At 43.5% G+C, this 53,184-nt stretch overlaps 1 protein-coding gene across 1 annotated transcript; it reads left to right on the plus strand.

The window, feature by feature from the left end:
• Positions 1–9,756: 9,756 nt before the first annotated feature.
• Positions 9,757–47,927, plus strand: NEDD9 (neural precursor cell expressed, developmentally down-regulated 9). The gene is made up of 7 exons (XM_054637070.2): positions 9,757–9,883; positions 25,904–26,344; positions 41,326–41,427; positions 42,286–42,387; positions 42,811–44,034; positions 44,371–44,460; positions 45,304–47,927. Exons 1-7 carry the CDS (start codon positions 9,872–9,874, stop codon positions 45,793–45,795), a joined length of 2,463 nt encoding a protein of 820 aa, XP_054493045.2. The 5' UTR covers positions 9,757–9,871; the 3' UTR covers positions 45,796–47,927.
• The last annotated feature ends 5,257 nt before the right edge of the window (positions 47,928–53,184 follow it).

The raw sequence follows: 53,184 nt of genomic DNA on the forward strand, positions 1-53,184 counted from the left end.
AAGACAAGAACTGAGGTGTTGAAGGTGAGGCCAGCTAGAGTTGTGCAGAGTCTTCCTTTCATATGAGCCCGAGACTGGGCTTCCATCACCTGTGCAAGTATCCAGACTGAAGGAAGCAGAAGAATAACTGAGGTGGATAACTGAAGGAAGCAGAAGAATAACTGTGAGGGCTGAGTTATCTGCAAGTGCTGTCTCCCTCAGCAGAGCCAACCTGCTGTAAGGAGCCAGTGAAGTCCTCAGTCCAAGGCTTGGGATGCTGCATGGCATGACCAAATCCTTGTCCCAGTCAAGATGAGAGAAGCTTTGCCAATGGGAGCATGCTCTGTCCTTTTCACCCCATCTTTGGCTACCCTGGTGCTGGAAGCATTCAGAGTTTGCAAATGGAAAAGAGAGGGAACAGAGTTCCCACGTTCCTTCTCTTCTAGCATTGTTTCCTGAGAGTCCTGCAACACACAGCAATGCAATGATCTTTTCTCTAAACGACACCACGCTGAAATGCTTGTTAAAAATAACAGAAGAGGAGGAGGGGTTTGAAAGTCAGTCATTTTCCTTTAAAGAATGATTTTGGGAGAGTAGACCATAAACAGATTTAGATGGCAGCAAAGAAAACCTTTTTTGGCAGTTTCGTAGAGATGCAAATTTACGCTGAGTATGAGATGAGAGCTTAAACACCAACACCCAAAGAAGAGAAAAATAAGTCAGACACTGTGAGACATTTCATATGCTGTTTTCTGTTGTTATGGATATCAACTGATCTTCACAGATCTGTTTGAAGCAAAAGAGAGAAAAGATGATTTCTTTCCTATCTTATATCCTCCCTCCAAACACCTCCAAACGAAGGTATTCCTCAAGCCTCAAAACATATCTAGGCTGAGACTTCACGGGAAGCTTGGCAGTAAAGGCAAAACAGAACTTTCTCCACTGTATTTTTTTTTAATCCCAAACTTGCATTTTATTAAAGTTTTATTTTTGCTTCTCCTCCTACTGGAAAAAAGTGGCTGCTGGCTAGTGGACAACCACTGAGCTGATGGCCTTACAAGAGAGAAATGCTTTTGGTTTGAAAGAGTTGCTGATGAGAGATGGGGAAAAAAAACATGAATATATAAAATACAGCAACAGCAAATATTTTTTTCTGAAAGAAGTGTGGGAGATTTACAACCAAAGGTTTTAAAAACAGAGAGAACAAATCTAACAAGCTTGGCAAAAGCAAAATGGCTAGTCCAGTCACAGGACAATTCCTTGAATGATGTGTAAAACTGATGGACAAGTTATGGTCAGGAGAGATTATATTTTTGGGTCATTATTGATGTTTTGCCAAGTTAAAGTAGTGTGCATTTTGCAAATCAGAGGAAGGAGAGAGTATTTTGACAAGGTTGGCTTTGGTCCTGACTCCTAAAATGGAGTTAAGACACACAAATGCTCTGTACAGAGGATTCACGGGATTTCAAGGGTTTTTATGCAGTATTTTAAATCTATCTAATATATCTATGAGGAGTTCAACACCCCCCCCCCCCTTTATACACCAGTTTTTGTACCTTCATGTGTCTGTACAAGCTCCTTCCACACAAGTTCAGAGCAAAGTGCTAGCATATGTGCCTGGAATTGGGCCTCTCCACCCTGCCAACTGCAGGGCTGTGAAGACAGGAGGAGGGGAAGGAGAGGTAGGCAGGAAAAGCAGACAGGAGCAGGGCACTACAGACTGGAAAGAGCAGAGCTCTGCACTACTGTGTCCAAGAGAAAGCTTCTGGGGATGAGTGTTGCTGCATATTACTCTGTTGTAGGTGAGGAGGTGAGAGAGGTTGTATCTCCTGAGAAAAAACTTGCTGATCCTAGTCTACAAAACCTTACCTTTCCAGGGTGTCACAGAAAAATGAACCTTTTTATTCCAGACCACTCTTTCCTACTTAATTCTCCACACTCACACTCCTGCTTCCATTTAGAAACTCCTTTGAAAGTGGGTTATGTGCTATTTGAGTCAGGACTTTTTTCCCACAAACCCAGTATGCTGGGTGAATGTATTCAAAAGAAAATAAATTCTTAACTTGATTAATTCCCATTTTAACAGTTTTAGTATCTAGTGGAATAATGTAATATGTTCCATGTGAATAAAATCCCAGCTCTGGAGTTTCACCCAGTGTGGGGAAAGTTCAAGTAGAAAGTTCAGGTAAAGATCTGAGCTTTTGGATGCCAGCACTATGACTTCTTACAACTGCATGAAAAGGTTAACATGCCTAAGCTTTGTGCCCAAGTTTCTTGTCTGAGGCAATTCCGGTCCCAATTCTGGATTCCTTTCATCTTAAACAAGCTGTGATATCTAAACATACATTTCCTCTTGAGCAACCTCCCTGTATTTATCATATTTCATCCACACAATTGTGAACCAGAGAGAGCAGAAGTCCTTTGCAGCCTCCATAGTTGTGCTATTTCTCAGTTTTTCTTAGGAAAAACAAGAAAACTTCATTTGGAATCAGTAGGTTGAATGGCATGCACGCCACATGTCTGGAAGCAAGCTGGTATTTTTTAACCCATGCATTAAACATATTCTGTGCTGGAGGGGAAAATAAGGGAGTGTAGCCTGCAAGTATGACTGTTAGACTGGTTTGTTTGTTTGGGAAATGAATAACCCTTTGACAGTATCTCTGGAAGGAATAGGCTAGTGCGTGCTCCATGCTGACATTCTTTTCCCTCTCCAGTCTTCCCTGCATACCTCACATTCTTCCTTCCCTCCCAATAACATCAGTTCCTAGGCAAACAGGCACTGGAGACCCAATCTGCCAATCTGTACCCACCTGGAAGCCATGGGCTTCTGACATCTCTCCTCTCACCAGTGGTGCACCAAATCCGCACCAGCGCACGTGCCAAGGTTCCCAGAGCTCCCGCTTTGCCTCAGCTCTGCAAAGGGTGCATGACCTTTGTGCTGCCCTCTACAAATTCCTCCCAGCACCCAGAACATGAAGTCCCCCTGACTCAAGTGCTCCACACCAGCCATCTCCAAGGGGAGCTGCTGCAGGGACCTGGAAAAGCTTTTTCCACAGAATCACAGAATGTGCTGATTTGGATCATTGAGTCCAACTCTGGCCCTGCATAGCACACCCCAATGGTCACACCATGTGCCCAAGAGCTTCTGGAACTCTGTCAGGCTTGGTGCTGTGACCACTTCCCTAGGGAGCCCGTTCCAGTGCCCAACCACCCTCTGGGCAAAAAACCTTTTTCTAATATTGGCCTTGGTCATGGCAAATTTGGGAGGAAACTTCCAAAGGGGTCTCTCTAGAAAGCAGATTCAAGTGGCCTCTCCTGCAACTGGTTCGGGAAAAGATTTCCTTGGAGAAAAGTGGAAAAACCTGTTTATTTAATAAGCAAAGTATTCACGAGCATAAAAAAACAAATAATATTAAACAATGAAACCTCTTGCAGTTCTGAAGAGATGGTAAATTCAGAAAGTCCTTTTCATGGGGTGTAGTCTCTTATAGGCTTGTAGTCTCTTGTAGGCTCACTCAGTCTCTTATCAGTTCCTCCTGAGCTGTAAAATGCCGTGTCCCAGGCCCAGGTGGGCCACAGGTGTGAGCTCCTGGTGTTTTTCTGGGTTTTCAGTCCAGAGCAGGGCTGATCAGTTCCAGGAAAAAGAAAAGCCACAGTCCAGGGAACTTCTCTGCCTCAGCTAGCTAAAAAAGCTAACTAAAAAGCAAAGGAGAACTCTCTCCCACTGTCCACGCTGCGGACAACACAGTCCATGAGAGAGAATGTTTGGGAGCAAGTGCAGCCTCTAAAAACAAACTCCGTGCTTCTCTTCCCCCACTTCACTCTCAGAACCAGTCTTAAAGGTGCAGAACTTAATATCCAGCATAAACAGAACAGACAATGGGGGAAACAAGCATCATAAAGTCACCCTAGGACAAATATCCAACCTGAACGTCCTCTGACACAGTTTCACACCATTCCTTCATGTCCTGCCACTGGTCAGCAGAGGGAAGAGATCAGTGCCTGCCCCTCCTCTTCCCCTCAGGAGAAAATTGTAACTGCAATGAGGTCTCCCCTCAGTCTCCTCTTCTCCAGGCTGAACAGACCAAATGACCTCAGCTGCTCCTCACATGGCTTCCCCTCAAGGCCCTTCACCATCCTCCTGGCCCTCCTTTGGATGCTCTCTAACAGCTCCATGTCTTCTTTGTACCCATGTCCCTTTTCTTTGTTTGTGGCACCCAAAACTGCCCCCAGCACTGGAGGTGAGGCTGCCCCAGCTCAGAGCAGAGCAGGACAATCCCCTCCCTTGCCTGCCTGGCCATGCTGTGCCTGATGCCCCCCAGGACAGGGTTGGCCCTCCTGGCTGCCAGGGCACTGCTGGCTCATGTTCAGCTTGCCATTGATGAGAATAATTTCTGCGGGACTGATTTCCAGTGCTGGAACAGAGATAAATTTACTTCTTTTCAATTTTACATTATTTTTCTTTTCTCCAGAGTAAGATATGACCCTCATGCTGTTTTAATAGCCATTCCACTGTTTCCCTTTCCCATGTCCATTCTCCCCTGAGAAGATGACTGCTTGCTTCTCATAACAAATGAAAATTGTAGTGGTATCTATAACCACCCCCCCCCCTTTTTTTTGTTTTAACTGAACAAACTTTTCAGGTTTTCTTCACTGAGTCAGGCTGTGCCAGAATATCTAAATTCCAACTGCCTTCCATGATTTCTCAAGCTAACAAAGGCTGGATTCACTTTCAAAACCTTTTGGGTGGGAGGAACACCAGTATGTTTCTTTCTGGCTGGCATTTGAAGCAAAACAGAGAGGATAGAAGGAGCTGCATTTATTCCCCTTATCTGAAGGAGGGGCACTAAACAGGGCCTTGGTGGTTGACTTACTAAGTTAAATGAGCAATTCCTAATGAAACACTGCATAAAATGCCCTTCTCAAGAATGTGAACAGCTTTTGTGCCTTATTGTGAAAGGAGGTGGAATGCCTGTAAGATTAGTTAGTATATATTAAAGTAAAAGTAGAATTCTAAAGCAAGGCAAGTGAACTAACCCTGTGGTTAAAAGGCATCTTAAATTGGCAAAGCACAGGCAAATTTAAGAAGATAATTCTACGTCACAATTTTTATTCTCACAATTCGACCCTTGCATTCAAATCTCACCACTATAATGACTGCTACCCACTCCTCCATCTGTCAGGAGAGATATCTCATACTGTTAAATGGAATAGAACATTTGCTTAAAAATATTTCCATCACTGGTCAAAGAAAAATCAAGCAGACTTTGTTTTGGTCTACTAAAATGCAAAATATTCCCTTCTTTGGGTGAGAAGGAAATCTTTTTCTTATTATCTCCTAGTGAGGTGGGAGAGGGAGCCTTTCTATGCAGACAGACACACATTCCTGCCCATGTCAGTGGTGAACTTTTGTTAATGTTCCTCTCAGGAAACAAGAGCGTTTCATCTTTTTCAACAGATACATCCAAGCAAGCAAATTCCACCACTCTGAGTGCATGTACAAAACCATTCTGCACTGAAGAAATTCCATCCACTGCATATCTCCTGAACCAGCCTGGGTAGCATTACATAGGTGACAGGACATGGAGCTAATTATGACTCCTATGCTCAGAAAGTGCAGTGGAACTATAACTAAATTCATTTTAATCCAAACCCCCTGGCCAAGTATCACAGCAAGAAGAAATGCAGATGCCGCACAACATTATCCAAGAGATAGTTAGGCCTTTGTATAGAGGGGGGAAAAAAGAAAAAAGACAGCTCAATGTTTCCCAAACACAGAGCTCACAGACCCTTCCTGAAAAGACTCTCTCAACTGTGAGGGAGACACTCTGCTGTGTCTCTCTTTTCTCAGATTGTGTCAATGGGGAAACGGGAACAAGGGGATTTTTGTTTGAGTAACCTTTCAGAGCAGGATCTCTGTCTCGTGTTCCCCTATCAATTGTCACAAGGTGATAGCTGGCTGCTGTGCTTCAGCGGGTATTCCCTTCCCGGCCTGCTGGCAGCTCTGCTCCATGCTGCATGCCGAGGGAGGGCGGGGGCAGGCCAGCCGCAGAGCCCGGCTGATAAGCAATCCCTGTGGCTGCCCCATGTGATAACTTCACCTGCTGCCACCTCCCAAACACCTCAGCACCCCAGCTGGCAACCAGGAGGGCAACAGGAAGACACAGAGCAGAGACATGATTGGAAAAAAAGAGAGCAATAAGCTCAGCAGGATGGGGTATGAGAGCAGGATACAAGCAGTAGGTCGCCCAAATGAGCAGAGAGTAATATTAATTGCCCTCAGCAAAAGCAAAGAAACAAACAAAAGCCACTGACAGAGGCACAAGACGAAGTCACAGAACCCATTTGCTACTCTGCTAGAATTGCAGTGGAATAAATATGAGGCAGTGAATCAAGCCATTGCTGTGCTGTGAAGCAAAAAAGGCACATTACATGAATTACCCTCCTGAGAACTTCAATAGGACCTTGTAGTTATAAATCCTGGCAATACAGCTGAAGTTGCCTCTGAAACACAGACATCAGTACTGCCTGGTCCCAGCTTCCTCATCAGCAAGTTGCATTGTATAATTGAGCTGATTATCCAAGGCAACCGACTCAAAACTTCCCTAGGCTGTGCCTGAAATACAATATTGCACAGCAAAGGCACGCCCGCCGCCAAGGTCACCAAGAGCAGCAGGGTGCTTGCACCAACCACAGACGCGCCTGCTGCAATCCCAGCTTCTCACAGCAAGGCGAGGAGCTCAGCGGATCACGTTTACAAATCCCTCTTTCAAGGTATATCCAATTCCCGATATCCGGGATAGACCATGGAGCTCTGCCATGCTGCCGGCTCTGCTGCGAGTGTCCCTCTGAGTGGGAGTGTTCCACCCTGGGGGAAATTAAAACCCCCCTCAGGGTAAATGCAGTAGGTGAGAGAGGGGGAGGGAGGGTGCGTGAATAAAACGAGCAGTGGGACTTTGCCGCGCAGTGCTGAGCGACGGCAATCTGTTTTTCTCCCCGTAAAATACCAGCTCTCGTGCCTGCTCCTTCAGAGTTGTAAAGTACAGCTGCCAGCACTGAGAGACTTTGTGGGTTTGTGCCCAAAGTGTCATTCCAGTGGCATCTAAGTAAAAGTATTTAATAAGAGTTATGGAGAGTGATAAAGGCAAAACAATACACGTACAGGAACACCAACTAGAATTTCATATTGACACATCTGTTACCTCATATTAAAATCAGTCAGGGACATTTTACACACATTACAAGCAATGCAAGCTAAAATAATAGCAGAAGGCACAGCTTCTCAAATGTGCTTAGGTTTCATAATGTGATTGTAAAGCATTCTGAAAAAACACCAATTACAAGAAAAGTACCAGTATTGGTGGGATGACTGGAAACCAGATGCTCTCTGAGTTTAAATATAGGTGAAGTCAGTTACTTATTTTTGTTTCCAATACTTATTTGGTTCTTGCTGATGTGGTTTTACAGTCCTTAATGCATTTATCTTCATGGTAATGGTGCCATGGGAAGAGATTATAGAGAGTTTATTCAAGGAAGGAGATCTGGATGCTAGTCCACTATCATGCTAACACCTTAGCCATTGCATCCTCTGTATCTGAAATTAATTTTCTACTTGGAATATGAAGAGCAAAAACATGCAAAAAGAAAAACAGTGTTTCTTTGGTTCTTAACTCTTCAATTAAGAAATGCTCCAAAGAGATTTGCACTCTCTTAATAGTAAGCTGGTTATACATAATCACTGGAGGAATTCCTTTCTTAATTAAGGTGTCTAAAGACACAGCACACAAGTGAGTTTTACTCTCTTGAAACTACCCACATTTATTTTGATGCTGCACTTGAAACAGCCCTGCCCTAAACCCAGTGCATATAAAATATCATCTGTTTCATGTTTCTTCTTGGGAAATCAGAAGAATCAACAGCAACAACAAAAATGGAAAGAAAGGCCCAGAGAAAAACCCCTACAAGGGGTTGGAGCAGCAAAGCTACAGCCCAGCCACAGTGGCTCTTCTGCACTGCAGAAAGCAGGAACTTGTCCTTCTCACGAACTTCTGAGACTTATTTTGTACTGACAGGGACACACACCCATGAGCTGTTATGGCATGTGCAGTCAAGAACTCAGCATAGGGAAAAAAAAGCATTTTTGCATTCAATTAGTAAATTTGTAGAGTACAGCCACATATTTTATGCTGGAACTGGAGAACAGAAGAGATTGCAGATAAAAGTATGACATTCTTTATCAGTCAAGAAGCCATTTTAGCAATAGGATCCCTCTCTAGAGGATTAGTCACATGAGAATTTAAGGATAACATTGCACTATGAAATGTAGTTATGTTTGTAATCTGCCAGTACAAGATTATTCTTTGCTATTTTTCCTTAGGCCACCAGAAATAGCCTTGAGTCCATCTGTGACCTAAAAATATTGGGTAAGATTCAGCTCGGGTAAAAAGGAGAGAATTTATTTCCTATTCCTCTAAACAGGCTGGAGTATGTCCCATACACAAAGATTCCTATAATGTGCACCATATTAATCATGCCTGATTAAGAGATCTAACTTGAAAAGCATGGAGGATCACCACACATCTATTTTCCCTGCTCTTTCTTGCTTCCAAGATACCAGAGTTAATTATTACTCTCTTCCAAATAATCCTTATTTACAATGGTCACTCTTTATAATGGACATCTCCGGGCCATTAAAGCATTCTTGGCCTATGGTGTCTAATCAGTGTTGAAATTGCAGCCAGGCAAAGCCAACACTTGGCAGATTGATTCGAGCAGTAGTAGTTGAAAAAAATCATCTTCTGAGGACAACTGAGAACAAAAATAATTGCAAAGACATGAACAAGGCAGTGTTCAGCGCCTCCAAGAGCTGCACGTGAGAAAAATGCCTGTGGGAGGGATGGATGGAAAAGGTTCACAGAATCAATTAGGTTGGAGAAGGTCTCTGGGATCATCGAGTCCAACCCTTGACCAATCACCACCTTGTCAACTAGGCCATGGCATTAAGTGCCATGTCCAGCTGTTTCTTGAATATTTGCAGGGTTGATGACTCAACCACCTCCCTGGGCAGTGGATTCCAATGGGTTACCCACCCTTTGCATGAAAAAATTCTTCCTTATGTCCAACCTGAACATCCCCTGGACATCTTGAGGCTATGTCCTCTTGTCCTGTTGCTGGCTGCCTGGGAGGAGAGACCAAACCCCATCTGGTACAAAGTCATGTAAGGGTAGAGAGTGTCAAGGTCCCCCACTAGCCTCTTTTTCTGCCTAAACACCCCCAAGTTCCTCCAGTCTCCCTTCACAGGACTTGTGCTCCAGACCCATCACCAGCTCCGTTGCCCTTCTCTGGACCTGCTCCAGCACCTCAAGGTCTTTCAGTGAAAGGCCCAGAAGTGGACACAGGACGTGAAGTGTGGTCTCACCAGTGTCCAATACAAGGGGTAACTGCCCAGGTCCTGGTGGCCACACTAGTGCGGATCCACACCAGGATGCCATTGGCCTCCCTGGGCACACGCTGGCTCCTGCTCAGCTGCTGTCAACCTGTGCCCCCAGGTCCTTTTCCGCCGGGGAAAAGTGAAGGCGAGCAGCTTTGAACAGGCACGGGCGGGGTCCTTGGGAGCAGGGCCGCCAGCCCTCGCTCTGTGCGGGGCTCTCTCTCTCCGGCCATCGGCGGAGGGAGGCGGCGGAAGGCGCCGCGCCCGGTCTCGAACCCGCGGACCCCGCCGGCGCCACCGCGGTCCGGGGGCGGGGAGTGCGGGGCCGGGGCCGGCTCGTGCTCGAGCGCCATGCAAACGCGGGCGGTGCTATGCAAATGAGCGCGTTAGGCTGGCGGGGCGGCGCGCGGCGGGGCGCGCAGAGCGCGCGGGGATGCGGCGGGGCGCGGAGACGGCGCAGCCATGAAGTACAAGGTGAGCGCGGCGGGCGAGGAGCCCGCACCGCACCGCAGGCGGGGGTCCGACCGCTCGGGGCTCCCCTCCGCACCTCCCCGAGGCGAGCCGTGTGCCCGCGGGGCGGCCAGGTCTCCCTTCTGCCCTCCGCTGCGCTGCCTCCGGGCGCAGAGCCCCGGGAAGGTGTCCGCGGGGAGTGGGAAACGAGGGGGCAGCGAAGGGGTCGGGCTGCGGGGGCCCCCCGGGTGCTGTGTCGGTGTTGGCGGTGCGGGGAGAAGGAGCTCCTCTCGCTTTTCCCGCTGGTGCCGGCCCTGGATAACGGGGTGAGCCCGGGATCGCGGGAAAGGTGGCGGGGCGGTGCGTGATGGCCAGGAGCGTTTGGGACAGGTACCCCGATCCTCCCCGGGAGCTCATTCACCTCCTTCCAGGCGCTTGTGGATGTTTCCTTATCACGGTGCGGTCTATTTGATGCATCACAAGCGAGGGAAAAAAAAAAAACCCAAACGTTTTTTAGAAATTGGTAACCTATCTCTCGTATTAATTCCTATCATCCCCGCTTATTCAATAATCGCTTTTAGCGATCTTTTACCAGAGGGGGTTGTGGTTGGTTGGTTTTTTTGGGTTTTTTCCCAAAAGACACAAATGTAGAACCTTTTGTCCTAATATTACTCAAAAACTTCTGGGCAAGGTACAGAATTGCCCACGGGGCATTAGATTACTGTACAGACATACCGTAATCTTGTGCGATTGGAAAAAAAGGGGGAGGGAAGGAAAAACTTTCCTTGCCCTGCCAAAAATAACTTCAGCGTCAATAAAAAGGTGATTTTGGAAATGTCACACGCTATATACTTACTTGGAGACTGAGTTGCTTTGGAAGTGAAGTCCATCTCTGTACTAAACTGAGGCAGCTTGGTGTGAAAGGGTGCTGATGGAGTGGCAGTGTGTGTGAGAAGTACAGTGATACCCAGGTAAATGTGCAGGGATTTTTGTGCTCTTCTGTACATCTCTGAGCTCAGGCCAAGTTTTCAGGGTCTCTCAAGCCAAACTTTGGGAAAGGTCAGAGTTAAGTTTCCAAAGCAACTGCCAGTTTCTCCATCTCATGGAAAAACAAGGGAAAAGAAATTGTGTTAGATGTGGGTTGCCAAAGGTAATCCATGGCTTTTTTTTAATTATTATTTTAAATTGTATCTCAAACAACTGACTGATTTGAAGTCTGAGATAAAATCCATCTCTTCTCTTCTATCTGCTCCACCTCTGATCAGCCCAGGTAGACTTTATACCTGCCTAGAGAAGGTGTTACTCTGAGCAGAAAACATCAGGCACTCGAGGGTAGAAGAGCAGTGTCACCGTTAGTCCAAAGCTCACAAACTGCTTTCAGGCTGCCCAGGGCCAAGGAACACTTGTATTCCAGCAGCAAAATAATGGTCCTGTATAGTTATACAGCTTCCTGATTTCTTGTATGTAGGCCAGTGGCCCTGCAAGAATAGGGACAGATAAGGTGGCTCAAAAGGGGGAAGTCTTCCCTGCTCTGTAATGTTTCCTTTGCCCTGTATTGTGGGAATGAGGATTTTGGATTTGGTTTGTGATTACATAATTCTAGACAGAGAAGACTAGACAGAGAAAGAGCAAGCCATTAAAAATAAATAAATAAAAAAGAGAAGACTGAGGGGTTTGGCCTCAAAAACCTTCTAGCTGGATTACAGTGTTTACTTTCCCGGGGAAATGTGAAGTAGTTACAGTGTTTAACTGGGACAAACATTCTTAGAGCTATTTCTTATCCCTAGAGTAATACACAAAGAAAATACCTGCACATTCAGTCTTTGTTCTTTCTGTATTTTCTCCCTTTCTTTTATCTTCTTATAGGAAAACTTTTTTTTTTTTTTAATTGTACACATGAAATAAAGGAACAGAGAATGCTAATGGCCTGCCTGGGGACAAATCATCACTTCAGAGGAGGCTTAGCATCCAGGTGCACATTTGGCTCTGTTTACCTGCTCACAGTGTTATACTGGGACCTGTCATTCCTTCCTTTCATTGTAATAGTCTGTAAGGCTTCATTTGAAGAAATTATTGAAGTGCTCATTATAGTTTAATTCAGGGTTTTAACAGTAGGACAGAACAGGAACTGATTCATGGGTGAGACCCTGAATATGTCTCTCCATCACTCATGACTTTGCTTTCAGTGTGACTAAACCCAAGGTCATTTCTGGTCTAGAAATCCTTTTGGTACACAATCTATACATTTTTTATTCAGACATTTTCAAAACTTGTTCCCTCCCTCTCTTCCTTCATCTAAGCTTCTTTTATTGTCCATTGCATTTTTCCATTTTAACACTCAAGTCTGAATCCTCTGAAAGGCAAAATCCCTGTGGATTTAAGCAAGTTCAGAATTTTACCTTAAATATGTCTCTACACCACTGTCTAGCTTTTGCACACTGTGAGAAATTCAGTGATTCTGTGACTATTTAAAGCAAAGAGAAATTTAACCCCAGGTCAGGTCCTGCTCTCCCATTCATGTACTACTTAAATGACTGAGAACACAGAAGTTATTTTAACTGAGCTATGGAAAGATGGGAAAGGTTAAGCATAAGAAATACTTGCGTTGGTTTGGAGCACTTCTTAGTCCTGCTTGTCTAAAAACTGCTTTCAGAAGTAATTCCTGTAGGGGTGCAGTTGCATGAGGGCAACACCTCAGTTCTTTGATGACAACAGCTTGCTTTTGAGCTAAATCCCCATGTACAATAAAACTGCACCCCATCAAGTTCTCACAGGACTCCATTCCAGTGTTCTGTAATCCAGGAGTAGGGTCAGCCCTTTCTGAAACCAAACACAGGCTGTGACTCCAAGGATGGAGCAGTTACAGCTAGCTACAATGTACTCTGTAGCAACAGAAATTCCAGTGGGTTTCCATGATGAGGGAAGGACATGGATAGGAGAGGGTGTATCTGGCTCCCAATGCCTGCACTCTTATCTCAGGCAATAAAAGTGCAACAGCAGCAAAAGGGAGAAGACATTATCATAACAAGGCTGTTCACATGGAAGACAAAATAAGAGGGGGAAGGAAGGAAGAAAAGGGGATTTGTCTGTTTACTAAAACTTCCAAACGGTGAAAGAGGAGAGGAAAAAAACCCTGCATTCCTTACCTCATTTAAGCCAAAAGGAATGACGTAGATGTGAAGTATGAGGTCTTGATTATCTATTTTTAGATAATTTGTTGGGCAAGGAAGAAACCTAAATAGGGTTCGAAATGCCTGCCATTTGTGCTAAGGCACAGTCCTGTAATATATAGACTTGATTACAATGTCTGCACGCCAAGACAAACAAAATAGTGTCCCTGGGAAGAAATACAATATTCCCAACCAGAAGTGCTTGTGAAAAGCTGCTTGTAACCCTGGCAATGAAAGACTTTGAGTGTTGGACCATGTAAAAGGAAAAGAACTGTCTGTACTTTATTAACCAAATCCTCTCTGTTTCATTTATTCCTTCTGCCTCTTCGTTTCACTTTTTTTTTTCAGTATCTCAGCAATCACAGGGTGGCAATCTAACTCAGAAGTAAATAGGAACTGTAAAGTCTTGTAAAATGTAGTTAGGAGAAGAACAAACTGACAAGGGGAAAACCTGTCCAAGTTTGTGCCGTCTCTTTTACTGCAATGAGTTTAGAATGGAAGTTTCATGATTTTTCTCTCACCTGTGCACCTACAGGATGAGGTGGCTGAGGTCTAGCAGGGTCAGACCCAAGTCAGCAGCAACACCAGTGAGATGTAGCCAGAAGGACTGTCTGCTTCATAAAGCTTGGAGGGCCACTGTCATTCTCAGTTCTGGCTGTAGCCTCTGTGTGCCCTCCTTCCCCTCCCGTACTGCCCCTGTAGATTTATATTTGTATACTTAACAGAGGAGAGTGCCCCACTGCCCCAGGGTAGTTGAGAAACTCAACACAGAATTGAATGCACAATTGTGTCCACTTGCCCTACCAAAGTCTTGGTAGGACAGCAGAGTGCTTTTACTTCTGTTTTATAATGGAGCTGCTGAGGCTTAGGGATGTTACAGTGCTTATTTCAGAGGAAGAATAAGAGCCATCACAAAGCATTGCAGCCAACAGCATGCAGTTTTTTACCTGGTTTCTAAACTTGTGTCTTTTTATGCTAACAGCTGCTCCTGAGTAATGTAGCTGTGAATCAATTGAATCAGAAACTGGCAGCCTAATCTGTCTCTGTCCAGTAGTTCCTAGTATTTGATGGGGAAGCAGAACTACCAAATGAATAGCCTTCCTTATTTTATTCATTGTTCCATTTGATTCTAGATAGAGCAAGAGGCATTAGATACTTGTCTGGGAGGGTTTTACTTTTGCTTTTAAGGTCCTGCTAGAGGTTGCAGGTTGCACGTTAGAGTCCTACTTGGCCTAGAGGTATCTTGACTCAACTCTACTGATTCCAAACAGTGCCATACTATCAAAATACCTCATCGACGGGGACCTATCAGATCAGAGAGCAGGAGAGCTGTCTAATAGTAAGACTTTATGGAAACATCTTCTGCAAAGAAAAAATGAAAGCACATTTCAATGGTTATTGTCTTAGGCTGCAGGACTCTGCTATTTTGCAGAATATAGTCCAGACATCAGAGAAGTCTCATGATGTGTTAGTGGGAACTTGCTACATTTTTGGAGCACAGTTCCTAAGACTACCGACAAACTCATCTTTGGAATCTTACCATCTCAAGCCCAGCAACAAGTGGGGTTAGAAGACTAACTTGCACTGATATCTGATCACTGAACACTGAACTGCTGCGTGTGGTGTCTGGGGAGACATTTGTATTAGTGTATTGCCTGTGCTCCATTATAAGTACCAGAGTAATTGCAGCAAGGCCAGGTGCATCTAGAAAAGTAGAAAACCAGGAGCATAGAGCTTCCTACATGTCCTATTGCTGTTATCAAAGGTGTTAAGGGCATGGGAGTGCCTTCTGCACACAATAGATGGGCTTAGGTCACTTAAGGGCCAATGGGAAGTCACTTTTGCCATGCTTATTTTATTTGGACTAACTTATTACAGCATTTAAATACTTAAATCCCATTCATACCAGCAGCAATTAGGAACTCACCTGTCTCCCAGGGTCCAGAGTTTAATTCTATTTTTAAAGCAACATGAGTGCTTTAGAGGAGTATGCAGTCTCAGCCTTGGCTGCAGCACTTGTGGAGGACCCTTATCTTGCACTGTTCCAATTTCTGGCTGCTCTTGATGGAGACAAGTAGCTGAACTTCTTAGGACATAAAGCCCACACGCCTCTGCAGGAAACCACTTTCAGTGACATTTGGAATCACAAATGCATAAGTCACTTTTGAAGAGGCTTCTTTTCATAACAGATGCTCTCTGAGCATCCATGAAAGCAGTGGACATCTCCTGTTAGAGCAGTACTCTGCCCCTGAAAGGTGCTTTATGCCAAGCCTTCAGTGGGCTTGATCAGATACTCCTCTGGGACTGTATTATGAAAATAGTATTTATGGCAGGTATTGAGCAATGTTTATTAAGTCAGGCCACTGCTAAGAAAAGCTGCATGTAGAGGTACTTCTGCCTGTAAATGGCTGCAACTCTCAGCATCAGTGAAGCTGGGTCACTTTATAGCAGTTCAGAGTGCAGCCTCTGCATATTACTGCCTGATTATCACAGCCTGCTCTTGGCAAGTGCCCGCTTTCTTTTGCCTTTTGGTCTAGACATTACAGTAGTGGAAACTGTCTTAATTTTAAGGAGCTCATTTTTCCCCAGCAGATTTGGACGTAGCTTGTGCTTGACATGAAACAGGGCTGCTAAAACTATAGTTCACACTCCTAGAAACACAAGTGCATAGCATGACAAAAATTGTATATTTTTTTTGTCTATAGGGATGAGGCCTATTCTCGCCTTTCTATTTTTATGTTGGTTTTGAAAACACTTTCTTCACAGTCAGAGTGGATCAGCCTGCCAGAAAAGGAAGAGAAATAAGAATGGGTTTACTCTACAGGAATGCAAGTCAGCACATCAGAAGCCCTTTCTTAAGCAGGCCTCATCGACAGCAAGGTTGAAAATTTTAGCAATACCATAAATCATTTGGTAACAGCAAGTCTTAGAAAATGCTGAAGGAGCCTAGGATCAAATCTCAGTTCTTCCAAAGCAAATGACCTGCTTATCTGAAGACAGAGAGAGGAAGATACAGACCATTAAAAATCAATAATTCTCTTTTTAAAGAAGTTTCTGATCCAAAGGGTTAAGTACAAGACAACCAGAAGTGTGCACTCTGTTTAAGATACAGCTAGCAGTAGGTGGTGTCATCAATGTCCTTGTCCTGTGGACTTTACATCCAGTTAAAATGCTTAGGGTAATAAACCAATTTTTACTGCTACAGAAGGGCGTATTTACAAGCAGATATCTTCTTTGTTTTCTGTCTCTCTTTTTATACTGCTTTATTTTATTTGCAGCCCAGGAACTGCCTAAACCAATCTCTCACAAGATCAAGATCTTACATGATGAAGCTGAAGTTGTGCTTCAGCCTGAGATTGAGCAGAGTAACCAGAGCTGCTTAAAACTCATTTGCACCTTCACCATCCCTCTTCTCTGGGGGTACACTTACCCTGAAAATGTCAGCTTGCCAAAATTGAGCTGTTCTGGGAGGCTTGTTGACTTTTGGCCACTGCCCTTTAGGATGGAGATGGCTCTGACTGGACCTGGCAAACATCAGCTGCCAGCCAGGCTTGGCTCCCCTGGAATTCTCATTCACAGGCAATGTGCCTCCTGTCCCACCAGCCTGCTGAGGGCTGGAAGCAGCCTGGAAAGAGGAGTTCCTGAGCTTGTTTTTCTTTAGTTAGCTGGACTCTCAGGGCATCCCAAATTGTAGCTGCTGTGTAGTATCCCAGATGGTGACACTAAATTGACAGAGCAGGATGGCTTTCCCTTCTAATGAATTTTTTGTTTTTTTGAGAGACCTGGGTGAAAGAAAGGCATGTCCTGGTTCATCGAGATTCTAGACTTTAAAAAAAAAAATTAAAAAACATACTTTTAAAGCTGAAGCCATCAAACAAGTAAGTTGGTGGCAATACTGAGGTCCTGTGTCTACACAGCTATGGTTTCTTGACAATCAAGTTGGAATTGTTTCCCCAGAGCCACAGAAGGAAGGGTTAATTTTGGAAAAAGGGTTTGGGTTTGTTTTTTTTTTTTTTTTAAGGAAACTTTGTCTGGGAGAGGACTGCTCACAAATGCCAGAAACTGGAAAACTGAGAACTCAAAACACACGTTTTGGGATTCTTTCTTTCCGTACTTTTTCTTCCCCCTTCTGCTCTGCTTCTTCAATTCTTTAGCATTTAACATCCGATCTCCTTTCATTAAGTTTTTAATTGCTTGCCTGAGGGAAAGAGGTTAAGTTTTACATCTGCTTTTTGATTCTGATGTACTGTGGTTTAATCACAGTGAGATCATATTTACTCTAAGGGTATTGTTTGCATGCTTGGTTTTTTTTTTTTCCTCTCTCCCTGTTGATGTCACAAAAGGCATACAGCCCTCAGACAAATTTGAAAAGGCCTTTTAAAGTCATGGAACAAGATCACACCCTTCCTTGGGTGGGGGGGGAAAGGAAACCGGTTACGAGGGTGAAACATACACAGAAAGCTTAGTGAGTTAGGTGTGGTGGAATTTCCCAAAATATTAATAGATCTTGAAGGTAAGTCAGGGGATGTGATTTGTATTCCCAGAGAGAGCAAAGAGGATGCTATTTCGGCACTCCTGTAAAACCCCAGGAGCTCAGGGGCAATGAGAGGAATGAATACGTGATGAGCGGATCAGCGCTCTGCCTGGCTGTAGGTGTTTCTGTCGCACGCTGTGTGCGACGCCTGTGATGGCAGCAGTGCAGGGTGGGTGGTGTGCAGCCCAGCAGCGCCCTGCTCGGTGCCAGGCTGTTGTCCCAGGCTGTTGTCCTGAAGGGCACTGTCCCAGCCGCGCCCCTTGGCCCTGGAGCCAGTTCCGCTGCATCCAGCTGGCCGCGCACAGGGAAAGGGAGTGCCCTGCTCCCTTTGAGCTCCTCCTGCTCTGTGCCATTCACGTGTGGTTTGGGAGGAGGTACGGCCCTGGCAGCATCAGAAACACCTTATTTAACACCGAGGATATTATGTTTCTGTGATTACCTTTGTAATGTTTCTCACCCCCTCTGATTGAAATGAAACGGGGCAAGCCAATAAACCAAAACTCAGTCAACAGATGAAAGAATATCGTCTGAGCAAACAGAGACAGCAGAGACAGCCTGAGTTGTTTTTTTTCCTTCTTGCCAATGTAGAATTATCTTTTTGTTGCTCTCAATAGATACGGAGCCAGAAATCTTTCTTTTCAACTCACTATTCCATTGGGAAACATCAGGCATGGCAATAAGCTGATGCACTCAGTGCAGAATTGTGAAGTATTTTATTCACACAGGCTGGAGCACCAGTTAGGATCTTTGTTCTATCCTTCATTTTCACATTTTTCCTTCTTTACTTCCCCCCATACTCACTTTTTTTAGCCTCTTCCTTCTTTCATAGACATGCATTTGGATTCCCTCCCAAGCTGCAGGTTCACTGCTGTGCCTCAGTTTCACAAACTACTTTGCCAACTACCTACAAAAAAAAATGGATACACAAATATCTCCTATTTTCTTAAAATTAGCAGTTTTGGTGCAGCAAAAAATGTTCTCAGACCAGAGTGCTATCAGTCTCTCACATGTTTCTGTCACATGTGAATCCTGGTCTTTGGTCAACCAATGGGCCACATCAGCATCTTTGGCAGGAGTGTGAAGTGCCTGAGCCCTTACTTGTTCTGCTCGGTGCTTGCCCACCCTGCTTGGTGGAGTGTTGTGTCTGCAAAAACTGGCAGTGAATATTCCAGAGCATGACAGCCATAGTGCCTACTTTGGCTTACCCAAGTGTGGTCCTGTAAGAAAGAGAATGTTCCTATTTTTCCTCCTTAACTTTCTGTGTAACTTGTCTCACTACCAAAAAAAAAGTTCCAGCCAGGGCCAACTCTGAAAATCAGGCCTCTCAGGCAGACAGAGGGGCTGGGACAACTTGGTGGAACAATGAAATAAGGCACTTGGCTCTCTGCCCTGCAGAAAGAAGGTTTTCCACATCTCAACCTCCAGGCAGCTTGGTCTGCTTTAGCATGACTAACGGCCTGTGTTCCAGAGATGCACAGGACCAGAGAGTAAGGATACTTAGGGTGGATAAAGACCTCTCCTCCTTATGGCTCTGCTGGCTCTGTTGGCTCACAGCTCTTTCATTAGCTGTGAAGCCAGTCTTCCAAAGCTGTGCATGGAAAAGTGCCTTAATTTCCATCCAGCTGGACTTGGAATTGTTTGGGTGAGCAGTGCTTGACCAGAGAAGTATCTTTGCTAAACCAAAAACTTGTGGGTTTTGGTGTTAGAAAGCAAGAGAGTGCCTCAAAAGTAGATCTATAGGCTTTGCCTGAGGAGTGAACTGAAGCATTACCATGGTGAGCATTTGCTGCTGGGTTCCTTATTTTGTCATTAGCTGAGAGCCAGGAGTCAGAGTTCCAGAGCCAGGCACAGGCTGGGTGCTCGGGACCTTTCCCCTGCTGCAGCTGCAGTAGCTGTGAGCCCTGCTAGTGCAGAGGCTCTTTGATAGGGGCTGTGGTAGAACTTCCTGCATCCTCTCTGTAGCTGTACATTTCATCTTGACATAAAGAGCAAAAGCCTGCACACATTTGTTGCTCGCAATGAGTTGTTTCAGGTCTGTACATGGATGGGGGCTGTTATGGCCAAGCATTGCCATTTCATAGTCCCTTCCCCATGTCACTGCCCACAGGGCCCTGCCCAGGAACATACCAGGGCAGCTTTGTGTCTATCAGGTACTGCCTTTGCTGTTCATACTGCCTTCTTCCAGGTTTGAGCAGACCAGCAAAAGACATTTCTCAAAGCTTAATGTCTTATTCAGTGACCTTTGTCAACTTCTGTTAAGTAGCCTTTGTGATAGGTTGCTTGTTACAGATAGACCTGTTACCTACTGTGCCTCAAGAGTTGCTTTCCTTGCCAACACAGCACAATGAATGCTTTATTTCAGGGGCAGTGACAGTGAGAAATAGAAAAGGAGAAAAGAACCAAAGTTAAACTGTCCAATGACTCTTGCACTGAAACCCTTGTGTCAAGAAGCCACAATAAATCTAAAATTTTCCTTTCTTCTACCAGCCCTGCTTGTATCTCAGAATAAAACTCACTTTTTACAGTGTTTTCAGAACAATCCTTTTATCTCACAGGCAGATCCTTACTGTTGGGCCTAATGCAGCCCTACAAGGGTATGTAAATGCTTAAGCTTACTTTGGAATAGCAGTCATTAATTTTTAAGAAATCTATAAGATGGGAACCTGTATCAAAAATATTATGAGATGGATAACTGAAAGTCATCCAACCAAAATTAAGCTACTGGTTTGTTCACAGACATTGCCCCCACCTTTCCTTCCTTTGTTCCTCCCTTCCTACTCCCAAGCTAAACATAGGAGAGAAGCTGTTTGTCATTTTAAGAAACAGTTTGCCCAGTAATAGAAAAAAGGAGTCCCACCCTCTTTCAGTGAAGAGCAGAGGCAATTTTCCCAGTCCTGTTTGCACATAAACTCTACACACAGGAAGCAATATTATAAAATACAAGACAAAGCCGAACCAAACAATACGCCTCAGCAGCCAAGCACAGAGCGGGGATCAGTATCCTCATATTGCACCTCTGAGGGATGCAGCAGGAATCCTTTGAGCTTATGGTTGGTTGAGCCTTTTCCTCGAGCGTTCATTCATCGTGGAGCTGGCTGAGAGGAGTCAAGTGGGCAGCCCTGTGCTGGGAGCTTGGCACCGCTGCGCCGGGCCCTTAAAGAGACCATTGTGTTTAATCTCCTAGAATGTCATTTGTTATTCCTGCCTTTGCTGCCATGGCTCTGGGCACCTCACACACTCTCGTTACCCACGTCACTGCATGTGTTTACTCTAACAGAAGTGGTAGATGTTTCCACTCTTCTCTTTAACTCCTGCCTCTTCTCTCTTCTGCCACTTAGCCTCATCAACAAACACCCTCTTCATCCTCCAGACTACGAATTACAGAATTCTGTCAGTTCTCCTCACTGCAGAGAAGGGCAGCCAAAACAGGTTGTGATCTTCAAAGTATTTTCGTCTGTCCTCATCCAGCTGCAGATGTGTCAGCCACCAGTTACAACAGGCTAAGGAGAGAGTAGACACCTTTGACAGTTCTGTAATAGACCTCATTTATACAGCTGAATTTGGCATGTAGTTCCATCAAGATTTGAGAAAAAAATAGTTTACAGAGTCTTATTTTTTTTGGTTGGTTCTGCAATTAGAACAGCTGACAGTTTTTTTCTTGCTTACTGGGTCATGCATCCTAGGTGCAAAAGAAAGAAAAATCTGAGGTGTACAGAGAATACAAATTGTTCCTTTCCAGCTTTTATCTAATGGACTTTAAATGGCATTAAAGGAAACCTCAGACAGAAGTTTCAAATCCCAGGTTCACTTTACCTAGAGGGAGCTTGAAAGCTTTACTTTTGTCTCAACCAATGTAGAAAGTTGGGACCACGGGCACTGTAATCTGCATTTGATCTTGAGAGTATCCATTTCCGTTCCCTTACTTTTAGACAGTTTGACAGAGTCAGCAGAGTGTGCTGAGCCTTTTCCTGCAGTATGTTCCAGCTAAAATCCCCAGGCAGCAGTCATTAGGGTCAGGCTCCATTTTCACTTTGACCTGCTGACAACTGAGATGGCACTTTGTTAAACAGAAGACTGTAAAACTTCCGATTTTCAGTGATTTTACATAAGATGCTTTCTACTGCACTCATGAGCCCAAGGTTAAGAGGAATTTAAGCTTCTTGAGAACAAATGCGGGGTTTTTTTGTTTTGCTTGTACAGAGCATTAACACCATGGGGGCCTGACCCTGGCTTCAGCTTCCAGACATCCCAGTATTGCTAGCAAGGCTTGACACAGAAGCTGCTGAGTCTTTCCAATCCACCATTAGCTGTAGAGAAGCACTCATTACTTCAAGTAGGGCTGTCACAGCACTGAGAGCTCAGGAGAATGGAGATGCTGCACAGGGACCACAGGTACTTTTGGATTTTGAAGAGGGTACCACAGCACCTATCATGTAGTTAATTTAACTGGACCAAAGGAGAGCAACAGACACTTCAGTATTAGTCTTATTAAAAGGAGCTGGTAGCTGCCAGTATCTTCATTTTATGAAATGCAGCTGATTTCTGTAACAAAATTTTTTTCCCTATCTAGCATCAGGTAATTTTTCCCTAGCCTTTACAGAACTTGATTTTGTAGCTCTGAATCTGTTGCACTCCCTTTTTTTTTTCTTTTTTATTGGGAATATAAAGTCCCTTTAGAGGGACTTCTGTGCAACTTATTAGTTTTGAAAACAAGTTCCAAGACAATTTTCTCATTGCCCTTTCTCTAGGAAACAGACAAGTTCTTTTTAGCATTTGGTGATACAAAAAGGTCACTGCTGTGCTGTTGGCTTCTCATATCAGATCTTAGTGCTTACTTGGTGCCAGTTCTCAGGCAGTTGAGTGGACAGATCCATGCCTCTTTAGAGCAGGTCCAATTAATTTCATGTAACTGTCCCCACTCTCTGAGCTGATGAGACCAATGAGAATAAATATTGATATATGGGCTACAGTGCCCACAGAATCAGAAAATTATTCAGGTTTGTCAAATCTTTGGAGATAAGGCCCACAGGTGTTGAAAGATGCCTTTGATCAGAACTTCTTTCTGTGTGATGAAAAGTAGAGACGACCATCGTGATCACCACAGCAGGTTAAAGGTACCTGTGGTTTCCAAAAGCTTGCTTTCTGTGGTCACAAGTGCATTTTTCTCATGGTTGATTCTGCTGACTTGTGAAAGTGACTGTGACACTGTTTCTGAAGCTCATACTTAACAATCCTGTGAAGGAAGAATGAAGTCAGAGAAAACAAAGAAGATCTTCTTAGCAGGAGCAGTGCCTTTGCTGCTGGCACCAAGCAACAGGCTTAGTGTTTCTGGTCCCAGTGCTTATGTGGAGGAATATTTTTCCTGCTTCACTGCTCCATCAGTGACTGGTGCTGGTGGCATGGCTCTGGGCTATTTAAAAGGCCTTGGGGAAATGACTGTGAAACAAGTGGCAACCAATTAGTATGATTCACATACTGGTGCCTGAGTTAACACCAACAATGAGAATCTGAAGCTGTTTGCAGCAAAGAAGTTCCTGAAGCACATCCAGAAAGTGTTAACATGCTGCATGCCAGGTGGTGAGAAGGTCACTGGGACAGAGATAATGAGCAGCTAGAAAAAAGAATTCACATGGGAACTTTTGTCTGCTCTAATTCTACCACCATTTCAGCTTTGTTCTGAGAATTCCTTTGCTGCAGAAGCTAATCAACTTTTCAAATACCTTTAAACACCAAAGTATAGAAGAATACACATTTATCATTGATTTAGCCTGCTTGGTTAGTGCCTCCCCCACCCAGCTGTAATCTTCCTCCTTTAAACAACTCCCCTGTGAAAGTCTTCTTTTATGTTGCACAGGCTCTGGTCCCATTAGTAGATTTCCCTTGTGAAAGACATGCTAGAAAGAAATGTGGAAAGATTAGAGATTGACTTGAATATTCAGATTAGGCAGGGGCTTTTGTTTTCTGAGCTTCAGACTCCACTAAGCAGCCTGGTTGGCACAGCAAGAGTATAGAGGTAGTCCCCAAGAAAAGACCACTGGTTTTGACCATGCTTAAATAATAGTTCTACAGTCCTGCCAAGGCATGGACAAAAATTGCTCCCTGCTTTATCTATATTGGGATATCTTAGTGTTGCTGACTGATGAGCTGAGTAGACATACATCAGAGGGAATGGTGGGCCCCAGTGCTGCTGTTTACATGGAAGTTCAAAATGGCAATCCTGCTTTTCCAAGCCAAAGCTTAATTTATACCAACCTCACTAATGATGCTGATGAAAGGTAAAGCCAGTGTTTCTCATACATTTGAAAGCTGATCTCCCATTCAGAGAAGAGGAAACTGATCTCGTGCACCCCATTTCAACCCTGCATGTCTTGGGAAATGCAAGTTCACCTACCTTTTATGTGATACCTGAGCTTATCCCCCTTCCATCCACCAGTCAGCCCTGCACACAACCTGCTACACTGAGCAAGGTCAAACTAAAGTCTCTGTCTTGAGGAAGCACAGGAATGATGGGAAAACATCAGCATGATAACAGGGAAAGATATAACAAATGAGGGATGGTTAAAAGAAAAAGTTCTGAAATGTCCAAGGAGGAAGATAAATATGACAGATAAAAACACTAAACTGTACTTGACGCTATTCCTTTGACATAGGAAAGATAAATCTTTAAGGCAGCTGCGTATCCTTTTTGGTGGATTAGCACCATTTCAGTTTGTGTACTGCATCCAAATATTTCAGCTTGAACACTTCAGATCCAGGGCTCTGTATATTTTTTCAAGTGCTTACAGTCGGATTATAACCACCTCTGCTGACCGCCTTCACTGAAAATCAGGCAGTCATGGAGCAATTGTTTCCAATATGTCTGGAAATATCACCAGAGCCAAGAAATTAAATCTTCATGGCCTTTTTGAGGGGTCCAAGAATGTTAGTGCAGACAGCCTGCCTACTTTCCATTGAATACCTTGGCCAGTTGCTCAGAACTGGATGTGCCATAGAGGCCTGCAAAGAAAGAGGAAAGGGAGGTGGGTCCATCTGGGAGAGGAGGTGGTACTTATTAGTAACACATCACAGCCAACAATCTTACATCAACTCAGAGCTGGCTTAAAACTGCATAGCAGAGGTACTGCTGGGCGTAGAACCCCAGCAGGAGAGAAGGCAGGGCAAGCTGCAAAGCCTGCCTGAAACTCTGGGCAAATGCTTGGGGGTAGAGCTGTGTGAAGCTCCTTGTGTTGATGGTACTGCTCCACTTCACATAATCAAGCAAAGTGCATCAAAGAGTGCTTAAACTGTGTTGACACAAGTCAAAGACACCCTTTGGCTGCCCTAAGTCTCCCCTTAAGTTACACACAGAGGCTCTTTGTGGTGCTGGTTGATACCTACATTCTTACATTCTTTTAGATGGGCACTGCTTTCCTCATGGCACGGGCATCACCCTGCTTGGGGTCACTGGGTGCATTATTTTTTAGAATTACATTTTTCTCTTGAAGGTCTTTCTACAGAAGATGGACCTCAGAGGAACCATGTTCTTTGAAGTTGGTTTGGAGGGTTTTTTTTTTTTGTGGTGCTGGTTTTGAGGCAGCAGGGGAGGAAGGGTTTTATCTATTAAACTACTTCTGTGCTATGCTGTGCCCCTAAAGAAGTTTGCAGAGTGAGAAGGCATAAAGCTACACACAAAGATGAGCATCGTAGCTCAAAGCCTGTGATGTTTTCTCAACTCATTTTTAGATAGTTTTTCTTACTAGGTGGTCTACAGATCCATCACTTTTAAGGCCACCTGCAGGCGTCAGCCAAAAAAGCCAGGCCACTGTCTTTACACTAAATGGGATCTGCATCTCCGTGGAAAGTCTTTTGGGACCCCACAAATGTAAAGTTGTTTGGGAAAAATGACTCTGGATTACTCACTCCTTGTGAGTCTTGCTCAGGTTTATTTTTAATGGCTGCTAGCTGGCTGTAGCAGTACACAGAGCATGTTTGTAGGGAAATCAGTGTCAAGAGATGAAGGTACAAGCCCCTCATTCACAGGAAGAGCACCTCAGTGCCAGGAGCAGAACTCTCCTGACTTTCTGTCTGTTCAGGTGACTAGGCCATATAAAGAGCTTCTATCTGACCCACTGTTTCTGGAAAATTTCTCACTAGCAGTGTTGCTAATGCATAAGCCTCTCATTTTCCCAACTTGGGACAGAGGAATCCTGTGCTGTATGATTTTCCATGGGTTTTTTTATTTCCTGCACACTTCTTTTTCAAATTCAGTCCTTATTTCCTATCACTTAGAATGTGCTTGAAGATACAGAAAAATTCTGCCTTGTTTGCTGACTTGCTATTCTTGCCTTTGTTTCTCCACAGAATCTTATGGCCAGGGCGCTCTATGACAATGTCCCCGAGTGTGCAGAAGAGCTGGCCTTCCGCAAGGGAGACATCCTGACGGTGATAGAGCAGAACACCGAGGGGCTGGAAGGATGGTGGCTCTGCTCCCTACACGGCCGCCAAGGCATCGTCCCAGGCAACCGCGTGAAGCTCCTGATAGGTGCCGTGGTACAGGACAGCTCTCCTGGCCGGGATGTGCCCAGCTCAGCACTGATGAATCAGCCCTTCAACCACCAGAAGATCTACCAAGTGCCGAGCTCGCACGCCTCGGCACGGGACCCTGTCTACCAAGTGCCGCCTTCCCACCAAAACCAGGGAATTTACCAGATACCCACTGGTCATGGTCTGGTGGGACAAGAGACTTACCAGGTGCCACCCTCCATGCAGAGGTGTATTGATGGTCCAGCTGTGACTAACAAGGTGTGTGCATTTGCTTTTACTTTGTAGCTCCAGAGCCGCTCACTTGGGCTGAGAGAAGTATGGGATTCAGGCTCCTCCCAGGCTGAAGCACATTTGGCCTGTGGCACTCTCACATTATGTGTTCAAAAGAGCTGCTGCAGCAAGAGGAACTCTCCCACTTACTAATGAACAGTTACATCATCTGCCCAAGTAATTTTTGTTTCATTAAAAATTATATACTATCTTGCTGGAGCAGTCCCAGTGGGTCTAAACTACAAAGAGGAATCAGTGTTTGATATGACAAGGGCCATACTTGTAAGAGTGAGGAAACAAGAGGATGATGATAATGAGGGATGTTTTAGTACTAAACCTAAAACTTTTAAGAGTGCACTTGATGTTTATCTACAGTTAAATTTTTTGGTTGAAAGTGACAGCTGCAGCAGCTCCATGATGCAACCATTACTGCATTATTGCATTTTGCAAGGGTCGCCCCTTGTTCCTGCTGTTCTTCTTAAGTTCTCCCCATCTTCTGCCACTCCCTCATTTTACCTTCACAGGATACCTGCCAGGTACCCTGGTGACAGAAAAGGAAGGAAGTATTACAAAGCCAAGAAGAAATTCTTTCAGTCCCTCCATTCCCAGTTCAACAGCTCCAGATATCAGCATCCTGCTTACCCTTAGAGCTTAAAGCACAGCATTAATATCCAATTTATGTGAGTGGATGATGGCTCTCTCAGGAAGTTCTTTACTGGTTTAAACTTTCATCTAATTTAGTTTGGCAAGACTGTCTGTTTTGTGTTTTTCCCCCACATTGCCCACAAGTCAGCCTTTTTCATATCAGGCCTTTGGAAGACATCTTCTAATGCTTTTATTTCCTTGTTATAATTTCATTTTCCTTGATAAGAATAAATGGATTTTTTGTCTTCTGAGCAAGAGAGAAAGATCTGTGAAACCATTCCAAGTCAATTTATAAAGAAGTTTGCTTGCTCAGCTTTCCCACAGTTATGCTTTATAGTCTGTGCAGGAAGATAATACAAGAAAATTGCACTTGCTGCACAGGCAGAGATAGGAGCTTTGTTGGAGCAATTACATGAATTTTCTTGATAACTCCCATGTATTTTCTCTCATTTCCTTCTTTCCATTTAGACTACATACACTGAAATCTTTTCCAGGATACTCTTTGCCTATCCACAGTGGATACCCTCCAAGGTAGTTAGTGAACACCTGGTAAATAATCTTTTGATGGGGCAGCAGAGAAGAGATCTCATTTTAGGGTATAGCTGCAAGAAACATTTTAAATCACCATTCAGAGATGCCTCAGCTATCCAGCTTGGGCACAGGAGATGCACCATACAGCAGATCTGCACTAAAGTCTGTAGGAAAGCACAAGGAATTAGTTTGGAATGAGCACTAGGTACCTTCATTTTAGTACCTGACTTGCCTAAATACTGTTGGGATAGTTTGCTTAGCATAATTAATGTATGTTTCTACTCCACACAGAAAAATTTTCCAACTGATAAGAGGTTTTTCTTCTCCCTCCTCCCACCCTCTCCAGCTCCAGTGAAAACAACAGGACATTCTGTATAAACCTGTTGGCTGCTAGGACTGTGTTAAAACCCTTGAAACACTAAGAGACTGAAATCTTTGGTTTAGTCTAAGTGCAAAGTTCTTGACTTTGAGTTGAGATACAAATATCAGAAGCTGTGAAGCACCTGTTTTCTCCAAGTTTCTGCTGAGACATTTTTTCAGCAACCTTGATTATGAATTTTTCTGAATTCAAGTAACCTTTAGAAAGTTATCTATTTGTCAGAGTTGTGACTTGTTTTCATTTAATTCCTTGCAACCCATGAAAGACCAGCTATGCTGCTCACTGTAAAATAACTAAACATACACATTTATAGAGGATTTCATCCTCGATCAAAGTAAATGCCAACCTGCTTAGCCCTAGCCAATATTTGCTACTTGCTTTAGTCCTGACTTAAATTTATTTAACCCAAGAGTCCTTGCTCTCAGTATTCACTGTGTTGTATTGAGGCTGGCAAACCTCATGCAGCATCCTGCTTTGACCAGAGGTAGATATGTCCCTTACTCCTTGGGATTTCTCAGTTCTACACTAAAAGGAACCCGTTGGGATTGAATCCATGACAGGCAAGAGATGACTTACCAGTGGTGTCTGAGGTAAAACTACTCCTTTCTGTATCATCCCAGTCTTGCTAAGCTGCTTTTTTACAGCTACAGCTGCAACTCTGCTAATGCCTTTGTGAAAGAAAAGCCTAATTAAAGGGAAGCACTTTAGCACTTGTCTTCTTTGTATGAGGAAACAGTCTGCCCTCCAAATCCTCCTTCTCTAGGGATCAGTTAAAACAATCCTTAATATTAAGAAAAGCTGGGCATCTTGAAGGTTTGATTTGGGTTCTCTTTGCTTTGTCTTCCAAAATTAATAATATCTTTTCTCAGACTTATGACACCTGCTTCAAAGGCTTAAATGAGCCACTCTGGCTCCTTCCATCAGCAGAGCCAGCTGGTCAGCAAGCTGTGTATTTTGGTAGTCGTAAGGACATCAAGAGGTTTTGCTGCAAGTTCTTGCTGTATGCAAGTCTTCTTCCTTCCCACAGCAGGAGCTAGAGAAGAAACCTGTGTCCTCTGGACATCATTCTAGGCAAGACCAGCAGCAGTTTCTGTGCCATCCCTTTCTGCACGTGTCTGCTTGCTTCCCTTGTGCAAACATGTGGCTTGGCTGCCATACAGGTTTTGCAGGCTCAGGGCTCAGGAGCTGCTGTCAGGCAGGAATTGTCTAGCCTGGAGCAGCAGTAAATCAACAGCAGGCATGTTATTAAGCTGTGCTGAGGTAACCCATCTCCTAAGCCAGCAAGGCAGAGCGAGTCAAAAAGGAGTCCTGAGGCAGGTAATTACAGTGATTAATTGATTCTGGCCAAACTGGTTGCTGAGAACAGAGCTGTACTGGCTCCCTCTATCAAATAAAAATAGCACCTTCTAGAACTCACTCTACCAATGACAGAGATAAGGAGCGTTCAAATTAGCCTTTGTTAGCCCCAGGCTTTTGCAGCTCTGCTGCAAGTTCAGTCACAAAACCCCAAAGTGTGGAGAGCATCTGAGGAGTGTAAAGAGGTGGAAGCTGTGTCTTAGAATTTATTCCCTCTTTCTGTGCTCTACTTTGGAACTTATTCTCTTTTGCTGCAGCCAGCAAAGAGAAAGAACCTTCAGACAAATCTGATATTCAGGAATGGATTTTATCCTTGTCACAGAGTTCTGCATGGTCTTGAGTGGTGCTTTTGCATCTCATCTGCAAAATATGTGGATTAATTATGAGGGACTCATTCTGTACACATTGCTTTGAGAACATCTTTTGGGAAAGGTGCCAACAGAGCACAAAGATTCTTTTGCATCTGATTAATAATTAGTGATCAATCATTAGTTCACACCTAAGCTGTGAAGTAGGGAAAGCTACGCATGAAAAAAAAAGTCACTGCCATAATTTAAACACTCATTTTCTGGTTCAGTGTTTCCCCTAGCTGATCTGTTGTGCTGTCCCTGCCACCCTGCAAGTAGCATTGGCCAAAAAAATGAAGGGAATTATTTCCTTGTTGGAAAACAGCTTTCTGTAGGAACCAATAGCTGTCAGGAGAACTGTTGGTGAAGGAAACTCTGCACAAAACAGAATGAGGCTGATGTTTGTCCAGGGAAGAGACCGGACTGTGGGAGTTACCAGCCCTGAACTACAGCTCCCACAAGGCACAGACCAAATCAGGCAAATAGGGATTAATGCCAGCTTGGAACAAATCACCTTTTTTGTTTGTTGGTCTGTTTGGACTGGAACGCTGCAGTTCAGGAAACACTCAGATTTATCCACCTTTTAAAAGTGGATAGATCGGAATAGGGAAGGAACTCATCTTCATCCCCCGCCTATTTCCAAGTATAAACATGTCCTTGACAAATCAAGGGTTTCACACTCCACCATCCTACTTTATCAAGAGGTCACTGCCTTCAGCAGGCGGTTTGGGTAAACCATGGCTATGGGAACAGACCTTGTTCCCTGGATTTTATTTATGTTAAGAGTCGTGCTGGTTCAATGCACGAGAAAGTAGAAACACCACCCCACAAGCAGCACCACCCTGACAATTCTGGCACAGACTTCAGTAGCAGGACCCAGTTAGTCACATTATGACATTTTTCCTTCCAATTACACAAGTACTGTCCTAGCTGGGAAGAAACAAATGGCTCCTTATAATGTTAGTTCCAGAAATAAGCCTGCCTTTACATTATTGTCTTCTTTTCCTTGCCTATTTTCCCATTTATGAAATAAGAAGATAAAGACATTAAGCACAGTAAAGAGTTGTGTGACAGATTATTTTGTTATCAGAAAGAATGAGATCATATCTAGTGTTTTGCAGTTTGTTGGTAAAATGTATTTACATTCCAAGATAATGTCCTCATTTACCCTCAGGCCTGAAATACCACAGTTTCCTGTGATGGGGTTTCCATAAATGGCCCCAGTAGTGATCATATAGTCATTCTTCTCTTCTGCTTTCACATTACAAACTCTACTTTGGGGAATTGTATCCCTCATAACAAAATATTGCTTCTGTGTTAAAGTGCTGAACACACAGGAAGTTTGCTGAGTGCAGCAGCAATGGTAACACATGCCTCAACACTCAGAGCTTGCTTTCACAAAGTGTGCTCTAAAGGATGAAAATACCTCAAATTAAATGCAAGCTCAGTGGTTAAAACAGCACACAGCTGTTTTCTTAGGCTCGGGAGTTTCCCTTGTAACTTTCCATGTGACGTTAATAGGAGAACAACCATTTTACTGATAAAAAGTCAGTGCAGTTAATCCCTCATCCACGAGGCAGAGTAAGCAGTAGTTAGTCACTGATGTGATTTGTAGAGAAGTATTTCAAGAAAAAGACTGCATTTTATTAGGCTGAGCAAATATATGAGCTCAACATTACTCCCTGTTCCTCCCTGAGCACAGGGCTCTTTTTCATCAGTTCTATTTGGAGACCAGAGGCATGCATTTTTCCCCTGGAGTATCAGAAAAAAAGGCCAGTCCTGCAGTCTCATCCAATAACTGAGGGCTCCAGGGACACAAATCTGTCTCCCCAAGAGCAGGATCAAGCCTTTGCTAAAAATAGTAAAACAATAGTAATAGGAATAATAAAAGAAAAATGCAAGCTTATGGGCTCTTTCTTGGTGGTTAGAAACCTAACTGAGCATTTGGTTATGTCTGAAACAAAACACCAAATTCAGGTAATCTAAATTGCCCTCTAAGTACTAAAAACTAAGTACAGCAGCAGAGCATTTTAGAAAAAAACATTCCACATGAGTGGAAAACTGATTATTCAGAAAGTGAATCTCATCATAAGGAGGAAGTGTGGTTTCTGGAGACCAGAAATGGGTAGATGAAGACAGGTTGCTGGCCATCAGAAAATGCAGTTCTAGTGAAATCTAAAGTCTTGGCAGGCATTCTATGATTTTTTCAGATGTTTTGATTTGAAGGATGACTAATTAGCATCGGAATATCATCATTCCATATGTTTGCATGAAGCATGTCAGTTTTTCTTTTTTAAATAGCAGTGGCAGTATTGCATCTTTTTTTTTTTTTTTTGCTAACATGAATCTAAATTAATCTTTCTCCCCAAACAGATTGTTAAAATGAGTGCAAAGTGAAATTAAGGTAGCTGAGTTCCTAGGAGACGGGAACCTTCCATAAGCCAGTCTATCCCTAATCCTTAAAAGACAGTAATATATTCCCATTGGGTCTTACCATCACAACTTTTAAATATACACAGACAGTCGTGACTGAGGTCTGGCAAAAAAAACAATTAAGGATGGAGTTTATATCTGTTTAAAAGGTGTCTTTGCCTTCCATAAACTTTCCAAAGCAAGCTGTGCTAATCTAAACACCACTTACTAGAAGCACTTGTCTGTAAAGCTGCCCTGAGATACCCATACAGAAATGGAGCCAATACAGCTTGTGAGCCAGAGAGCCCCTACAAATGAAATAAAATCAAATCAAGCTTCTTTCTCATGGAAGGTTTTATTTGCCTCTCTGTCTCAGAGCAGTGTAGTTCCCAACTTAAATGATTTAGGGGCACTTCCATTGTTTCTGCCCAAGTGTAACTCTTGAGAGCACACTTCTGGAATTGAAACTCTCTGGCAGTGCTTTGTCTCAACCATTTTTTTGCCCACTGGGAAATGCCGATTCACAAAACTGAAATTGATGATAGAGAAGGATCTGTTCTGAGAAATGTCTTAAAGGAAGGGAAACAAGAAATCATGGAAATACCCTGTTACAACAATTCCCAAATGAAGCTTTCTCCCTAATCTAGAAATTCAATGTAGGAGGAAAGAAATAACAGAAAAAAGATGAAGCACCTCAAAAGAATTAAAATTATTTTTATGAACTGTACCAAACTGGTTTTTGATGTGAGCCTTTAGGATTTCATGTCATTCACAGCAAGACACAATCTGCCCTATCTTAACACCTCATCCTTTTTCTTTCTTTCCTCTCCTCTGCCAAACTTGCCCTAAACTTGGGCTTCTGTCTTTGAAAAGAGACAGTCATAGTATTACCAGCACAGAAAACAAGCTCTGGTTTGCAACTGGTTCTTCATGTGATGACCTTTTTAAAGCAGGGAGACTAGACAGACTGGGATGGCCAAAGCAAGATACTCTTTTTTTGTCATGGACAAGAGACCCAAATGCTGAGGTGCTGAGTTTTGCCACATATTTTTCCTTTATCAAAACTGCAGCTCAGACTTAATCACAGTTTTCCAGAGAATGCTTTAGCAGACACACATCACACAATAATTGGGGGGGATTCTTTATCTGTAAGACCTATCCATAGACAGTATTTCAGAGTTCATGACTGTGCTATCACCAGTCCTGTGACCCATCAGCTTTTTAGCTCTGTTGGCCAATGCATGCAAAAATGATGATGTCTCTGTCTGCCTAAATATGAGTAATTGTCATGGAGATGACATTACACTGGTAAAACTCTTATAAAGAATGTTGGACAGCTATCCTCTTCACACTCCTCTTTAAAATGCCAATAATTTAATAGAAATTGTATGATTTGCTCATCTCTCTTGTTCTCTTCCTCTCCTCTCAAAAGCGGGACATTCTCAGAAGTGTTGGTTTGACTGTCTTTCATTACATTTTGTGAGCAAGAATGACTCTTACCAGAATCTTGGAAATACCCTTCCCAGTCAGCCTTGCAGTTCAAGGCCAGTCTGTCCCACTGAATCAAGCAGAAATGTTGCTCATAACACAACTGGCAGCAAGCCCTAGAGCTGATGTGAGAGAGAACAGGATCATGTCACGAAAACATAATAAAATAAAGAAAAAAAAAATCCAGTCAAATCTTGCCAGTGACAAAGCTGTTGAGATTTTTTTCTTTTGTGTGTTTTGTACAGCTCATTTGGTAAGATCTGGAGATACAGACCTTTTTATCTGCATTTAGTTTGCAATCATGAACATCAGTGAGAAAAAATTCAACACTATCATCTAAAGCTACAGCTAATGCAAGTTCAGCACTATTCCACCACACTTCATAGAGCCCTGTCATTTTATTCTAATCAGAGCTTAGAACATTTGTGTAACTCCACAGATTTATTTTTTTAAAAAGTTGTTTGGAAAGACTATAAACCTGCACTTCAGATTTAGGAAAAAAGCAAAACTTAAAAATATTGTAATGACCCTGCTTTTCTATACTGATTAATGGAAGAAGTCCTACCAGAAGTTAAAAATTCAGAATTAGGCTATTTGCAAAGCAGTTGGTTATACCCTTTTCACCAGCAGTGAGGGTTTAAATCCAGGCCAGTTTGTGATGTCACATTTTTTATCTTAAATTTGTTTCACAACTTGTCCTCTATATCTTCAAGACTCACGAGCCAAAACTCGTGTAATTCTTGTTGAAATAATACAGCCTCAAAATTGTAACACCCATTTTCCTTACATGCTGTTGTGACAATACCACAGGGGTGTTTTTTAAGATTAGGCATCTACTGGTGAGGCACTTCATAGGCACGCTTAAAAGTTTCTGTTTAAATGCCTGAGCCTGAAGAGTTAAGCATTTTTAACACACCATGAATAAGTGACATCTGGACCTGCTTTAGGTTTTGAGAGCATTTACAGCAGAATCTTCACAGGTATAGGTCTTGGACAGCAAATGGAGATTGTGTAGGAGAAAATAAGCAGTTTTTTTAAAGATAAAAGCAGCATCAAGAAATAAACGAGCTCTGTACCCGGGCAGTATTTGTCATGTGTCCTTATCTTCACACATCTGAGTATTCTAAGAAATCTCAGTGGTGAACGCCCCCTCGGAAGCAGGCAGAGGTGTCACAACGCTCCTTGGTGCCGCGTTCCTTTTTGCCACGTGCTACAGCTGATAACAGAAAATCAATACAGCCACTTCTGGCAATTTCCTCTTGCCTGGCAGAGACATTTGGGCCTTAGCACTAGAAACAACTCATAGTCCAATGCATCAGAAAAAATGCCTCTATAGACTTCCTCTCCTCCATCCTCTTCCAGCTTGTGAGACTTGATCAAAGCCCTCCAACAGCTCAGTCTTGGCAGAAAATACTACACCAGAACATTTTATAGTGGTCCAATGTTCATACATTATTTGGATTAAAATAAAGTGCTATGAGTTCATAATCTTAAGACCTGTAGCAACTTACAAACCCAAACACTGATAAGAGTATCCTTAGCACATGTGAAATTCCAGCCTTTACTCATTGGCAGCAGGGAAATACACTGTCATTGTATACAGCAAATAAGTAAAAACATGATTGCTTGGTTTTTTCAGAGCAGGGAACAGAAAGTGATATGGTAGATATTAGTGTCAGGAAATTTATTATCAGTCACTGGAAATCCTGATGCAGCTTGCAGAATACATGAGTGGAAACATTGTGTGCTTTCTGTAAAAATGACAGTTTTAGTCAGCTAGCCAGGTTCTTTCAGATACCTAAATTACCTGTGTGCTTTTCAACCCAGCCTTCCTGCTGTTCAACTTAGCCACTGAAACCTCCCCAAGTGGAAAAAAATTGCAAAACAGTTAAAGAGACACACATGGCTTCCTAATTTCATGCAGCAGCACAGAAAGAAGGGCTAAGAAGTGGTTCACTGCCTGATCTGACATAATTCCATGGCCTCTGTCACTGCCTTGCAAAAGGCTAGGACTCAAGAGAATAGGGAGTTCTTTTCCCCTTAATTCTCTCTGATATTTCCCTATATTCTCTTTGTCTGTTTTATGCTTGTTCCAAGCCTAAGAGAGCCCAGGTGCCTGTTACATACCCACTTAAGGGGCTCAGCAACAGAATTTCAACAATTAGAGCTTCATATTAAATCTAAAGAAATAATTTACAGCAGTAAACAGACATGACTTTTTTTTTTTTTTCATTTCCTTACACTTTGATTCATTTTTCCCACACCCAGGCTTCATGCCAGCCCCCTTTTGTGCACCACCACCTGGGCAGAACTCTTCCCAGGGTAAGCAGTGGATGGCAGCAGCTCATCAGCTGCTGAGCCCTGCCCGAGGGGTGAAGAGGAGAGCATCGTGGCGGGAAATATGTTTTAATGCAGTTTTTTGTCCCAATTTAAAATATATGCCACTTCTTTCCCACCTTCAAAAAGCGCTATTTATTTAAAGGTAGTCAGCAGGCATCAGTGGGCTCTTGGGGCTGAGACACCATACTGGGAAATACCAAGCTGCCCTTTTTCGCTCCCCTCAGCCTGTGATTTGGGTGGGTCAAGGTGTTGCAGAGATGCAGTGTACCTCTGATCAGTTCTGTCACCTGTAAAACTCACTTGTTTCCCATCATTCTGCATATCAGGAACTGCAGTTCATGAGAACAGGCCAATTTTGCCCTCACGGTGCTTCTATAAGTTCTGAGTAATTTTGTTTGCTTCAGTAGGTTTATTTGCTCTTTGTCCTTGTGAAACAATGTAAACTACAGTGTTGTGTATCTGCTGTAGGCACGAGAATGAGAACGGTCTTCTTGTTGCCGTAGTTAGGAATGTTCTCTGTTGCAGCCTAACATGCCTTTTAATCCTGGAAGAAACAGAATGTTGTTTTTTCCCCCCGCTATATTTAGGAAAGCAGAATTTAATGAACCACAGGGCTGGATATTTTGTAAAGTACATGCACATTCAGCTCTTTTTTCTTGTTTAGGGACATGCCATTGGCATGGAAAAGGCCCAAGTAATTGCTTTTGGATGAGCATGGTCTTCAGAAAGAACAGAACAAACTTTCTGCTCAGTTGTCTTTGTTTTGCAGTACTGAAAGTTTGAAGGCTCATTACACATTTCACCAGAGCCCAGGCTGGTCCCTGTTAGCTGCTCTGCACGGACTAAGTGGTTAACAATGTTTTGAGAATGTTGTTGGGCTAGATAGTTTGTGGGAACACCATCTGTTTCCTTTAACACGTAAACAAGGAAAATTGCTGGTTTGAAATGCAGGATTATTTTTTTATACTTGGGTGACCACAGGCATTCTTAAAAGAGAAGAGGTAAAAGGGAAAGTAATCCTTATGAGGTATGAAGTGCAATGGCATTTGTTAGAAAATAAATTTGTGAGTGTCAGATGGGGCTGCTACCTCTGTTCTAGAAGTGGCTAATGTAGAACGTTTCCTTTGCAGTCACCTCCTTCCTTCTGAATTCATCTTCAAAAGTAAACTACCATCAAAAATAAAACCATAAAAAATTGTTCAACAATGCATTGGAAGGGCTGAGCATCCCATTCAGAAGCAGCAAGTTAATTTAATATATTTATGGGTAGATATCCAAATTCAAAAGTTACTTCTAAATATCCAAAATCAAAAGTTACAGAAGTTACTTCTGTTTCTTCCTCAGGCAGAAGAAGCAGCACAACCCCATGTCCTGATGACCCATGTGAGAAAGAACAAATGCCCCACATTTTTCCTTTGTCAAGTAATGGGGGCATTCTTTTAATTACTGTTACAAAATGTTTACTCAAGATAAGCTTTGGTGATGAGCTTCTTCTGTTCTGAATTGACCAGGAATAAGCAGTCCAGCTTAAGGAAAAGCATTGGAATGAAAGAGGGGTGGAGTTACAACAGGAAATATTCTTGTACTCAGTACAGACCAGATTATCATCTGCAGGAGACTTTGCTGTGAAATTGCTCATAACATGTTGTTACTGGATAATGATCCTCCACACAGGAAAATATACCCAAGTGACTGGGAGAAAAAAGCTGTCTTTCATGTTATCAGCAAACCTTGGTTGTTGCTGGGTATCTTAAAATCATATTTTCTGCTTTTCATATGACTTTTTTGAAAGCCTAAAGAGGAGCAGACATAAAAGCATCTCATGCATTTTTATTTGGAAAATAAATGCCACCATAAGTGGAGTGCACTGCTAACCACAGCCCTGCAGACACCTCAGGTCCTCTGTCCACAGTTGCACTTGCAGGCAGACTTTACTCATGAATACCCAGAATCAAGCATTTTGCACTTTAACCTCTCACTTTCTTTGACAGCAGTTAGACACACCCAGAGCACATTTTTGTTTCAACCAAATTAAGGAGTGACACTGCTTGACCACTGCTTCAGGTCTGGGAAAGAGCAAAAGTGCCTAGATGATATAAAAAGTCCTGCAGTGCTGAGTGAAACTGCTTTCCCTTGTGTGGTCTATGTAGCTTTAGTGTAGCTTTTTAGGATTGTATCAGCACAGTAAATAAAACCAGCACCCTTGTAGTACTGTAAATAATTCATATGGCATCTGGTATGTCAGGATTTTTTGAAAAGTGGGAAAGGCCTCTAAAGATGGGCTACCAGAGTAATTGCAGCTGCATGAAATTCCTGTGTGCAGAGTGAAGGAGAATTTCTCAGTAAGTACTGGGCATGAGCAAGCTTCTCTTCCATGCATGTTCCAGGCTCCATGGTGCAAAGATATCATCTGTTTTGTGACCAGGGATTCTTGTTACAAAAGCAAAATACCATGTTTAGCTATGAGAAGAACAAGTGGTTTTACTTGTGTGTGCTTAGGGACATGGCTTGGTGGTGGACTTGACAGTGCTAGGTTTATGGTTGGACCACTGATCCTAAAGGTCTTTTCCAGCCTTCTGTGATTCTATGCCTTATTGCCTGTGCTGCTTGGATCAACTCCCTTTTTTATATTAGAGGCCTGTGACTTTGTTCATGGAGATCAATTCTTTGAGCAAGAAGAGTGGTGGTGTCTTCTATCACAGAATCACAGAATGAACTAGGTTGGAAAAGACCTATGAGATCTTCAAGTCCAACCTGTGACCTAACACCTCCTCATCAACTAAACCATGGCACTGAGTGCCACATCCAGTCTTTTTTAAAAAATGTCCAGGGACAGTGATTCCACCACCTCCTTGGGCAGACCAGTGCCCAGTCACTCTTTCAGTGAAGAATTTTTTTCTAGCATCTAATCTAAACTTCCCCTGGCACAGCTTAAGATTGTGTCCATTGCCTGGGAGAAGAGATCAGCCCCCAGCTGCCTACAACCACCTTTCAGGGAACTTTAGAGAGTGATAAGGTCTCCCCTGAGCCTCCTTTTATCCTGAAGCAGTTCAGTCATTCAGCTTCTGGTATGGAACAAAACTGAACAAGTGGGTATAAAACTTTCACACTGAGCAACCAATATCTGTCTTATTGGAGCCTGTCACATCCTGAGTCCTGCATTGTCCCTCTAGGCAGCAAGCAGCAGGTGAAGCAGAGCCAGACTGCAGCAGTGCACCATTCCTCCTGCTTCCAGCGCTGCGTGGGGCCTCTGGCTGCCTGCCATGAACACCCTGTTGTTTCTTTTCTCTGGGATGGTCAAGCAGTTTCCCAGCATATTAGCAAGCAGCCTAATGCCACTGTGTTCAGAGCAGCAGAAGAGCTGGTGGAGATGGGCTACCCAGGAAACAGCCATTTGTTTTTACTGTACATTGTCAGTGCTCCCAGAGGATCGCTTTAACACACTGAATGACTCATTGAAGCAACTCCATGGTTGTAATTTTGTAGCCCTTGGAAGGAACCTTTAAGTAAACATGACTTAAAACCAAATCCTTCTGTTCTTGACTTGGGTAGAAAGCATTTGACTGGCAGTACACAGCTGGGGGAAAAAGGATGCAAAATGTATATGGCAAACTATTCTAGTCCGGTCACTAACCCTCACTGGCAGAAAAAGCATGAAGAGGTGATGTTGATACAAGTTAGAATTTTCTCTGGCAAACAGAATAATCCCAGTACTACATGAGAGTGGCCTGGGAGGGATACTGTCTGGAGTGACCCATTATGGGAAGCTTCCAGTAACTTCAGAAAGAACTTCCTTTAAAGTTTTTGCCCATAGATAACTTTTTCAATGCAGTAGGTGACTCTTGTGGGACAGAAACAGCCTGTCATAAATGCAATATTTTTAGATTCTTTTTTTAAAAAAACTTCCTGTGTATGTAAGCCCTATTAGCCCCATGCCCAACTGAGCAGTTCTCTCATATGCAGCACTCTGGAGACTCTATCACTTCCAGTTCCTGTCTTCTGATGGTAATTCAAGGAAAAGCACTTGCAAAAGCCATAGTCTTCCCCTGCCTGCCAGGTGTGAGTGTTCCTCCTTCCCCCAAGGCCCACAGAGTCAGGGCATGGGCTGGTGCTGCCTTGGGCTGCTCACTGAATCAGAGCTGTCCTTGTGCTGGCAAGGCACCCACCCAACGAGGAATCCAGTGGTTGTTTCATGGGACAGGGACAGAGACTGCACAGCCAAATCTGGGCAGCAAGTGAAAAGAAGGAAAGCCTGTGTTGTTAACATAGCAGAGAAGTGGTAGGAGGTTAACATGAGGGACTTCCCCTGCAGACCTCAGTCAAGACAAACTCACTGTGAAATCTGGCCAGGATGCAAGGATTCCTTTTAGCAAACACTGCCACGGGATCCTTACTGAATGTTTGGGTAGAAATGCTGTTGGTATGTCTCGCATACATTTCTAAGGAGAGTTAGGTAGCTCTGGTGTAAAGTTTTCCCCAGCCGAGTACAAAGCCACATCTTATACAAGCCTATGTAATTTATCATGTTGTGCCTTTGAGTTACAGTATTTATATTTTTTTTCTTAGAGCTAAATAGCACCAGCAGAAGTTCAGATGTCAGCATTTCCACTATAAACCCAGTTCTCTTTTGGGGTTAGGTAACATTTATTTTATACCACACTGTACTGAAATTCTGCTGTGCAGATGCTGTCCAAGACTTAAGGCATTTATTTTTCACCAGATTTTATTTGTAGTTATTATGGTAGTTAATGGTTTACAAAATGTCAGAAAATGTAAATTCTAAGCTTTCTTGTTTTTCAGAGGCTGTTATTGCATTATATACTTCAAGAAGGGCTTGACATTTCCCATCTCTTAGCCACTAACATGAAAAAACCAAGCAGAGACAGCAAAATTGAATGTCCTGCTTTGGAAAGTTTAAGCATGGCATTTTTATGTGAAGAACTTCCAAAGCCTCAACTCACACTCAGTTCTCCAGGATGTTGTGCTATGGAGCACAGTAACACATGGAGTCCTGCTGGAGTAGCTGGGAAATACCTCTACAGCAAAGGTGTAGATTCCCAGAGACTAAACACAGTATTTTAAGCCTCTGAGAAGGAGTGGGGACACTCACACCTAGTAGAATCAGCCTTGATCTCAGCGAGTGGGTGGTGCAGCCATCACCTCGTGTGGTCTGTGCTAATGGGAGGTCAGTGGGAAGAAAGGACAGAGCTCTCAGACCTGCACAGAATCTGTGCTTGGCAAGTAGAAGACAGTGTAGAGCACTAGCAAACAGTCATGTCAGGGCTGGTCTGGAAAGAAAAAATGGTGCATTTGCGGCTACTAACACTCATTTAAAGTGTTCGGCTCTCAGAAGGGTATGCAGACTGGTGTTACTAACATTGCCAATGATGCATGAATGTTAACAGGATTGGATTGTTACAGAGAGAACATCCTCAGAGACTTAACGTTTCCTCTTTTTGCTTTACCCACAGGTAATAACACCAGTCAGGTCAGGACAAGGTTATGTTTATGAATTCCCTTCTAAGCACCAGAAGGATGCCTACGATATCCCCCCCGTTCGCCCTCTCCAAGGGGTAAGTACCAATAAAAGTACCAACAGGGCTGACAGAGCACAAAAGGTGATGAATTTTTACCAGACTTTTATAAGCAAGGCAAGTTCTCCCATTTCAGAGAGAAAATACGTTTTAATTAGATGCTGTGGCTTATTCACAGATCACAGACATATTTCAAAGTTTTATTTGATGTTGACTAAGATTTGGCAGCACACCAAATGCAAAAGTCCCATTTGTTCTCTCTGTTTTGATCAAAGAGTATATCTAAACAGAATAAACTTGCTGCCTGGGAACATTTTTTTGCCCTGTACTTTGTTGATGCATAGTTGACAGTAATTCACTCAGTAAGGGTAAAAATATCGCCCAGATGAACAGCTGCTATGCAGGGAGTTGTTTCCACCACCTATTGACTGCACCATGTCACTGAGCTTGAACTATTATCTTTGTTCTGGAGAGCACCCTTAGCAGTGAGTGCCCAGGACCACAGGTTTGTAGAGTGGATGCTGGCAGGACCTGGAACTCAACCCCCCTGAATGTAAGGGTGTGATCAGTTCTGATCGTATGTTCACCCCAAGAGGTATCTGTAATAGACGGACCTTGATTTACCTCTCAAGAGAGAAGTCAGCCTTGACTTCATCTTTCCAGCCTGCTGTCCACACCATTGCCCAGAGGAGGCCTAGAAAAATGCATTTCCTCCTAACTGTCCAAAATTCTAGGCAAATCCAAGATGTTCTCTCATATAAAAAAAAAAAAAAAACCTGAAGAACTCTGGTCATGTTCAAACTTTCTGAGAGGAAACACAGAAAAAAGAAAATTCATCTAATAGCAGAACTTTCCCTGAGATGACTTGTTTCTGTAATCAATTTATTCTTTCTTCAGATATATGACATTCCCCCCACTTCGGTTAAGGGGCCTGCACTTCCAGTTCCCATGGGAGAAGCAAAAGCCTTAGGAGTGTATGACATACCACCTGCCAAAGGGGTAAGCATTATTTTGTTTCCACAAGATCCTGTATTTTCATGTCTGGACAAAGACATGTTATAACAAGAATTCATGTAGGATCCTGAAGGAGAAGGAGATTCAGTACTTCAAAAACTTCCTTAGGTTTTTAAATTGTTAAAACTGGTGAAGTGAAGCACTGCATCAAAATTAAGGTTATGAACTATAAATTGATAATTAGACCTACATTATCTTTGTGGCAGCATGCTGCCTTTTTGGATTTTGCTGCTTGTGGGAATTTGCATCGAGATGAGTGATAAAAGTGAGATATTAAAACTGACTCTCAGTCAAACTTAAGTGTCTGACTCTTTGAAAGTCAGTAGCAGATCTTCCATCCCAAATGGAAGATGGTAAATATTTCGCTAGTCTAGTCAAAGGTTTCGTGTTTTGTTTTCTGTGATACAGGTCTATGCTGCACCTCCATCTGCATGCCAAGATGATACAGCCCTGAGGGAAAACTTGCAGGATTTTTCATCTTCAGTAGGCCACAGTGTAAGACCAGAAGGAGTATATGATATTCCTCCTCCCACTACCAAAGCAACTGGAAAAGAACTTAATAGATTTTCTCCTGAGAGCCTATTATTGCCAGGTGGAATGCCGCAGACACAGAGTGTTTATGACATCCCTACAAACCATCAAAACCATTTTCTTGGACAGCAAATTGCACCTGAAAAAGATGTTTATGATACCCCGAGGGGAGTTGCATTCCCAGGACAACAGACAGGACTCAGTGAAAATCCCATTGCAGAAGGAAGAGAAGGTGTCTATGATGTGCCACCACCAGTCCTCCAAGACAATAAAGGCTTACAGGATGTGACTGATGGGATGAATAGGTTGTCCTTCTCCAGCACAGGAAGCACGAGGAGTAACATGTCCACATCATCAACGACATCAAAAGACTCTTCTCATTCAGCATCAACTGCACAGGACAAAAGATTAATCCTTGATCCAGACACTGCCATAGAGAGGCTTTATCGCCTCCAGCAGATGGTGGAGGCAGCTGTCAATCACCTCACAGCCTTCATCGCACCCGACTGGCGGTCCTATGGATATATGGAGAAACACATCAATGAAATTCACGCTGCTGTGGATAAGGTAGAGCAGTCGCTGTTTGAGTACCTCCAGTTTGCCAAAGGATCGGCAGCCAATGCTTCCTGCCTGCCTGAGTTCAGCCTCCTCAACAAAATGCGGAGGGAGGTGCAAAGGCTGGAGGACTCTCACCAGATCCTTACCCAAACCAGTCATGACTTGAACAGCTACAGCTGGTCTTTGAATGTCCTAGCTGTCAACAGAGTGCAGAGCAAGTGCGATGACCTGGATCGGTTCGTTATGGTGGCAAGGACGGTCCCGGACGATGCCAAGCAGCTGACCACCACCATCAGTGTCAACGCTGAGCTGCTCTTCAGACAGGCACTGGGCAGTTCCCGTGTCAAAACCATAGCAGAGAACATAATGAACGCTCCTGACTGTGTGTATGACAGTCCTCAGATGCAGCGGCATGGAGAAAAGGCACAGAACCACTGCAGCTCCCTTCCCCCACTCCTGGGTAAATGCCAGCACCCTTACAGTGCCACCAGTGAAGGTTCAGAAAAGAGCTGGATGGATGACTATGATTATGTTCACCTGCAGGTAGGTAAACCCAACACCTTGTTCTGCATGTGGAAATTGTTTGTGGTTTTTCTGGAAGCTTCTTGTGGGAAAACAGCAATTGATTGCCATGCTAATGTGTATTCAAGATTTCTGATAATTTCACCAGGATGATTACTTACTGTCAAAGAGGACTGTTGGATTTCTAATAGTGACAGCCTTTTGCTCTGCCACACTATCCTTTCATTTTCTGTAGTCTTAGTGGGGCACTGCCAGTGAAAAAGCCAATACAAAGCAGCCTCTTTCTTGACCTGTGAGCTGCCATTTAGCTCAGAAGCAGTTTTGATTTAACACAGTCTCTTATGTTATACAAAACAGGGGAAAGAAGAGTTTGAAAGGCAACAGAAGGAGCTTCTGGAGAAAGAAAATATCATCAAGCAGAGCAAAATGGAGCTAGAGCACCATCAGGTATGTTCTCCCAGGTGTATAATTGCCCTAAAATGCAACATTCCTCCCACATAGGGAGCACTGGTCAAATAGAGCAGGAGGGGCCCTGCCCTTAGCAGCATGCAAAGGATACAGATAATAAAAAGCAAAGAGTTTAAAAACTCTAAAATTTCACCACAGAAGAGAAACGAGCTTCTGTGATGTCTCACAGCAGGTCAGTCACAAAGCCAGCTTGAGACCTAGGCTTTTCTGACCTGCCATCCAGGGCCTTAATCACTGGACCATACTGAATTCATGTGCCATCTTCACATCTGCTCAGTGAACATCAATACCATCAGCTTAAATGTTGAGCTGAACATCACTTTTAGTGCTAAGAAAAGTAGGTTCACAAGATCAAGGGCTGTCACTTTTCCCTCATATTAATTCTTCAGTATGTTGTTGCCATGTTGTATGGCAGAAAATTGTACAAGCAGTGAGGAGGTGAGATTTAAAGGGTTTTCATATCAAAATCCCACAGAGATGACAGCTTTTTAAAGATTGTGTAGGACTCATTGCCACTTGGATCCATCTCTCTCACTTGTGATTTCAGAATACTCCAAATGAGCAACAGCCTGTAAATTCAGGAGTTGGTGTTGTTGGGGTTTTTTAATGCAAATGAGGTATTTTAGATGTTTCTCCCCTCTGAACTCTGCATATTTGGATTTATGGTAACCAAAGCACTTGTTCCTAGAAAATATACTGTTACTTTTTACTTAGCATAAGGTAGGATACCCAAGGATGTCCCGGGGCACAAAGTGAAATTGTAATACATAACAGCATCGTAGCAGAGTACTTGCTGATGGGAGCTTTTGTTTTTCCTTTCAGATCAATCAGTTTCAGCGTCTGGAGCAAGAGATCACAAAACCAGTGGAGAACGACATCTCCAAATGGAAGCCCCCGCAGGCCCTGCAGACCTCCCACGACAGCCGCCTGCTTCTGTTCTACTCCGACCAGTGTGAGACTCACTTCAACTCCCTCCTCAACGCCATCGATGCCTTCTTCAGTTGTGTCAACTCCTCCCAGCCCCCGCGGATCTTCGTGGCACACAGCAAATTCATCATTCTGAGCGCGCACAAACTCGTGTTCATTGGGGACACGCTCGCGAGGCAGTTGACAACTCAGGACATGTGCAACAGAGTGATGAACTCCAGCAACCAGCTGTGTGAACTGCTCAAGAGCGTTGTTCTGGCCACCAAGGCGGCTGCCTTGAGTTACCCCAACACTGCATCCCTGCAGAGGATGGTGGACCGAGTAACAGAGCTCTCTCATCACGCACAGTTGTTCAAACTCTCACTGGCCCAAATGGCGTCCTTATGAAACCCAGCAGAATCCAATCCGTGAGCAGCAAAGCAGAAGAGCAGACAAACTGGAGCTATTTTTATGTAAATACTATCTTTTTTTAGATATTTTTATTAAATATTTTAAATACATTCTTATGCATTAGAGAGTCTAATCAAATCAGGGATCTGGGAATATTGTCTGGTTCTATATTATATTTCTTATACACATTTAGATTTGTATACACACCATATATGTATATGTTGCTACCTTCCCTAAAACATCAATTAAGCACCTTAAAAATTACGTGTCAGGTAAACAGTGCATATCTTTTGTATATACAGCCTGTTTCCTCAGCATATTTGTTAACTGGATGCTGCACTCTTTTTGTTTCATTCCATCTTGATGCTGGTGCATGGACTTGGTTGTGAAACCTACTTGTAGCAATCCATGAAGCAAGTGTAATGGTTCTCATAGAACTCCATTCCCTTTTTAGAAATTACTTTCTATAGATTAATTCTGTGAAGTTTAACTCCTCTCAATGTTACTTTGTTGTGTAAAACATTTGGTCATTCTGACCAACATACATGCACAGCTGCAATAAGCAATATATCAAGCAAGGTGTACAGCATTTGGGAGAAAAGCATTTTTAGGCCATGTAAGAAACAGGACCTTCAAAGGAGGAAGGCAGAATTGTATATATTTAATATCTTTTGGCATTCAGATTTCGTTGCTTCTAATAACTGTGCAACCTGGGATTTCAAAACCATGGATGGATTCCCAGCAATGTAATTTCATACATGTTTACTTTGTATGTCCTTGCATTGGCAGTTTAATTTAACAGTCAGGTTTGAGAGCCTTATTGTTTATGGACTCAAGAGTTATCCTGAGGGTATCCCAGGATCCATTGGGCTCATCTTTGAGGCTGTGGATGAGCAATGTTTCAAAATACCAGTCCCTTTTAGAAGGATTAACATACAAATTATATTTTGTATGGAAAGAAAAGAGTTTAATTTGAAATAACAGATATTTAAACATCTCTGTAGCATATACACAATTTAATGAAGAAGTAGCACTTAATTTTCTAGGACATATTGTTGGGAATTAATTTTATCTGTTGCAATTCTGATTTCCATTAAAGTACTGGGCTTTTTTTCCAGAATTCTGTTGTGTAGGTGGTTTTCTGCACTACACTGTTGCCAAAAATGATGTCCTGTTTTAATGGGACTGTTCCATAAGTAAATATATACAGTCCCACCTAGTAATTTTCAATGTAGACCCTTAAAAACTGTTAGCAGAGTGTTAGGCTCCTTTAGAAATATCATGTATGCTGGTCGCTCCAAAACCCATATAAGCTTATTTGTCATTGTTGTCTTCTGTGAACCCCCTAAAAATAAGTCACAGAACACCATTTGTCTGTGGTCCACAGCCTAAAAGCTGTGCTTCAAGGTGAGCAGTAGCTCAGGAAAATTCCAGGTGATTCTGGCATTTTTAAAGCAGAAACACTACTGTCCTTATTAATTCAAGGTGGTCCCACATTAATGTGTTCAGAACATTTGCCAGATCACTGGTAACAGCTGGGTTGTGAGATCAGTAGCACCTGGGAAACAGGCACTTCTCACTTCTGCCTGACTCCTGCCTTTCCCATTTTGTAGCCAAACACGTGCCTTACTGAAATGGGATTTGTTGTCTGAGGTGACAGAACCATTTCAGCTGTGTATGAAACCCTGCAGCCTTTGTCTTAGAGAAAAGACCACTGTTCACTACCATAACATTCCAGAGTGCATAATGTTCCTGGAAGGTCAGTGGAAGCCAGCACAACCCAGCTGGCTCAGGATAAGCTCCAAGGCTTGGCCTGGTGTAACATCCTGAAAGAGCAGTTGTGATTTTGTAACCTATAACCAGTTGCCAAAAAGCAATCGGTGTGAACCTGTTTTGTACTATTGTTGTTTGGGATTCTTTTGGATTTCCTTGTCCATTTTTTTCACTGTATATTCTTAGAAAGTGAAAATGTGTTTCTAAGTGTAGTGGTTATGTTGATAGTTTGTGCTTTCCAAAGCAGAACTTTCTTTGCAACCCTGTATTACAGTTTGTTATCTCGTAGAAAGTAATTTTTGAATGATTAAAATTGCTAGCTTTTTTATATAAAAAAAGGCAGCTTCATCTTGTTTTTTCTTGTTTTCAGAGTCTTCTAGGTATATTAAAAGGAAATATTGCTGCTTGCTGATACTGTCAAAGCCATTCTAAAATGAGGAACTCATTTTCCATCTTTTCACTGGTCATTGCTTATAGTGTGAAATGAGAACTTGGTGATTTAAGAGGAAGGGACAGGCAGTTTCTCTGCCTGTCCAGAAGCAGCAGGTGAAGCATTTATACAACTCAGCCACACTATCAACTCCAAAATACATCTATTAGGGCCTGCAGTACACTGAGCCACAATCCTGCCCCATTCCTTGTGTGCATTCCTGCTGCATGAGCTGCATCCCAAACCACCTCAGCCTGGCACCAACAGTGGTCCTTCACCTGAGTGGGGCAGTTCCTCTCAACACATCCCACAAGAAGGTGGGGTCACAGAACACAGCTGTGCCTTCCACCCATTCTGGCCTGCTCCCCCTCTCCAGCACTTACTGGTGAAGCCATTATCCATGCAGGAACTGGAAAAGCAACTTTGCTCAGTACAGGCACCATAGCCAGTGGTAAGAGCACCCCTCTTCTACTACATGCCAAGCTAAGCGTTATGTGGGTGTGAGTTCCGTCTGAAACAACTCCATGGCTTTAAGGATCACAAAGTTTTCCCTAAAGTTACTTTCATATTTCACCTCTGCCAAGGCACTCACTGCCCAACCTCCTGTCAAACACCCAGGGGTGCAAGGAGGAGAGAGAAAGTCCAGGGCTGGCACTGTTCTTGCACCAGTTTTTGGCTGCTAATGAAAGATGTCTCTGCCAGGAAGTGTAAGAGCAATGAAAACCTTGAGAGCAAAGTGCTTGGTTTGGCTCACCATGTCCTTGCAAGGGGACAGATGGGGATACAGGGTTGCTCTGTGGAGCACTCTTCCACAGAGTGCTCTATTTTTGCTCCCCTGCTAAATGTAAAAAGGTCAACTAACAACAAAGAAGGGACTCGACAAACAAAATAGTTCAGAATAGAAACCAGAGCCTCTTTGTTCCCCTCCCTCGAGCCACAATGTCTCCATGCAGTTGTCAAGAAACTGCTGTTGTTTGGCAACCAAGATGAGGGCCAGGGTGAAATGACTGTCTCACAGCCAGTGTGGAAAAAAGTCTGCCTCACACTAGTGGCAGAACACACATGGCTCTTTACTGCATCCATTAAGTAATTACTGTTTCATGTTTATTAGGAAAACACTTCCTTCCTCTTCCAGGATGATGAGAGAGGGAGAAAAAAACCAGGCAAGAGCCATCCTTGAAATGGGCATTATTGTTGCAAGGAGCCTCCGACGTGGGAGTAAAGAGCCTTGACTCCGTGCTTTCAGAAGGCTGAACAAAAGCTTTATTAAGCTATACTGTACTATATTACACTACCTACTATACTAATACTATACTAAACTAAAGAAAAACACGTGACCCTGTCAGACAGTCATGACAGCTTTGACCTAAGTGGTCAATCAATCCAAACAACCATCAACAGAGTCCAATTAAGAAATCCCTCTTTGGTAAATAATCTCCATAACACATTCCACATGTGCCAAACAACAGGAGCAGCAAATAGAGATAAGAATTGTTTTTTCTTTCTCTGAGCTTTTTCACCTCCTTCCCCAGGATTTTTCCTGGGAAAGTTGTGCCTGCTGCTCTCTGTGAAGAGAGCTGTGGCCACATGGGCATGTTTTAGAGAAGTTGCCAATTCATAATAATATGACACAGGCCATAATTCATACTGCACAACCCCCTGCTGCTACCTCTGCCATTTCTTGCAAGCCAGGGTTGTGCAGCTCCTGCCTTTTCCACAGTGATGCACTGCTGCAGCCTCAGCAGAGCCACTGCCTGCTGCTCCAGCACAGGCAGTATGGGTGAAGGACACACACTTCCCACACCATCACCTGATCCCAGAGTACACCCCATCTTCACATCCCCCATAACTTCTAGGCCCTAGAGCTTTTGGCACTCTCTGACATGAACATCTGGGCTGCATTTCAGAAGTGTCCCTCCCACACCTGTCACCAGCTCTTCAGAGTTGTCATACCAGTGACACCTTTCCTCTGCCTACAAGCCAAGCATCTGTAGCTTTTCAGATCCAAATTCAGCTTTTCCTTATGCAACTTCCAGGCTGCCTGCTCTACCTTAACATGCCTCAATCTCAACCTAAAGGCTTTAGAAGCTCATGCGATTTTCTCCAAAGGTAATTCTTAACCTTCCCTTGCCATTTCCCCTCTCACAATGTCCACCGCTTTAGTCAACATTTAGACAGAAATATTTCCAGGGCAAAGCCAGGGTCATGCCAGTCCCAGAAGACAACACAAAGCATTTCACCCCACTCTAAAATATGCCTGTTCATTTCATCTCAGCCTGTTACACTGGCCGTTTCAAAAGCTGCATGTGAGTATCTTAAGTCAGCTGAGCCCTTTTACTGCTAGAAGGTTTTCCCATCTCAGAGATGGACTGTCTAGATAATGCAGATTTGGGGCCTTTTATAAAATAATTTATTTTTGCTACTTGCACCCAAATTCCACCTATGACAGCAGCTTTCTCTGTCTAAGAGCCTGGATACAGCTGTGTGGCTTTTCAACATCACAGCAAAGCTACAGTTGTATCTAGCGTTGCAAAGTCCCTCCCAAAAATTCTGACTTCTGACAAGAGGGCATTGAAACCAAGCTTGAGAGTACCTGCAAAAAGTGAACAGCAGCAGGAAAAATATCTAATCCAGCCCTATTATAAACCAGTTGACTTCAAAGAGAGCAGGAATGATGTTTCACTTCCTGGGAGGTTGCATGAGGGGTAGCACAGACTCTCAGTAACTTGTACTACTTCATTTTCCCTCTGATGTGCTGACCAGAGACAATTTTACTTTGATTAAATTAGAGCTAAATTTGGAGTGGAGTGCACATCATGAGCAAGGCCTGAGCATGCTGGAAATATTGCCGGCTGTTGGATTCATTTTGGAAACCCAAGTACATCATTCTCTATTCAAAACCCAAATATTTAGCCTTCAGTGCCAGGGAGTTATGCAGAGTATGAAATAGCCAGTCAGCTGTCTGACCTTGGAAGAAACACCTCCCCAGGGCGTTGATTTGAGCTCCTGGGAAGCTGCTGGGTTCACATCAGGGTGATCTTCATCCTCCCACCTTCCAGGTCAGTGGCTAGGACCACTTAGGGGTGGCCTCCCAGAGCAAAGGACCAACAAAAATAATTTTGGGTCAAAATTTCAGGGCACAGTCTCGGCACACACACTGCCAGCTGCTGTAGAGGCCTCCTCTTCAGCTCTCAAAGCAGCAGAAAATCAGTAGCCCATCCCATGGGCAAAAGCTCCTGGTGCCTCCTGATAAAACCTTGTCTCTGCAGAAACAGCCTTTGCTCTCAGATGTTGTGGACTGCTGAACAGGAGAAGCTGGAATGCTCAGAGGGAGAGGCAGTGCTGAGCAGAAGATCACTTTCCCATCTCTCCTGGGGTTTAATTTGCAATAGTAACATCCTCATAGCAGTTCGTGCTTCAGTTCTGTCTTTTCAGCAGACAGCATCAGGCTTGGCTCAACCCACAATCCAGCTGCAGTTTGCTTTCATCTTGCTGCACCTCTCTGGGTTTAACTTCTGGCCCTTGCCCCCACAAGCAAAGTCCACCAAGTCAATGCTCCTCACAGGAATTCACTTTGTCACCTTGTTGCTATTGGCCTCTCCATCTCCACAAGTCCTCCCAGTCTCTGCCGAGGGCAAAGCCCAGTGCCTGGGAAACAAGTGCCTAAGGAGCACCGCTGCAACTGCAATGGGCTCAGCATCCACACCACTGCCCGCACAGGGCTTCTTTTTTCTCTGCTGAGCACCAAGGGAAAGGATGTCTTCTGTACAATTCCATGTGCTAGGCTGACTGTGGTAAAACCAGGAGCACAGAGCAGGAAGTCTCAGGTGTCCAGGAGATCCATGAAGCTCAGCTCATCTGCTCTGCGCTGCCTTTGCAGCAGGAGCAGCAGCAGCTGCTGCCCCTGCCCGCAGCGGGCTCCCAGAGGGTTACACATGCCATAAGGCCAGGCAAAAATCACAGTTCCCTGCTTCCATGTGGGCTTGTGCCCACAGAGTACCTGCTCCAGTCAACCAAGAGAGGTATGTAAAAATCCTGCTGCTGGGTGGGGGGGAGTTGTCCTCTGCAATCACAAGAACTTTTTTTCTGCTTCCACGTAATTTCCCTTAATTACAGAAAGAGTGATCAGGGCCCTTTCCTTGATGTAAAGCTGCAGGAAACCAAATTCAAGAGGCCCTTCACAGCTTCCTATTTAGCCAGCTTTATCTTGCTCAGCACTGCAGCCAGGGTTGCCCAAACCATTGCCAACCAGGAAAGCACAAGAACAATGTCCCAGAAGTATTTGCTATTTATATGAAGGCAGACTTAAGTGGTTAAATGAAGGTTACAGTCAAGGACAAGCAGAAAAATCTGGAAGAGAGCGAGAATAAGAAAAGACAAAGAAAAAAGCCTGCTCTGGCTTTAAATTTTCTTACAGAAAGGAATCCATCTTACAACTTTTTCTGCAGTTAGAGGACCCCAGAGCATTTTGCTGCACAGTGATCCAAGTTCTCCTTTATTCCCAGTCAAGCGCAAAGAGAAAAAGCCCCAAGGGTGAAAAAGAAAAAATAGACTTTTGCTGTTTTTTTACCCTATGCTTTGTTTTTATGAAGGATGTTGGGACCAGCCCACCCAAAAGCCTTTTATCTCAGGAGGTGACTTGAGTTGGAAACAGGTACTTGTAATTAGCTTGCATTCCAGAAGGGGAGAAGTTAATTTACCTGGCTTTTCTTCATGAGGCATTTCAAAGAGAAATTAATTTTTGATGAATGAGCATGTGCATTCTGTTGTGCTTGACCTGCAGCTAGTTTTTGCTCTAGATACAGCTTTCACTTGTCCACCCACAGATGTACTAAAGGAATAAGTACAACAGCCTTGCTGGAAACCTGAATCCCTTTCATGGGAATTGCTGCAATGACCAAATGGACATTGCCAGAGCAGGGCTGCACAGCACAGGACACCTCATTTCACCCTGAAATAGCAGCAGGTAGAGCTGCCTTTGCTCCTGAGAAGGTGGAAATCCACAGGGCCCTCAAATAGAGGCATTACACAGAAGCAGTAGTTCCATCTAAGAAGTAGAGCTGCTGAAGACACCAAGATACACGAGTAAGAAAGCTTCTTCCTCACTCCCTCCTTTTCTCTCCATGGGTGGTGATGTTCAGAAATGCCTCAATTTGGATTAGCCTGTGTCTACTCTCAGTGTG

The sequence above is a fragment of the Agelaius phoeniceus genome, chromosome 1 (genome assembly GCF_051311805.1).
Source record: "Agelaius phoeniceus isolate bAgePho1 chromosome 1, bAgePho1.hap1, whole genome shotgun sequence".
Taxonomy (NCBI): domain Eukaryota; kingdom Metazoa; phylum Chordata; class Aves; order Passeriformes; family Icteridae; genus Agelaius; species Agelaius phoeniceus.

Coding starts and splice junctions, on each gene's coding strand:
- NEDD9 (XM_054637070.2), top strand. Junction 42,388..42,810: donor ACATACCACCTGCCAAAGGG/GTAAGCATTATT, acceptor TCTGTGATACAG/GTCTATGCTGCACCTCCATC. Junction 44,035..44,370: donor ATGATTATGTTCACCTGCAG/GTAGGTAAACCC, acceptor TATACAAAACAG/GGGAAAGAAGAGTTTGAAAG.